Source organism: Alosa alosa, chromosome 8 (genome assembly GCF_017589495.1).
Source record: "Alosa alosa isolate M-15738 ecotype Scorff River chromosome 8, AALO_Geno_1.1, whole genome shotgun sequence".
NCBI lineage: Eukaryota > Metazoa > Chordata > Actinopteri > Clupeiformes > Clupeidae > Alosa > Alosa alosa.
Window position 1 is genome coordinate 14,622,788 of NC_063196.1, and position 70,639 is coordinate 14,693,426.

Here is a 70,639-nt window from a genome sequence, read left to right on the forward strand (position 1 = left end):
GAAGTATTCCAAAAAACATTGAGTGAGTTGTACCCTCATGATTAAATACCATTGTACCATGTGTAATGAGATGTTTGAAAAGAAAATACTGGGCAACTACTCCCTCTACTGGCGAGCCCAAGCAAACTTTGTTTCTGTTCTGTTTAACCATAACAGCATCTTTAATAGCATAGAAATGGATTAAACAACAACAAAGGTAATCTTAATAAATTAATGACTAATCGTAGGCTAAACCTTAAAATGACTTAAAAATATATAAAAGTTTGTCTCTTTGGCTTAATTCATCATCAAGAGGGGCATTTCACAAGTCTTACTGAATGATTCACTCGACTGAATAGCGGGGTTATTCATGATCACCAGACCAAATTAGGGAAGAGAAACTCCCATGACTCTGTAAACACACCTAAACAACAGCAAAAAACAGCATAACATTTATACAACAAACACGTTTGTTTAGGCACGCGAGTGTAGCCTACTGTAGTGTGGCAGTTTTTGACCCCTGCAGCTATAATTTCTTTGTTTCCTGCTTCACTGGGGAATGTTTTACACGGCCAGGTAACTTCCCTAGCTTTCTACCACACCTGGGTTAGCTGCGTGGACGCGCCCTGCGCAGCTGTGCAGATGTTGCGAAGATCCTGAACGCTCCTCAGCAAAGAACGTAGGCCTAATACAGGAAATACTGAGCATAATAATACACAGGTAAGTTTGAATTGAATCTGTTTGAGGTATACTGGTCAACTTACTCCATATCTTTACATTTCATTGATTTATGAGAAAGAACCGCGCGATTCGGTGTTCAAAACATCATTGGGAGTTGGAGGGCCTGTTGTTAACTCGCAATCAAGTAGCCTGTTTGGAATGATTTTGCAATGTGCATTGTTTTGAATCACTTCTAGATAGTATCAAGCCTAAGCAACGCAGTGAAGAAGTTGAGGCTTTGTGATCACACATAACTATTTCAAGTGTCAGATTTTCAGGCCTATTCGATTAACTCAGAACCTCTGAATTGCCTGAACATGATAAAATAGGCTGTATTCTCTCAAATATAATCTAAAGTGGGAGCAGTCAATACGATATCCTAGATTGGTAGATAGCCTACATGATGTTGTTGAGTAGCCTACGTTTATGGACACTGGGTTGTTTTTGCTTCATTCTATTACTCTTCTACTACTTTACTACTCTTTTATTTTATTTTATGGCTTGCCTTGGCGTTGTACTTTCCTAACAGCATTAAGCAACCGCGGAGTTCCTGCCTGGACGATGTGCATTCCTCCGCTCTCCTGCAGTAGCCTAGTTTTCGCCTCCTCAGGTGTGTCTGCGAGCAATAGGCTGTATGTGCTCTGAGAAGGGTAAAGAGTCTGACTCGAAGGCTCCTAGCAGTAACGTTTCACCACGCCTATCTTAAAACTATTCAAAGCTTACTTTTCATGGTAGTGTTAAGTGGAATATAGGTTACTGTAGCCTACTACCTCAGTGTGTGAGAGTAAGATCGCAGAATGAAAGAGCAGATACAATAGCGCCGTGGACGCGCACTGTAGATAGCGCAGGGGTTGGAGTCTTGTCTTCACAAAGTCATTGTTCTGTGTGTTTACGTGTAGTTGGATCTGGAATGAGGGTAGCCTAATCTTCTCTGTCAGGAGAGGTTTCTCCCGCTGTGTGCAGTTTAGGATCGTGTCTTGGCACGCCCGGAATGTGTGGGACCAACCCCTGCCTGAATAGTAATAGGCTCATTTCCCAACCCCTCTCTCCTTTTCTTTTTGTCTCATTGCGGGTCTCCCTTTGATCGTAATGGTAGCTCGAGGGAGACAAGACGTAATTAGAGCACAGAGAAATAGCTGCAGTTTGTTTGGCTGTCTGGTTTAATATGTAACCACTTCAAGTTGTCTCTTAGCCATATAAGCAGAAGTGGAAAATGTAATCGGGACGAAATTCCCATACTTTGACATTTCTATATTGTAATTCAATAACCTACCTATTTATTTTTCTGAGAGTCTGCTCAAAAGATTCAGACAGACACACACACACACACACACACACAAACACGGAGAGAGAGGGAGAGAGAGAGCGAGAGAGAGCAAGAGAGACATTTGCACACAACATACAGCAATACCATGGTGTTTAAAATGTATTTCATCCCTTCATCAACAGGCACACTCATGCCCTCAAACATATGTCACATACAGCAATCCAAACTATCCAATCCAATCTTCTTGGGATTTTCTCCTTACTCACCAGACTAGCCTCCAGTCTGGTCCGGTCATTCTATTCACCCTCTCGTTTCCCCAGGAGTGGGCAGCTATGATCAAGGCTGCGGAGATGGGCCACAACTCGTGGGAGCTGTTGGTGGTGGTGGACCAGCATGGTCTGGAGGAGAGCATGAAGTTCAAGATGAGGGTGGAGGGGACCCTACACGTCGGGGGCCTTATGCTGAAGCTTGTGGAAAAGATCAGTGAGTAGCCTAGCCTATAACACCACTCACGTTCAACTGATTGTGACACAGGGACCATACATTCTGGAGAATCGCTGTTGTGGGATAGAAGGTAAAGAATGGTGAATCCCACTTTGAAACTACCTTGCTGAATGTATGGCTAGTTCACCGATTAGTGCCCTCACAGACCATCAGTGGACCACGGACCACTGGCTTGCGTCGGGGTTGTCTGTCCTCATTCATCACGTGCATTAGGGGTGGGACAAAATATAGATCTGGCAATATATCACATAGCTTCTTTTTGCAATACGTTATTGATAGGCTGGTACCAATATCAATATTTTTTATTAAAATATTCAATTCTACCATTTATATAATCTAAATTCATTATCTAAATGGATTAATCCGTCAATTTGAGTCACTACTTCATGTATCCTCATGGTGGCACTTATTAATGCTGTACACATGGTCAAATTATTTATTTATAAGCTAAAACACTTTGTACATTGTTTCAATTCAGTTGTGAAATGCAGTGAATAAATAGGCCTACATAACTCTAGCTTTTTGCCTTTTTCTTCTTATTTAGTTGCACAGCCATGGTGATGTATAGTAGGTGAATCATTTGCAATATAGTGAGTATTGCAGAATTGCTGTATCGTGATATTATTGTCGTTCATGTATCATGTATCATTCATGTGGGCAAAGTATTGTGATAATCTATTCATGATGAGATATTCTGTAATTCACACCCTTACTGTCTAGCACAATTTTATTTCCTTTCAAGCAGCTGGCGAATGTGTATATATATATATATATATATATATATATATGTGTGTGTGTGTGCATGTGTGTGTGTGTGTGTGTGTGTGTGTGTGTGTGTGTGTGTGTGTGTGTGTGTGTGTGAGAGAGAGAGAGAGAGATATTTTACCACTCCCTTATTTGCCATGGTTAATTGTTCTTAGCTCTCTCTTAGCTCTGGCTCTAAGGGTCAAAGTTCACTGTGGGTGCCAACACATGCCTGCTTCAAAGAAGGACTAATCTCATGGTCAACCAATCAAATAGCCGAACACTCTTTACTGACATATGATTTGGTTTGTTAGTGAAAATAAACAAACAAAAACATTGTCTGTACATCATGTTACAGTAAATGTTACCTGACATTGTATAACAGTGACAGTGGGTGATATTGTAGTGGTTAGTTGCTACCGGATAATAAGTGTCTGCTTGTATGTGTGTGTGTGTGTGTGTGTGTGTGTGTGTGTGTGTGTGTGTGTGTGTGCGTGTATGTGTGTGTGTGTGTGTTTTCTCATCATAATTAGTCATACTTCCTGGTGTGAGGCTCAGTGAATGTACACATGACTCACTCTAACACAGGTAGACTGGTCATCAGTGGTCAGGTACAGAGACGGAAGCTGGACACACCCCCTCGTTTCCTGAACTATGAGTGACTCATAGTTTTGATCCCTTAGTTTGATCATACCAGTCTGGACTTGGATGGGTTTTTATTTTACCGTAATCAGATATGTTAGGTGTAAGTGTGTGTGTTTGTGCCCAGGGTGTGTGAATGTGTGTGTGTGTGTGTGTGTGTGTGTGTGTGTCTGTTTCATTCTCTCAGGTTTCAAGTTTTAAGTTCTTTATGACTTTAAGGCGTAAGAACATTAAATGTACCCAGTGTTCCCATTTCTGTTTGTAGTCACAGTAAACTGGATTTAGAGGTTCAGTCCATGACTCTAATACCATACACTTTTGTCACATTCAGTTGTTACTAGATTACTCCTCATGGTCCCCTAGATGTCCGTTCAATGTTGATTACACATTGGTGTTTGTGCGCGCGTGTGTGTGTGTGTGTGTCAACCCATGTGTGTTTACACCCCTGCAGAAGCGCCTCATGATTGGTCAGACCATGCACTGTGGTGGGAGCAGAAGAGCTGCTGGCTGCTGAAGACACACTGGACGCTGGACAAGTACGGGATCCAGGCGGACGCTGACCTGCACTACACGCCGCAGCACAAGCCCCTGTGTCTGCAGCTGCCCAGCATGCGCACCGTGCGCCTCAATGTCAGCTTCTCCAGCGTGGTCTTCAAGACCGTCTCAGAGATCTGCAGGATGCTCAGTGAGTCCATCGATAGGGGATATTTTAGTAGTAGTAGTAATAATACTACTACTAATAATCTTTATTTACAGGGCACTTTTCTAAAGCCAAGTTACAAAGGCAAAATAAAACATAGACATTCAATCCTCTGGTTTAAAAAATAAACAATTAACAATTAAGTCTATGTATGGCAAAATCAAATAACGTCAGGAAAGCCTCTGTGATAAAAGTGTGTTTTAAGGAGAGACTTAAAGGAGGACACCTGATTTATTTTGGCAACTCCTAGGAGTCATGACACTGGCCACTGGTAATCTGCTTAAATCCAGAATCCCTTACACTGCATGTGTATGTGTGTATGTTTGCACGTGTATAGCTCATTAATTAATCAGGCTTCTGTGTGCATGTTTTAGCATTATAGTGATCACACATTAACTTCAATATTAAGTATTCATAACTTTCATAGCATGTTTTTACTTGACGTGAAGTTTCATTGTTTTCATGACTGAATTGTAGACATCAGGAGATCGGAGGAGCTGTCTCTACTCAAACCGCCGGACGACCCCAAGAAGAAGAAGAAAAAAGACAAGAGCACAGAGTGGCAGGTGGACGAGATGCTGACCAATGACATTCTGGACATTACTGCAACTGGAGTCTCAGGTAAGAGAAGACACTACTCTTCAAGTACACCTCACATTCTCTCTCTCTCTCTCTCTTTCTCTCTCCCTCTCTCTCTCTCTCTCTCTCTCTCTCTCTTTCTCTCTCTCCTCTCTCTCTCTCTCTCTCTCTCTCCTTTTCTCTCTCTCCCTCTCTCTCTCTCTCCAAGCATTTCTTCCACACCAGAGAGTAATTACAGAATTGTTGTTATTGTTTATGGTTATGGTTATGGGATTTGGCAGACACTTTTGTCCAAAGCGAATAAATATATATATATATGCAGTGCTACATATATGTATACTGTTTTCTTGTTGTGTGTGTGTGTATGTGTGTGTTTGTGTGTCTATGTCCCTATACCCCTTATCAACGATGTTATGAGTAGCCTGTTCCAAGAATGATAAATCTGAAAATAATACCTCCCAGGTACAGCAGTGCTGATGCATCACTTTTTAACGGCTTTCCACCTCCTGACTGCTTCTGATGGCTCTGCAGGCCGATAAAACACACTCGCCACACACACACCGGACACCAAAGAGCTATAATGCACACTCACCTCAGACACTGACTGGGCACCACAAGAGCTATAATACACACTCACCTCAGACACTGACTGGGCACCACAAGAGCTATAATACACACTCACCTCAGACACTGACTGGGCACCACAAGAGCTACAGTATAGCCTTGAGGGTAAGACCACTACGTCTTTACACTTACAGAGGTAAAAGTACTTTGTTGTGTGCACCGGGAGCCCCTCCACAATAGTATAGAAGTGTAATGATATTTTGAGCCTAATCAGTGGCTTAAGGTAATAGTGATTTGCCCTCATAAATGCATATTCCGGGTCTTACTCAAAACCACTCAGTTTTTAGACTGCAGTTTTCCTTTAATGCAACTGACAGAGAGAAAGACTGACCACAGAGGAAATAGATGCTGCTTTGTAAAGTCTTCCTTCCCTCTTCTCCATGAGATGTTGTGTGTCTGTAGAGTCATGTTGTCGAATTGTTTGGCTATGTGTTCCTTCTCCAGGAAGCCCCGGATTCTACAGCACAAGTATGACGTTCCAGACAGAGAATGGGTTCCAGTACAATCCGAAGAACCCTCTGGCCAAATGCCAGCTGAACCTTCCCCCTGATGAACTCGCTAAGATGTACCTGCCTCTGGACCTGGAGGATAAAGCCATCATCAATGCTGGGTAAGGCCTGGAGAAAAGTGTTGGGCTTAAACATGGAAGAATCTCATTTTCTCACCTAACTTTGAAGTGAAACGACAACGTTATGTTTTGGAGGGAATATGTTACCGTGGGAGGGGATGGGGCATGTATGGGTAAATGTATTGGTGACTGTAAATACCACAAATTGGTGGATTCTTTTTGCACAAAGGTGTGTGTATAGACCCTTTCAACAATAAAAACAAAAACAATGCTTGAACGTTCTATTTGGGCCCCAATCTACTTCCTCTGCATTAAGATAACATATGGAATGTTAAAAAGGAAGTCTTGTGGGGCCAACTATGATGCTGATAATGGAACTCTCTTGAAAGGCTCAGTCAATCTGGCCTCCTAACCATCCCCCAGTGTAATTTGCTCATTCATTCCCTTACTCTCCATTCTGGCTATAATGGCTGCCATGTATCGCATCACCCAGGCAGGGGTTACACATTAGTGGTGATTAGTGACGTTCCTTCACAGTGAAGCGCTTTGGATGCCTTGATAAAGCACTATACACAATACAACATGTTGTTATATGTGTTCTGTATGTGTGTGTGTGTGTGTGTGTGTGTGTGTGTGTGTGTGTGTGTGCAATCATGAATGTATATATGTACTGTAGACGCATGTATGCATTCGCGTACGTTTTTGCTAATGTAGCCCTTGTGTGTGTGTGTGTGTATGTAAACGGCACAGGTGGCTGGACTCGTCGCGCTCTCTGATGGAGCAAGGCATCCAAGAGCACGATCGGCTGCAGCTGCGCTTCAAGTACCACTGCTTCTTTGACCTCAACCCAAAGGTGAGAGGTCATGGACCTTTCGCCTACATCTGAAACCTAAACGATTCACTCAGTTCCACCTCATTCACTCATTAGCCAGGATTCATGCAGCAATCCTTGTAATCGATATTTGGCTGATATGTCTGCCTGCTTCTCTGTGTGTGTGTGTGTGTGTGTGTGTGTGTGTGTGTGTGTGTGTGTGTGTGTGTGTGTGTGTGTGTGTGTGTGTGTGTGTGTCTGTCCAGTATGATGCAGGTCGTATCACACAGCTCTATGAGCAGGCCCGCTGGTCTATCCTACTGGAGGAGATTGACTGCACTGAGGAGGAGATGCTCATGTTTGCTTCACTGCAGGTACACTCAGTGTGTGTGTGTGTGTGTGTGTGTGTGTGTGTGTGTGTGTGTGTGTGTGTGTGTGTGTGTGTGTGTGTGTGTGTGATTGCTAAGGGGGGTATAGAGTGTATGTGTGTGGTATGTGTGATCGCTGAAGAGGTGGTTTAGTACTGTATACGGAAGAGGTGGTTTAGTACTGTATACGTGTGTGTGTGTGTGTGTGTGTGTGTGTGTGTGTGTGTGTGTGTGTGTTTGTGTGTGATTGCTGAAGGGGTGCTGTAGTGCTGTGTGTGTGTGTGTGTGTGTGTGTGTGTGTGATTGCTGAAGTGGTGCTGTAGTGCTGTGTGTGTGTGTGTGTGTGTGTGTGTGTGTGTGTGTGTGTTTGTGTGTGATTGCTGAAGGGGTGCTGTAATGCTATGTATGTGTGTGATTTCTGAAAGGGTGGTGTAGTGCTGTGTGTGTGTGTGTGTGTGTGTGTGTGTGTGTGTGTGTGTGTGTGTGTGTGTGTGTGTGTGTGTGTATGTGTTGAAGAGATGGTGTGGTTAGGGGTTGGATTTCTCTCCCAGAGGAGCATGAAAAGGCTCTGCTCCTGTTCACTCCAGTTCTGACTCACATTCCTGGAGCTCCCACAGGCTTCAAGCTCCTGCACCCATGTTGCATTGCAGTCAGAGAGAAAACAGATCCTGTGCCTTTGTCTTCACTGGTTTAGTGCCAAAGCATTTCACTGCACTGGCCTCACTGACCATGCATGATAACACTATCAATCTCAGTGGTGGTATGGATGGATGGATGGATAGATAGATAGATAGATAGATAGATAGATAGATGATAGATAGATAGATAGATAGATAGATAGATAGATAGATACATTGGTTGATTGATTGATTGATTGATTGGCTGATTCATTAATTCACCCTCAAAGGGAAATTATACTGTTTAATCTTAACTGCAGAATAAATAAAGGACTTCCTGATAAACAACAAACATCTTTCTGTATCTTATCATCATCATCATCTAAACATGTATCTTATTTTATTTAACCAGCCCTGTCATTAAGCACAGCTTCTTAATTAGCATAAGGAATTGAATGTCTTTATACTGAAATTTCTTTATAACTGAAATGAGAATGGCCTGGATCTTGCCTAATTTTGCCTGAATCTGGCTAATCACACCACTGTGATCCTACTGTGTTACTCCAGATGTAAATGTATATCTATTCTAGATGTAAATCCAGATGAGCTTCATCTTCTTATTCTGTCCCTTCAGTACCACATCTGCAAGCTGACCAGCATGTCATCAGACCAGAACAACCGCTCAGACGAGGGGGACATCGACGAGGTGGAGGCAGCTCTGTCTAACCTGGAGATGACCCTGGAGGGGGGGACTGCTGACAGTTTACTGGTGTGCACACACACACACACACACACACACACACACACACACACATAAATACTAGCTTCAAATGCAGCACTTTGATCGTTGATGTTGCTTTGCCTTCCAGGAGGACATCACAGATATCCCCAAACTAGAAGGCTACCTAAAGCTCTTCAGGTGAGGGAAATACCTTGTACTTACTGTGGCTCAGGGGCTATAGGAGGTTGGAAGGTCGCTTGTACGATCCCGGCTTCTCCTGACCTCTTGATCTCCTGTTCTTGAGGACTCAACCTTTATACAGCCGTTGTGCAGGTTGGCACCTTGAATACTGTATCAGCCTTCACCATTAACACTGGTGTTTGTGAATGTGTGTGAATAGGTAAATATGTAAGACATTAACCTGTTAAGCACTTTTAATGCTTTAAGTGTTATATCAATGCAGTCCATTTAGGTTTTGTTTATTATTATGACTGCCGCGCAGCGAAGCGGCGGTCATATAGGTTTAGTCAGATTTGTTTTGTTTTTTTCTTTTTCGCATGGCCAATTTTCTGTCAAGGATTCCCGGGACACTGAAAGACCGGGGTACATGAAACTTGGTGGGCATGTAGCCGCACATGGATAGCATGGAACCATCATTTTCCGTTTTGATCTGTAGCCCCCCCCACTGCTAACAAGAGAGTTCAGATAACCCGGAGCAGTAAGCTGCCTGCTACAGCGGTGCTCGGAGAGCAGGGGGAGCATGTGAGAGTGCTCCACAGTGCTCATCCACTTCCCCTGTCCACATTTTTCCTACTGGGTCGGGGATCGAACCGGCAACACTTTGGTTACAAGTCGGAAGCCCTAACCAGTAGGCCATGGCTGCCCCCAAGCCATGTAGGCTGGTGTCCTAAAGTGTTCTTCTCAGACACAGTCTTTCTCTCCATTACATTGCAGGCCCAAACGTCTGACACTGAAGCCTTATAAGGATTATTGGTTCGTTTTTAAGGACACTACCATCTCCTACTATAAGAACAAGGAGTCAGCCAGCGGTGAACCCATAGAGCAGCTCCATCTCAGGGGTGAGGATGCATATCACAAACTCATGTACACTGTCACAGTAACACTACCAGTTAGCAATGGCAGCATTAGTCGACTTGTAATAATAATATTCATCCATTACACTTGTAATAATAGCAATAATAGCAATAACATTATGGACAGCTTGCGGTGTGTATCTGTCTTGAGTTGAGCTAATTCTGCATTCCTGTTTTGTCCTCCATCACGTTGTGTACTGTTTAATAGGCATGGTTGTTGATAGGCCGCTGTAGGAAATCGCCTAGCACAAAGAATGTAGCCCCTTTCCTGTGTATATCGGAAATAGAATAAAAAATAGCCCTGTGGTTTGGGTCTCATGTCTCTGTGGTTGGCCTGGTGACTGCCTGCTGAACTGAGTTGCGAGGTAGACATTGGTTAGTGTTCTTGAGTTTGAGCCTCATGCTTCTTTGCTCATAACTGCCCGCTGATCTGTGCCCATCCTCATGACTGCCCGGTGACCTGTGCTAGGCTGTGAGGTGGTGCCAGACGTAAACGTGACGGACAAGAAGTTTGGCATCAAGCTGATGATCCCTGTGGCTGACGGCATGAACGAGATCTACATCCGCTGTGAAGATGTGAGTTTCTCTCTCTCTCTCTCTCTCTCTCTTGCTTTCCTCTTTGGCCAGCTCTCTTTCTGGGTGAAGTACACCTGTTGCCACCTGTTGATATTCGGTCTCCCTAAATGTAGGAGACGCAGTATGCCAAGTGGAAGGCTGCCTGCATCTTGGCCTCGAAGGGGAAGACGATGGCCTACAGCTCGTACCGCACGGAGGTCAAGAACATACAGTCTTTCCTGCAGATGAAGAGTCTGGCGCCACCTTCTGGCCAAACCAGTCCTGATCCAGACTCCATGGACATGAATGCTGAGAGTTTTGTGTCGCCGCGCTATGTCAAGAAATACAAATCCAAACAGGTGAGGAACAGAGCTGGAGAGCATAGATCAGAATGTGAGGGAAATATTTTTTTATCAATCCTGCCCACCCAGAGGACTCATACTGCTGGAAATATTTGTATTTAATTATTGAAACAGTTAAGTCTTCAAGGAAGTCAGTGAAATGTTACTGAGCCTTCAAATGTCATGACGTTGTCTATAGACTTGTTTATTTACTAATAGTCAGCTGTTGCTGCTTTGTGTTCTCATTGACTTAAGCTGACCACACGGATTTTGGAAGCCCACCAGAACGTGTCCAAGATGTCCCTCATGGATGCAAAGATGCGTTTCATCGAAGCCTGGCAGTCCCTACCTGAGTTTGGCATCAAGTACTATGTTGTCAGGTAGCGGCAGTCAGAGTCATGTACTGAAACAGCAGATAGTACAGTGATGCTGTATAGCTACTGTATCAGTGCTTACTAAGCTGTGAAGCCATAAAGATATTCTTAAGGGCTAAAGCCAGGGAACTCTTATTTGCTAAAAATGAATCCTGACCTCACATCCTAAAACCAGATCTGTATGCATCATGATTAGACAATTAATGCACTGTGCTAACATCCATACATGTTATGTTGATCACAGATTCAGAGGAAGTAGGAAAGATGAGGTCCTGGGCATCTCCTACAACCGGCTGATCCGGATAGACATGTCGACAAGCCTGCCTGTTACCACCTGGCGCTTCTCAAACATGAAACAGTGGAACGTTAACTGGGAAATCAGACAGGTGACGATCACACCAACATTACATTACATTACATTACATTACATTACATTACTGACAAACATACATTAATGCTGAATTATGCTCTCATAACTCTCACTGTAGTTCTTGGTGTGGACTTGCCTTTACTGTTCCTGTCCTGTTCCAGGTCACCATTGACTTCGACCAGAACGTGTCTCTGGCCTTCTCTTGCATAAGCTGTGATTGCAAGGTGGTGCACGAGTACATCGGTGGCTACATCTTTCTCTCCACCCGCTCCAAGGACCAGAACGAGTCGCTGGACGAAGATCTCTTCCACAAACTCACCAGTGGCCAGGAGTGACTGGAGTGACCATTTTTATTTCATTATTATGTTTTATTGTGTTAAATTTGAGTCCAGGATTCCAAAGAAGAGAGCTCTAGAGCAAGCTACACTACCATCACACCATGTCCTAGCTGCATGTGACATAAGTGAGTTTCAGTGTCAAAATCAGTTTGATTACTTTGTTTTCAATTATAACGGCCTAACTGGATGCGAGGTGACTTTTTTGAGAACTTCTCCCTACAGCCTAGGTGTCCCATGCAGACAAGATTCGTAAACTGAAAACATGATGTGTAAAGAACGTATTTAAATTGAGACAACATAAAACGATAACGATATAGTGTGGATGTAGCCTTTGTCACCCGGTTCCACTGGCAAGATCAGGACAATCTGGTAAGGGATGGAAACTAGATCTAAAACTAGACCTGTCTGACATGGAAGAATTGAGGACTTCATTCCATTGCCTTTGAAATTGCTTTAATTTGAGTTTTTTTACAAGTTTAAATGTGTTTAAAAGGTTTGAAGACCTTTGTATCTTGTCATAGTAGGCTTTCTTTAATGTTTTTATAAGTGGGTAAAGTGAACCGTTGCTGCTGTTTACAATAAATGTAAAGAAAAAAAACAGGCCGGTATGTGTGATGATTTTAAACTCTTGACTGTCCACACTTGCTGTATGAAGTATATGCATCTCTACCCTTGAGGTGATCACCACTTCATTAATAGTCAGCACACATTGCCTCTCAAGGCCAGTCAATTTTGCTACTGTCAGTTATAAAAACTCATACTCCTCCATGGCAAAAATTTCACACACTGCATCAGTCTCTTCGGGGTTCTGGTAGGGAAGTTTTGCAGCCTGTTTGACCAGCAGCAAAGTGAATTTCTGACGCCGTCTTACAGTAATTGTGGCATTGTTTTGGCAAATTTACACTTTTGCTCACAGCTCAATTTGATTTGGTTCCCACAACAAAAAATCCAGCAGCAAAATGTATACTGTGTCAATATCTTGTGGTGCAAAGGTTAAAAGTTAAAACAAATTTCACATGCTACACCGCTACCCTGTTCTTTAGAAATAGGTCATACTTTGGAAAATTGCTTCCATGGGGGCTTTAATTGACATATTTCACTATCTGAAGACATGTATGTGTCAATATCTTGTGAAGGTTCAAAACGTATAGAATTTGACATGTTGAATCACTACCACAATCCGTGTATGCACACCAAATGTTGTGCAATGTTGTTCCAAAGGCATTGCAATTGACACATTTTAATAGGTGCTTGGACCCCTATGATCACCACTTCTGGATGCGGGAATTTGCATCTAATGTACAGACTTTTTTCATTAATACACACACACACACAGGAACATCAACATGCACACACAGGCACACTGGCTGTGCACACAAGTTTGTACAGACATGTGCATGGACACACACACACACTGGCACCTGCACACAGACACACACACACACTGATACATTGTGAAAATCTACGTACAGCAGCGATGCGTAATTCCTATGACCACCACCATGGCATAAGTGTACTGTGCAATGCGGATACAGACGGATATCTGGGAGTCGCCATCATATGTTTGTATTATGTACAGACACACACACACATGCATACAGGAGGTGTGCAAACAGGTATACTATACACGCATACAGTTGTACATAGCCTATAGGTATACACCTACAGGAACACACATTCGCACACAGATAAAATTCAGACCCCACAATGCAGTGTGTAATATTACAATGGCAGAAGTGTAGCCTACTTGTGCAATGCAAACACAGACATACATTTTGGTGTCACCAAAAACACTTGCATAGCCTACAGTTGCAGACTTGGTGCACATAGGTTTGTGACCTTATAGAGTTAAAGGTGAGTATTAGAACCCATATATTTGAACATGGTGAAATGTACATGTAAGCTATAGGCTGTAGCTAATTTGAGTTTCAACAGCAACCAAGAGGGGAGCATGAGCAGATTTTGCAGAGGAGGCTAGGACTACTGCCTGCTATAGGGCATAGCCTACAGGTGTGCTCATGGAGCCTATTCTTTCACACAAGCTTACGATCACTTGGAGGTGCAAACAATATCGTGTTTTGGTTGACTTGACCATCAGGTAACTTTGAAACAGGGATCTTACTTTGGATAGACAATAGCAATATATAGGAGTGTATAACGTCAAAATGTAGACGAGAAACTCAACATTATGCACCTTTTAGTGTTCTAAAAACGTCAAATAGCTAATTATAGTTATCAAAATGATGGGAGCCAGAAGTGAACACACATGGATAACTATAAAAACTGCTTTCATTATAGGCCACAACTAAATACAACAAAAAGCTTTTAGAACCCTTGAGCAAGCTCCTTTATGTGCTTTTGTTTGTCTAACAACATGGAGTTACTGCCCACACATATTGACAAATATCCACATATGCCCCCAAGTTACATTACATGTTACATGTTTTTTAATTATTATTATTACTATGTCTACATTATTCTCTTATATTTTCCATATTTATGTAATGCTGGTCTAAACTTTATCCTTGCACTGTTGGACTATTTGCACTACAACCATGACACACACTCATAGAGGACCTTACCATGCATAGGCCTACTGAATCTATCACTGTAAAAGTCTCATGCTTATACACCCCTTAGTACATTCATGTGGATTTTTTCATTTTATTTAGTATATTTTATTGTCCACATAAGTCAAGTCAAGTCAACTTTATTTATAGCGCATTTCATACACAGGGGTCATTCAATGTGCTTTACATAAACAAAAGCAAACAGGAATAGCTGATAAAAGCATAGAAGTGCAATAGTCAAAGAATAGTTTAAAAAGTAAAGAATAAAAAATATGGATATGGATTTGTTATTTTATCATCCTGTTTATGTTGTACGTGATGCCTTAAAGCTACTATCTATCTATCTATCTATATAAATATATATTATTTTCTTAAGCATTAAGTTGTGCAGCATAGTACAATATATCAGATGACCGCGTGGCCTAATGGATAAGGCGTCTGACTTCGAATCAGAAGATTGAGGGTTCGAGTCCCTTCGTGGTCGCATCTTTAGGTGAAAGTTATAATCCCGTCGGCTGTGTAGCAATTGTATTCCGATTTAGTACAGACCATTATACCAGCTAGTAAGGTAAAAAGCTCGTAAGCCTGTTGAATGTTACTGAAACATGCGCATTTCACTAAAGCTACTTCCTGTAATAACCTAATGACTAATCATCCCTGGGTAGCCTGGATATTAGTAGCCTATGCTATGCTATAGCTTCCATACATTCCTTGCATGATTCATTATTAGTATAGATTTTTTTTTTATCTTACTCTTCTCTTACAAAAATTGATAGGCCTAAAGTAACAAAGTGTGATGCGGATGTAACCAAGTCATAAAGTAATCACTGCCGCTGCGTTCTCTGTGATCTGTTAGCAATCCTGCTCATACAAGAGCATTTGATTAGTCTTGTCTATTCGCTAAGGAAACGCCGGTGTAGTATGCAAGTTACACGTGGGGGTGCCTAGGGCTAGTCTTTACCAGTGAATAATTTCATTTGATTGTATTTCTGTTGTACGTAAAAGGGAATAGGGATCCTGCATACCACAATACAAGTGTCTGGCTAGTTAGCCAGCTAGAGCTGTCACATTTTGCAATGGCGGACAACGGAGACGACATAGATGCAGAGTACAGAATCCGTGATGGTGATTATGTTGTGTTGAAGCGAGGTGATGTTTATAAAGCTGCACAGATTCAAAAGAAAAGGTTAGCAACCGATATGTCTTCTTTTTGCGCTTGTAGTGTTTGAGTTGTATGTCGTTGTGTGATGAAGCTAGTGGAAACGTTAATACGGTGAAACTAACGTTAGCTCTTCATATTAGCTAACTCTAGCTACCTAACATTAATGTAACGTTAACCTCACACTTGTTCTTGAACCTAGAAGTAAAACTGATTTGATCGTGACCTAGGATATAACAGATTAGATAACACGTAACGTTAAGGTAACAAGTGCAGTAATACCAGTTGTACAAATACAATTCCTGTTACTGATATTTTAATGCTCTAATGTCATACAGAAAAATCGTCTTTGAAAAACAATGGTTCTTTCTCGATAATGCCGTGGGACAATTGTACGGGACGACATTTGAAATCGAAGCAGGTGGAGCCATGAAACCACATGCAGCGAAGCAGGATGTCAGTGCTGCAGGTAAGATTATTGTTACTGTATCCACCAGTAATGCCCACCTGCGCTATAGCCTAACAGTAGTTTATATTTTGTGCCTAAGTCACTTAGGAAGGTATATTTGGTGCAAAAGTGGCGAGCACATTTAACTGCAGATTTTGCATGCGCACACTAGTCATAAATGTGTAACAGTAAAGTTAAAGTGGTAGCCTACATATTTTTTTTTTTTTTATCTTGTTAACACAAAATAGGGGCTACGGGTTCACAAATCCTTGTTACAGGTACACAAATCCTATCCTGTGAGTCACAACTTTCAAGAGTCATGCACTCGACACTTGCACTGATGTGCAAATGTGTTTCGCACCAACTGCGCTGCAACGATTGGAGCAAAAGTGTCGAGTGCATGACTTGAAAGTTGTGACTCACAGGATAGGATTTGTGTACCTGTAACAAGGATTTGTGAACCCGTAGCCCCTATTTTGTGTTAACAAGATATAAAAAAGATATGTACAACTTCAACTTTACTGTTACACATTTATGACTTTAGTGTGCGAATTAAATGCAGTTAAATGTGCTCGCCACTTTTGCACCAAAAATACCTTCATAGTCACTAGGCCTACTACTCGTGCACATCGCTATTCTATCGCCTATTAAATAGTTCCCCTCACTTCGTGCTTTATATTTTCCCATAGACAGAGATGGAAAGAAGGCAGGAACTGATAACAGGAACATTGTAGATGATGGCAAATCTCAAAAACTCACCAGGGACGACATTGAGACATTAAAAGAGCAGGGCTTGAAAGGACAGGTAAGTGCACAGCACACACAAAATATGTCTCTTCAGATGGGGTGTAATTTACTTCATATATATATACACACATAGCCCTGTGTGTCTTGGTGTGTGTCCATAATACCTCCAACTTTTCCACCACTAGGAGATTGTACAACAACTGATAGACAACAGCACAACATTTAAGGACAAGACAGAGTTTGCCCAAGAGAAGTACATCAAGAAGAAAAAGAAAAAGTAAGTTTAAAAAGGCTGTTCTATTCAACCCGTCAGTGGGACAGATCTTTCATCACATGATGTTCTAAACATTTCTCCAACTACTAACATTGGATTTGGTTCAGTACTGGATCCTGTGTGTTGGTGTTTGTTTGTGTGGATGGGTGGGCTGGGGTTCCATACTGCACTGATGATAGGCCAATATATCAGTGCATCCCTACTTTTGAAGTGTACAGGAAAATTGTGTGTGTGACTGACTAGTCTGGCGGTGTCCTTGAAGGTATGACAACAATGTGACTGTGCTGAGGCCCTCCACACGGATACTGGCTATGATGTACCATGGCAGAGAACCAGGCAAAATATGGTGAGTGGAACAGAACACCGTGGAGCTTTTCTCTACCTTTCTATTCCCTCCCTCTCTTTTCTCACACTTTAACTTTGACTTATATCCCCCTCTTCCTTATGTGACCTTGGTGAAGTGGGTGTCCTTGGTGTCTCTAGAGATGACAGAGAACACACATACACCAATCACCTCCTGTCGCTTCTGCTTGTCCTCTCACTCCTCCCCTTTCTATCTCCTTGGGCCCAAATTTAAATGATGGACAATGGACAAAGTGTCTTGTAATAAACTAAAGCGATGAACCAAAGCTATTCTGTGGGAGCATTGAGCTGACCCATTGATGTTTATGCACAGGGTCTTTGTTGTGGTATTAAATTGGCAAATGGATTATTGGTTATTAAGTGAAGTGTTATTAATTTAAAGTGTCTGTGTCTGTCTCTCTCTCTCTCTCTCTCTCTCGGTTTAAAATGTGTGTACTTTCTCTCGTCTCCAGTCACCTGCGCTATGACACACTGGCTCAGATGCTGGCGCTGGGCAACATCCACGCCGGCAGTAAGGTGCTGGTGTTTGAAACCTGCGCTGGACTGGTGCTGGGAGCCGTCATGGAGAGGATGGGAGGTATGGATCAGTCACCTGACCACTGACATTTAACCTTTGACCCCCACTTTCTCACCTGACCTATAGTTATGCTCTGCCCTTGGTTGGCTGCATGGGTCAACAATACTAAATTTTACCCAGTTAACCCACTGGCGCCTTAATGCAGGGGCTTACCTGGGCTTCAGCCCAGGGGCCCCGACCAATGAGGGGCCTCCTAATAATAATAATGATAATCAATAATATTAAACGGCCGTGTCCAGATTACAAGGCGTCAGTCATAGCCTACTCTGGAGCTAGCCTAATCGAGCACATCGCACTGCTCTACAATGACATCCATGCAGAGGCCCCCTTTGTCTTCTCTTCTAAAGTGTAACAAAATGTAACAAAACTTAATAAATTCCAATGGGTGTGTAGAGGAGCTAGAGGAGAGGCTGAAACTGAATGACAAACTTACAAACTCTGGAGATAACGTGGGTTGGATTGAAGCAACGATAAACGAATGACGTGGATTCCTGTAACTGTCCATGAAAACAGAAGGCATAGCAGGTAAATATCGTAGCAAATAGCCTGGCAAATTTCACTTGTCTCACTGGAGTGAACGCAGAACATGGGCTGTTGCGCAAAGAAATGAATTAGTTATCAGCATCTCCCTTCACCAAAAGCTAAGTTTGTGCTAACCCATTCGCACAAATAATAGCCTATGTTATGTTTTTTCCATTGTTAACGTGAGATATGTCTCCATGTAGGGTAGTATAGTGATAATGCATAAGGTAGCCAATGTTCACGTCACATGAGCCAGCTGCTTGTTCTGTAGGCTAAAAGTATTTATGTCCCTCCCAAGCTGCGTTAAAATGGTGTGTTAAGTGGACAGAATTTCAAAAAACCTCCTGGGGAACACCCCGACACGACAAACACATGCACTTTTGAATAGCTTGAAACGTGCATATGTGTAGCCTAACGCATCTTTTAACTTAGCCAGCCAGTGTTGTAAGAGTTCAACGCTTGTTTTCATGCAGTAGGCTTGCCTTTTTGATAAGCGATGTCAGGGGTAGGCTGACGTGATTAAGGAGGGCTTTCTGTTCCTGTTTATGTAAAGGTTTTACATAGGCTCAATAATGCGCACGTTAAATAGGCGGGTCAGATCACGGGCCGGGTATCATTTAATCATAATTAATTTTTGCGGTTGGGGGGGGGCCTTAAAAACATAGAGCCCAGGGGCCTCAGGTGGTATTAAGGCGCCCCTGAGTTAACCTCCAGAAAGGCTTATGAAATAATCAGATCATGAAGCAGTGCGATGCAACGCAACGTTTTGAGCAGAACTTTGTCAGATGCCCCGTCTCTATTTTCTTTCTGTTGCTTGCATTGCTCTGCTATTTTGAACAAGAAATATGATTCAATAGAAAGGCATATCTAACGGATTCAAAGTAGACAGAGAGGATTTAATGCTACAAGACAGGCGCTCGCTCGGAGGTGTTAGGCACAAAACCAATACTAGAAGTGCAGCAATCAACATTACATCAACACAAATGCAACACAAAGTTGACTGATGAGGCCTGATCATCTCTCATCTCTCTCTCCCCTCCATCCAGGCTATGGCTCAGTGATCCAGTTCTACCCTGGTGGAGGGCCCACACGGGCGGGCATGGAGAACTTTGGCTTCCCCCCTCACTTCCACCAGACACTGCACGAGTTCCCCCTCTGCAAGGTGAACGCCTTGTTGGCCGGCAGGCTGGAGGCGGAGGAGGGCCCAGAGGCTGCCGGCGAACCCCAGGAGGAGGCCTCCAGCGGGGCAGAGGTTAAGGAGGAGGCCCCTGAGGAGACCCAGGAGATGGAGGTCACTGCAGAGGGAGACGAGTCCAAGGAGAAGGAAAGGCAGGAGAAGCGTCGGGAGAGGAAGGTAAAGAGGCTGAGATGTTTTCTCTCTTTAGCGGTCTGTAGCTTTCAGGGTCATTGCATGTGGAAGAGTGTGCTTCCTGACATGTTTTGCATTAGCTATTTAGATACTCAAATGACAATAAATTGTTTGTTTGTTTGTTTTTGTTTGTTTGTTTGTTTGTTTGTTGCCTAGGTTTATGAGAGGAAAGTGAAGATGGAGGAGAAGAGGAAGAAGCTGACTGCCACTGCAGCACTACTGGAGGAAAGGCATGCAGATGGGTGAGCGTTTTTGTTTTTTTAAATCATTATCATCATAAATCATTTTCAACCATTCTGTTCTCTCTAACTTTCTCTTTCTCTATCTCTTTGTCTTTCATCTTTCTTTCTTTCTCTCCAGCTTGATGTGTCTGTCTCCTTGTTATACCCCCACTAGCATCCCTCTGTTAGATAAATACTCTTGGCTCTCTGGACTGCCTCTTCACCAGACCTCCTGTGGCACAGCGATGCTTCTCTGTCAGAAATAGTTGTGTAATCACCCTTCCTCCTTCTCCTCCTTTAGGCTGGTGATAGCGAGTCGGTTCCACCCCTGCCCGGTGCTGCTGGGTCTACTCAAGTTCCTGGCCCCCTCCAGGCCGTTTGTGGTGTACTGCCAGTACAGAGAGGTACGGCCAAAGACCCTCTAGAACCATTCCAGACCTCTAGATCTAGTTCAAGAGCTGTAGAACATCATTATTTCTTCTTAAAATTTGGATTTTTTCTTTAGTGTTACAGTCTTAAAGGACAGGCTTGTTTGACATTTTAAAAAGTATGAATGCACTAGGTGGTGTTGACTGTTTTATGAAATGTTCTGTTTTCTGCCCTCTCATTCTCTCAGCCTTTGATTGAGTGTTACACTAAGCTCAGGGAACAGGGCGGAGCCATCAGCATGCGATTGACAGACAGCTGGCTCAGGCAGTACCAGGTGATTTACCCCAACTGACTCATCCAATCAAAAACCAGGCCTCATCCCCATAATTTTGTCACAATGACTATAGGCTACAATAAGCCTTTTGCAGGAGATGGACATTTTTAGTAGGCTTTGAAATAGACACGTGTGTTGCATGATCTAATGTAAAGTTTAAAGGATGGAAGACCAGTTGCCTTGGGCATCAAGTTTTTTTTTTTTTTTTTTTGTATTTTCATAATAGTCTTTAAAAGTAATTGTAAGGTGAATAATTATCTTAATTCATGACAATTATTTTACAATTGTACAATTATTTTACACACACACACACACACACACACACACACACACACACACACACACACACACACACACACATACACCCAGTGTGACTCCTCCATGTCTAACCTACGCAGGTGTTGCCAAACCGGACACACCCTGTCCTCCTGATGAGTGGGGGCGGGGGCTACCTCCTCACAGGGACCACCGTTGCCATGGATACCGCCAAAGCCACGACGAAGCAGGCAAAGGAAGAGGAGCCAGCATCCAAGAGGATCCGCCTGGAGGATATGGACGGTGCAAGCAGCAACAACTCTGCCTAGCACCGCGATCTGATTGGACAGAGAAGTGCAGAAACGGACGCAGACTCCGTGCCAGATCTCCGTCGGAATCAGCAACTTCTTGTCCGGGTGCCACAGAGGATGTGCACAATCACTTGCTTATTTTTTTTAATACTACAAAGAGTGTTTTTATTTTTTGCTTTTGTGTCTTGCCTCCCACAATGCTTTGCGGCGTGTGGATTGTGGGTTATTTATGTCTGTGAGACAGGAAGTGCCATGCTAAAGTTGAACTAACAGGCATATAAGGTTCACTCCTGGACACATTGTCTGCATGTACAGGACTTTGAATAAAACAGAATATATAAAAACAACTAATTGTTTCCCACATTATCTTCGGGAGCATCCTTTATTAGCCATGTTATTATCTATGAAAAAACTTTAATAGATAGTATTTTTTGGCCATTCTAGTCATTTGTTTACATCCTAAAGATGGTGACCAATCCAGTGAAGTCAGCCAACACAGTTGCTGTATATTTCTATTAAGTAAATAATATGTATTTTGAATAGATATACAATAAAAAGTAGTATTTTTCTGTAGTACATCTTTAGCAGGTCTTTTAGGAGCTCTAATTGTACAAATGGTGACGACATGAAACAACAGAAATGAACAATCTTGGTGTTGGAATTTGGTCCCAGAATAATTCATTTTATTAAATTACTTCATCAACAACAGACTTTGAAACAAACACAAACATACAGAACATCATAGAGAACTTTGAACACACAAACAAAGAGCATAATCATCACAAAAGTCAGATTGGTTAATCATTCCCATGCTGTTAAGTTTTCTCAAACGTCGAAAAAGTTTCACAAAGTACGAAGTTTGACACAGCAGAGGCATTGGCAAGACGTGTGTGCATTTTAGGTTTTATACAGTTTTCCATTCATTTCTTGTTCAGCTTCATAAAAATAAGGATGTGGCTAAACTACTAGTTCCCATCACTGATCTCCAGACAGTACTGGGTGTGCAGACCGATTATATAACCCATCAACAGCCACAGTCACACTTGTGTTTGAAATGTTGTCAAACATTCTAAGGAATATCTGGGCCCATCCTGTAATTCAAGAATCTTAGATGTTGAACGCATTTTTTAATAGAATGCTCAAAACTCGTCTACTGAATGGTTTTAACCATCACTTTTCCAGAGCAGTGCTGACTCTGAGCCAGAACTGGTCCGTATCCACCCTAGTGTCCACTACAAAGTTGCCCTATCATGGAACAGTATGTTCTGGGAAAATTAAATCGGTACCTATCAAGTGGAAAATGAATAAGCGGGAACACCATACATGTTGCACATCCAGGTTTGTAAGTGTCACAACTAAAGCGGGGAGTCTACAAAGGCTTTACCTGAAACAATCACACACACACAGAGCCACACCAACGTCAAACTGAAGAGCAAAAGAGACTGTACGTAGATGATGTTGCTGTCTACTTGATTTTACAAACTTTACCATAAGTCACAGTCACCACAGCGATGGAGGTTTATATCTACAGTCCTGCGCCTGGAAGCCAGCACACCCTGGTCAGATCGTGGAGAACAGCAAGGGGAACCCCAACTCATTTGGTCTCTCTCAGCAGTGTTTGGGTCCCCTCCACACCCATCACTTCTCCTGGCCCTTGTGGATCTTGCTGGCGATCTGCTGCAGCTCCCGGTCCATGGCAGCCAGGTTAGCCAGCTCCCTCTCCTTCAGAAAGAAAAAGAGCAAATTCTGTTTAACCATCTCTCTCCCCATTGATGATTGGATATTGCCTTCTGGATAATAGATAATAACTAATATTAATGTCAGGTTAGCCAGCTGTCTCTACTCCAGTAAGAATAACCTTACTGTCTCCTACAGAATGAAAAAGAGACATGTTGAGATCTCTCTCCTTCAATACCAACATGAATCATTTCAGCTTAGGCATCTCTCTCCTTAACTAATAATAAAAAAACATTTCAAGTTAGAGAACTAACTTCATTCTGTCCTGACTAAACCATGTAAAGTCAGCCATCTTTCTGCTACTGGGAGAAATAGAATCAATTTGGCTTAGCGGTTCTTCCTTTAAAGAAAAACAATATTATTTTAAAGATGAACTCAGTTTAGATGACCCTGTTCTTCAGAGTGAAAAAGACTAATTTCTGATTCCATTGTATCTTGAAATCCCAACAGCTCTGCACATACACATTACACTTTAGTCAATTGGAAAGGTGTAGATAAAAGCCAGTGAAGGTGTGGTTAAAAAGACAACACCTTCCTCTCTTTCCTTTTTGCGTGTGTGTGTGTTAACACATTATTGATGCTGCTCTTTAACTTGCATTTTTCTTTCATCATCAATTTCACCTTCATTGTTTCAGTGGGTGTAATGTCTAATAAAACTTTGTGATCCATTTCTATTCCTGCTGCAGCCTGGGAGCCGTAGCATCGTAACACATCCCTGAGCTCAGCTCTTTTGCCACTACACTGAGTTGTAAGCATTATGAGCAGCACATAGCCTGTGAAAAATCCCCACTCAGCAATCTGGCTGTTCAGTCGCCACGTGAATGGAGGACAGGGAGAATCATTTAAAGTTATTTAAAGACTCTGCTCACATACAGATATCAGGACAATTTATTGTATTTTAGATTGTTTATCTCCAGTGTGTTATTATTGTCAGCAGCCGACATGTGTACTGCAGGGCATATCCCCATATGCTGGTGAAATAAACACATTTTTAAAAGAGCTCTAGCCCCTGAAAATCTCTCCTTCCTCTTCTTTTCTCTCCTAAGGCACAGCTGGCTGGCAGCCTTTCAGGAGCAAGCAGCCCTGTTATGCACCATAACCTCTCTCTCCAAATCCATTCCAGTGTTCAATAGAGGCAGACAAATGTGTGCAGGCCACCACCAGGTAAGAGCATTAGCAAACCCACTGGAATCACAGCTACTGTTTGATCTCTAGTGCAGTTTTCGGCAAAGAGGATAGATATGCGAGATGTTCATCCAGACTGTTAAGAAACAGTTTTAATTGGACAGACCCTTGACTCTTTTGCTGTTTTATCTCCTTTCCTTCTAAAAACAAGAGTATCTTTAATTAGTGCAAGGTCAGACCCAGAGAGAGGTGGGGGTTGGGGTGGCTAGAGATCCTCAGACTGAGGGCATTTTGCGAATCAGAATAATTCACACACACACACACACAGACAGACACACAGCAGTAGTATGCAAGAACAGAGTGGTGTGTGTCTGCAGTAGGTTATGGCTCAGGGCAGAGTGGAACTCGCCCCCCCTGGCTGCCTGGCTGAAGAGCTGTGGGCTCAGAAGGGAGCTGTGACACCAACACTAGCTACACATCTATTTCCCTCTTTTTCTCTCTTTTTTCTTGTCTTGCCGCATTAGCTGCTTAGAACACACACATGCTCCAGTGTGGATGACATTTTTAGTGAAACACACACTCACACTCGTTTTCCGTCTTCCTCTGTTTTTCCTTCACTCACCGTATCTTTCTCATCCCCCTTCTTTTCCACTCTTTCTACCCTTTCTCCATGCTCCTCTTTTCCACTCGTTCTACCCTTTCTCCATGCTCCTCTTTTCCACTCTTTCTACCCTTTCTCCATGCTCCTCTTTTCCACTCTTTCTACCCTTTCTCCATCCTCCTCTTTTCCACTCTTTCTACCCTTTCTCCATCCTCCTCTTTTCTCTCTCCTCATCTGACCTCCTGTTTCTCTCCCTCTGTCTCTCTCTCAATCTCCCTTCTCTCTAGCAATTTCTATCTCCCCTCTTCATCTCCTCATCTATCTGTTCATCTCTCTCTCTCTCTTTCTCTTTCTGCTCCGTTGTTCTATGGTCCACTGGTGTTATGTGTGGCCCACATACAGTCCTCTTTGCTGCTGCAGAAAAGGAATGAATTTGCTGCTGCTGCTTAAGTCCACTGCCGCAGCTGTATCTCTTCTACCCTTTGGTTTTCTGAGCTTTGAGCTGCACATCTCATTACTAATACATTAATTAGACATCTCACTCTTTTTCTCTCTCTCTCTCTCTCTCTGTCTGTCTATCTCTGTCTCAAACTATTATGTAGGGCAGCCTCTGTAGGGGCCTCTGGGCTACATAACACAACTGTCACATCTCACATAGCCACAAACTCCCGAAGAGACTTCACTGCCAACTAAGAGCAGTGTCAATGTACACAAGTCCAGCCAATGAACATGATGTTTCAGAAGCGCAGGAGAGAGGGGTGTCATTTCTGATTGCCGTTGAGTAACAACCTCTCACCAGAATCACAGGCCCTACCTTTAATAAGTTGTTCTTGGATTTTAAAAGAAGCATCCTTACCTCTTCTGGGGTGAGTGGTCTTTCCTGCAGGGCCACAGCGCCCCCCTGTGGCACCGCAAGGTGTGACAGCTGGGTCCTCTTGTAGTTGAGGAGGCGGGCGAGGTTGTTGGTGGCGGCAGCGGTTGCTGCGGTGCTCCTCTTGTACCAAGCGGGGTGGTAGAAGCCTCGATAGATCCAGGGGTTGCGCTTCTCCTGCTGATGCGCCTCCTCTTGCTCCTCCTCTGCCTCTTCTGCTAGTAGGCGCTCCCCCAGCTCCTTGCCTCTCTGGGCCAGGTACCTTAGTGCCTCCTCACGCTCCTCGTCATCTAGGACCCCCGGATCGACCTCGTCCTCCTCTTGTTCTGCGTCTGCTCCTCGTTTGTGGTGCCTTGTTTGGTGTTTTGTTCCTCTCCAAGACCTCCTTTCTCTATCCATCTCATCTTCACCATCTTCCTCTTCCTCCTCCTGTTCTGCGTCTGCTCCTCGTTTGTGGTGCCTTGTTTGGTGGGGCGTGACGATCTCCAAGACGACCTCCTCTCTCTATCCATCTCATCTTCATCCTCATTCTCTTCCTCTTCAGGTGCGTCTGCTCCTCGTTTGTGGTGCCTTGTTTGGTGTTTTGTTCCTCTCCAAGACCTGATCTCTCTGTCGATCTCATCGTCATCATTTTCCTCTTTGTCCTCAGGTGCATCTACTCCTCGTTTGTGGTGCCTTGTTTGGTGTTTTGTTCCTCTCCAAGACCTCCTCTCTCTATCCATCTCATCTTCATCATCTTCCTCTTCCTCATCAGATGCATCTACTCCTCGTTTGTGGTGCCTTGTTTGGTGTTTTGTTCCTCTCCAAGACCTCCTTTCTCTATCCATCTCATCTTCACCATCTTCCTCTTCCTCCTCCTGTTCTGCATCTGCTCCTCGTTTGTGGTGCCTTGTTTGGTGTTTTGTTCCTCTCCAAGACCTTATCTCTCTGTTGATCTCGTTTTCACCATCTTCCTCTTCCTCCTCAGATGCGTCTACTCCTCGTTTGTGGTGCCTTGTTTGGTGTGGGCGTGACGATCTCCAAGATGACCTCCTCTCTCTATCCATCTCATCTTCACCATCTTCCTCTTCCTCATCAGATGTGTCTACTCCTCGTTTGTGCTGCCTTGTTTGGTGTGGGCGTGACGATCTCCAAGATGACCTCCTCTCTCTATCCATCTCATCTTCACCATCTTCCTCTTCCTCATCAGATGCGTCTACTCCTCGTTTGTGGTGCCTTGTTTGGTGTGGGCGTGACGATCTCCAAGACGACCTCCTCTCTCTATCAATCTCGTCTTCATCCTCATTCTCTTCCTCCTCAGGTGCGTCTGCTCCTCGTTTGTGGTGCCTTGTTTGGTGTTTTGTTCCTCTCCAAGACCTCCTCTCTCTATCCATCTCATCTTCCTCCTCTTCCTCATCCTCAGACAAATCTCCACGCTTGTGATGCCTTGTCTGGTGTGGGCGTGTTGATCTCCAAGATCTCCTCTCTCTGTCCTCCTCCTCTTCCTCCTCCTGGTGTCTCTTCTGGGGGAGGAAGTCTGGGAAAGCCTCCTGGCTTCTCTCCTCATCCTCATCATCAGCCCGTTTCGGATTAAGGTGCCTCTTCATGGCATATTCTGGGAAAGCCTCCTGACTGCGTTCCTCGTCTTCCTCTTCCCTCTTGTGTTGGTCTGAAAGGTGTCTTCTCATGTATTCTGGAAACGCCTCCTGACTACGCTCTTCAGCGCTCTCTTCCCTTTTCTTGTATCCTGGAAATGCTTCCTGGCTACGTTCTCCATCATCTTCTTCTCCTCTTTTCTTGTATCCTGGAAACGCTTCTTGACTACGTTCCTCATCTTCCTCCTCCCATCTCTTCCTGTATCCTGGAAATGACTCCTGGCTGCGTTCTTCGTCTGCCTCTTCACGTTTCTCCTTCTCTGACAGAAGGCTGTGCCCTCTCTTCTGGTACTGAGGAAACTCCTCCTGGCTACGCTCGTCCTCTCCCAGATCCTCCCGTTTTTCCGCGCCCGGTAGATGCCATCTCTTCTTCTTGTAGCCGGGGAACGCTTCCTGGCTCCGCTCGTCGTCAGCCTCCTCGCGCTTCTCCTCGTTCTCCCTGAGGAGATCTCGGATGGCTTCCAGCTCCGATGCCTCCTGGGCTCCATCCTCCCCCTCAGGGAGTGGCACCTGCTCCTCGCTCTTCTTCACCAGCTCATTGGGTTTGGAACCTGGGGAGAAGCACAGGAGCGTTTCAGAAATGGCCAAAGCCGGGGAGCTAAGACACAAGCAGCTGCAGCATCTGTATCATACCAAGTGCCCACAGGTACTACAGTTCAAGTCCGACCCGCAAAAAAAGTCCCACCCCATCTTTATCTCCCACATCTAAATAAAGGCACCCCCTCAAAACAAAATAAAATAAATAAATTAAATGAAAATAAAGCAATACTCAAAAGAAATGGTAAAAGCCCAGAGAGCTAGTTGACTAGTTTTCAGGCATTAACTTGAAGTTTGTACTGGCATGCTATAACATTAATTTAAGACTAGCTAAATGTCTTATAATGAAGACCAAATAATCTGACATGAAATAATTTGACATATGAAATAGTCACATTAGTCAGACAATAAATTCACTACTAATATCTATCCAATTGCGTTGAAGACCTGGAGTATTTTAAGCATTGGATAACAATGTAGGATATGGTGTTATTCTGACAAACAAAATGAGAAAACATGAAATCATTCCATAATGTCGTGGTGTCATATAGGACAGTAGAAAATAAAGCCTTAATTAGATTCAGTTGTGACAATAAAGCTAAATATTTCACATCTAAATCAACATGCTTTTCTTGTTTGGAACCCATTATGCCAGTGTCAATTATGTTGCAGGACATATCCGAACATAGATTTTCAGCCATGGGTTAATATGTTCTAGATGTCTCTTCTGCTTCAAGAGACCCCTGCTTTAGGCTACATTGTTTACTGTTGCGCGGTCTGAGCGATGTGCAGTTGTAATCTCAAAACAGTCGTGCGGGCTATTGCTGTGTAAATGACATCCATACACTGTGGCACTCTGCGGGTATTCACAGCAGAAAACCCTGAAAATCAGGCAAGGAAGTCTGTTTACATAACTTGCCTCCTTTGAAGAGATCTTTGCACTCCGAATGCCCTGGCGTTGCTTCTGATTTGGAAAGTGCAATGGAAAGGGCTTCTACCAAGCATCTCTTGAGCTGAAAGCAGTTTTATGCAGGTCAATATAACTACGCAGACGTTAAGGAATAAACAGACTTGGTCATTTAAATTACAAAGTTCAAAGTTTAAAGTACAAAGAACATACCAAATCCTCTCGTCTCTCCGATTTTACCGTTGGAAGCGACTGGTTATCTATGAAAAAATACGGCATTTAACAGCAATAGGCTACTCACAAGAAGTAAATTGGTCAATCACGATTCGAAAATTAAAGCATTTAGTCTTCATACTTAAATCAGCTTGCAAATATACGTAAATGCACAGGTACACAAAATGTTTTAGTGATTATTTCAAAGCTTAAATATTTACTGTTAGCTCAGCTGACCATCCATAAGGTCCACACACGGAACTGTCCATGGTGCTGAAACCAGTCTACGCAGTATCATTGATAAAAGTTTCTCTTTTGCTTACCTGCTATAAACGACAAAGCCACCACTAACAGAAAGGCCCGTTTCATCGTGAACATATTGAGCGAAGATTAAGCAAAAGACGCATAAAAACTGAGGTCCGACAGGTCCTGTTACTAGTGGTGACAAGACCTCAGTCCCGCTCGAGTCTCGGCTCCACTCTGTTCCGCGGATCTTCTCCGCAGGCGAGGAGCGCGGATAGAAGAGCACAAGAAGATGAGTGAGGTACGGGCAGGAGTGGGTGGACTTGCTCTCCCCCAGATGTGTCCTGCTTTATCTAGTCCCCGCCGAGCCGCGGAAAACGCACAGCTTTCCACACGCACACCGAGGGGGGGAAAAAACTTCGGGGAGATTTTTTTCTCAGAAGCTCCTGTCAGTTCGAATCTAACACACTCCCACGTCCCTTACATAATACGGCGAGGCTTTTAAATCAACCCGAAATCACATTAATATGTAATTCTTCCAAACTCATTTAGAAAGAAAACAATTATCCTCCTATTAGAGGACCATTGATGGGAATTTGGCCGCAGGTTCGTTTGGGGCTGAATTGCACAAGAGCGCCTGAATGTTCTGTAACGTCGTCATCTGCTTGTAATACTAAAACATAGGGTGGCTTGAGAATAGCTAGAAGTTCTATGACCCCGACTGCCTCAAATCCCTGGCAAAACCATCTCAATCATGGTCTCTAAATCTAATCGAATATTCTCTGGCATGTTTTAGGGCCTTTTCAGCAGATGCTGATGCCATTTTTTGCAACAGCTTTTGCCCTGCTTGATAGATTTCCACAGTGGTTTGTTTGGTGACTCGTTGATGGTGTTAAAAACTCTAATGATTTCGCCACATAACCTTTACATTCAGACTAATATTTGGTATCATTAATGTAAAATATTTTATGGTGTGTGGCAAGACTAAAAAAAACTAATGTGGCCATATACAAACATATGTTTACACAAGAACATAAACACATATATAATTGATGCCGATTATTCCAGTGGTGTGATGAACTGGGGGTTTCCTCCCACTCCCATGCCTGGATGTCACCAAAATTTAGCAAAATGATTATATCACCTGACTGTACCCTTTGGGTGTTTTTTGTCCAAGTCAATCCATAATTATACCACACATATCTAAAATGTAAATGTAGAATAATGATCCAGCCCTCATCTGCTCCACATGTGGCTGTGCAATGTCCCTCTCATAGGCTCTGCTCTGTTCTGGCTGTGGTCATTTCATCAGGCTGTGTTGCTCTTCGGCAATGATGTCTCCACGGACAGGACTGCCTCTCCCTCTCCCCCCAGCTCTAAATATTTCACACTTACTCATTCATACTTCTTACACAACAGCCTTATGCACAGAACTTCACGCTACGGCAGACAAGTCCTTGCCTTGCTCTTGTGTGTGTGTGTTTGTGTGTGTGTGTGTGTGTGTGTGTGTGTGTGTGTCTATATTCACTTGGGGAACACTTTGCTTCATATCCGACATATACAATTTTGTATCGTGATCCAGCCCCATAGCTATCATGAATAATTCATTCAACAATGCAGAGCACAGATCAAATCAAAACATGAAGTCTTCACTCCTTGGACGTATTCACTCCTTGAAGCATCACATTGGAAAATGTCCTGATAGTCCAGGGGAGACCTGGACAAGGACAGCTCCTCATTCTTTCCATTCTGTCTAGGTTGTGTATAGTGTGCAGAAATTTAGGAAATTTGCTTTTGTAAAAGAATGATTTAATATATGAAATTAAATAATATGTACCTAATCCCCTCTCATTTCTAAGAGTGTGGTCATATGTGACAAGTTGCAAGAGAGGGGGTTTGTGAGGGGGGGAGTTGCTGCAGGATCTTTGTGTGTGTGTGTGTGTGTGTGTGTGTGTGTGTGTGTGTGTATGTGTGTGTGTGTGCCTATGTGTGTGTTTGCAGAATTTTTCCCGCACCAAACTAAACACTGCCAGTTTTGGTTGCTATGGGTACAGCAGCATTGTGTGTGTGTGTGTGTGTGTGTGCTTCTAACTTGTAGGTCTGCAGTGCAGTGGAGAGATGGGTATATTTAATGAAGCGTGGCATCTGCTTGTAAAGCTGATGTGGAGGATCATAAGCAGAGGTGAGGACATTCCTTCCTCGTTAATTCATATCTATAGCCAAGTCCCAGGCAGTTCAGCGCCAGCACTGGGCCATATCCAAGCCCCGAAGGCAAGGCCAGTTTATTCATATAGCGCAGTTCACACACAAACACACACACATTCAAGGAGCAGATAAAAGCAGAGAGAAAATGAGATTACTAATTAAAAAAGACATCCCTCCTTTATAATAAGCTTTGGAGCGTGACCATAAGACACATCCTTTTAAAAATAATGATGAGGAGACGGTTGATATCATCACATGAGGGAAGCAGAGAGAGACGCTTCAATCACTACACAGTCCAAATAGCTGTCAAACTGTAATGCTGCTGCAGGTGGCTGCTGTGGTGGCCATCTTTGTTTTGATGGTCCCAGACATTAAAGGCATTGTGTGTGTGTGTGTGTGTGTGTGTGTGTGTGTGTGTGTGTGTGTGTGTGTGTCCAATTACATGTTAAACTGTAATAATAGCATGAACATGATCAATACCAACATGCTAAAGACATAAATCCTCATGTTTGTGTGTGTGTGTATCTGTATGTGTATGTGTGCATGTTAAAGCCATACATCTTCATGTGTGTGTTTGTGTGAGTCCAATGGTGAGTTAGATTGGGACCTTTATCTGTATTCAGAAGGTGCCATACCTACATGTGTGTGTGTGTGTGTGTGTGTGTGTGTGTGTGTGTGTGTGTGTGTGTGTGTGTGTGTGTGTGTGTATGTGTTCAATTATGTGTTAAACTATAATACTGGCATGTTAAAGCCACACATCTTAATGAGTGTGTGTGTGTGTGCGCGTGCGTGCGTGTGTGTGTGTGTGTGTGTGTGTGTGTGTGTGTGTGTGTGAGCCTGTGTATACTGTCAGAGGGCAGCAAGACCCTTGGGACAGTGATGGGATTATGATCCTCTCTCGTCCTGAGCACTTGTGGAATGGTAGTGCATCTGTGTGTGTATTAGTGTGTGTGTGTGTGTGTGTGTGTGTGTGTGTGTGTGTGTGTGTGTGTGTGTGTGTGTGTGTGTGTGAGAGAGAGAGAGAGAGAGTTTGAATCTGTTTAAGAGTGTATGTGAGTGTGTGAGATTGTGAGTGTGTGTGAGGATATCAAATTGAGCTCTCTCCTTCTTTCACTCTCACTCTCTCTCTCTCTCATACACACAGACACACACATACACAAATTTCACCGTTGAAGGTGAAAGCATGATGCTAATATCAGCACACACAGTAAGAATACATCAAAGCACCTGATGTATGTGCTACACAGCCAGATTGATCACCCTATTTTCATATAATATAAGAGTTAATTGTTACATTTCTTATAGTTGGGAGATTTCTCATTTTGGTCAATCAACAAACAAGCCTATTTATCGTCACACAACATTACGTAACATATTTAAGTACACAAAAACAACACATAATTGGGTGTCACAAAGGCAGTCACAAATGTGCTGCATGTTGATGATGTACTAATCCCTTAACGAATGTTGAAGTAGGTGGCTTTAGATCTCTTTGTGTTTGCCATTTGGCTCCAACATTGCCCCTTTACATGGGAACGTACACAGAGCCTGAAGCAGAAAGCCTGGTGTGATGAATTAAGATCATCACCGCATTAATCATCACCGCATTAACCATGACCTCAGATCACCAGCTAGCTCAGGATTTGTGGAGCCTAGCCATGTGTAACTTGCTTCATAGTATATATATCTTAGATCTTAGAACACTACAAATAACAACAAAAACAAGAATAATAAAAAGAAGAAGATGAAGAAGAAGAAGAAGAAGAAGAGGAAGAAGAATAAGAGGAAGAAGAAGATGACGAAGAAGAAGAAGAATAAAAAGAAGAAGAAGAAGAAGAAGATGACGAAGAAGAAGAAGAATAAAAAGAAGAAGAAGAAGAAGAAGAAGATGACGAAGAAGAAGAAGAAGAAGAAGAAGGGGAAGAAGAAGAGGAAGAAGAAGAAGAGGAAGAAGAAGATGACGAAGAAGAAGAAGAAGAAAAAGAAGGGGAAGAAGAAGAGGAAGAGGAGGAGGAAGAAGAGGTTGGTATTGGTGATGTTGAGAGAGGATGCTGGATTATGGATGATCATGATGATCATGATGACCATGAACATCAAGCAAGCAAACGGGAGCAAGTGCAACAACAAGAACATCACAAGCATGAAAGCCACCAGCTGTGTTGTCATGAGGATAAGCACGTGCACTGGATGTACTGCTATGTGTGTGTGTGTGTGTGTGTGCGTGTGTGTGTACATGTATGTGCGCATGTGTGTGTATCAGAGGAGGCTCCTTCATTGAGGAAAGGGAGGAACACCCTCCCTAAAATTTCAGAGAAAAATAAAAAAAATATATAAAGTGAATTACTATTCTGATAAATTACTGTTAATATATTACTATTTGAACACTTTAAATGAACAAAATCGTTCCCCTAGGTCAGGGGTGGGCAAACTTTTTGGCTCAAGGGCCACATTTGGTTTTGAAAATTGGCCGGCGGGCTGCACCCCCACCACAACAATACACACATAAAAAAAATATTTTTTATTAATTTTATTAAAAATGTATAGCCTATAATAATAGTTAGCATCAAACGTGTTTTTTATATTAATTGCTTAAAAATACTGCTATTTTGATGCTGTACTTAAATGTATTAATTGTGCACTGTCGCTTTAAGATAGTCGCTTTAATTCCCGTTTATTTCTCAATGATCTTCTGCCTGCTCCGCTATGGCTAGTGCTGTACCTACTGCTGGGCCCTCTCACAGTTTTTAAATGGTCAGTAGTGGGAACTACTGCTGCCTTCATGATTTCCTTTTTAAAGTTTCTTATAAGAAGGAGATATCAATTATCAACAAGGACAAGCCAGCTGGAACCTGCCGCTCTCTCGTGAGATGCATCACATAACGTTCACGTTAGATCTGCTGCAAAGGAGATCTAACTAAGAGTAGGCCTATCTATCATCTCTATTTAACATGATGTTTTGACAGTGACATTGTAAACGTTCTCTAAGGAGAGTAAAAAGCAGTTTGCAGTAAAGCTAACCAACGTCGGCTCTGAGCAGCCTGATAACCAAATGAAATGCTCGGCGGGCCGGATGAAAATGCTTGGCGGGCCGGATCCGGCCCGCGGGCCGCAGTTTGCCCACCCCTGCCCTAGGTCAAAATGCCAACAGCACCCCCTATCGCAATTGAAAATGACTGTATGGAGGAGCTTCCTCCTCAAGCCCCTCATTGAAGTCCATTATAAACGCCTCGGACCACAGCGGCTCGTGAATCACGTCGTTTTCAATGGCCAAGGGAGGTAGCTCCTCCGTACAGTAATTTTCAATTGCGATAGGGGGTGCTGTTTTTAGCGGCAACGGTGGACTAATGAGCAGCTCTGCAGAGTTTTGGAGGAGGAAGCAAGAACGTTATCTGCAGTCATACAACTAAGAATCTTGTGTTGAACGGAAAGCTTGTTTTTTTGCTCCTGAAATAAACAGTACAATGGAATCAGAGGACAAAGTCCATCTTTTATACATTCAAATACAGTGCAAAAGTTAGGATCAAAGCAGGAAGACCAGATCCAAAAATGAAGAATGGTAAGGCTAGTGTAGGCTACTGAATGCTACGTAGGCTAGTATGACAAATAGCCTACTCGTGACCAGGCGCGTCGTTAGACCTGGGCATTCGGGGCTATAGCCCCGGATTCTCTGGGGATAGCCCCGGATCTATGGGCCGTCAACAACAACAAAAACTCTAATCGTGAATGAAATAAATAGCCCCGTAGAAGAGACTTTTGTGTTTTGTGTCCATTGTGTGCATTAACAGCAGCGCAAAGAAAATCTTACGTGATCTGGGCAGGTTTAGAATCATTTGTTGCAAAATGTTACAATTTCAAGTACCTTCTCCTCACGCTTATTACGCATTGCTGTTTCCTATATACTCTTTTGATTTCTACTAACTAGCCTTAGCGAAATAAGTGTACAGAAGGACAAATGGATATTAGAAGTTTCTTTAGAAAAAAAGGGCAGAGCAGGGACAAGAAGTGGAAACTCACAGTGTGTCATCATCTCCCGCAACCCGGGAGGACATTTCGATCAGCTCAGGTTAAGTGAAACGCAGCCCTCAAATACAACGTTGATCAATGCTGGTCTGATGTTACTAGCTAGCAGGCTACCACTGCACCTCACTAACTTGAAGGACACTTTGTTTGAATAACTAGAAAGAGACACTAACTTACGTTTGGTTCTGTAGAATGGAATAACATTCTTCACCACCAACAAAAATTGTTTTCCATGACAGTAGGCCTGTCGCCAGTCTTTTACCACAGGTTAGCAGTGCAGACTTATTCATTCACTGACGTTGGTATAATTCCAAGAAACGGTCGAATGTGACCTTCAGCAGCGAGTTGAGCGGAGCAAGCGGCAAAAGTTGAGCAGAGTTGAATGAATGAGGAGCGAGCGGTTTTCACAGACGGACTTTGGCTATAATACCTAACATCAAGCTATTTCCCTTCACCAATCCAGTAATTGTGTCCAATATTATACTTTCAGTGATCATTTGAAATACATCGCGGTAATAAACAAGACTGCAGTTTCAATATATCGTGATTTACTATTGAATCATGGTCACATGTGCAGTAAATATGGTAAACCTGACCTCGTTTGAGGGGGCTTCCAAGCAATGCATGCTGGGCTTGATTTTGACAGAATGGAACTTTTTCTTTGGGCAAAAGTTCGTGATACACAACCCAAATGCATTGCTTTCAAGGCACCCATACCAAGGCGCCCATTATTTGAAGGTGATGACGTCCAAATGTTTATCCCGAGACGAACGCTCACACCTGTGCACTTGACAGAGGTGCATGACGATGTTTATTCTACAGGCTATTTTAATGTCATATTTTGGTTGTTGTATGTGGTGCACTTTGGCAGAAGAGACGTTCTCCTCACTAAACATAAAAATATTCGGAATGCCGTGACGTGAGTCATTACGATTGGCCTTCCTTTTCATTCTCAAAGTAGGTTAAAATGTCATGTTCATCAGCCCGATTTTCAAAATCTCTCGGGGGAGAAACCCCCGAATCCCCGGACAAAAAGGACTCTAACTTCTGGGCTGTAGCCCCGAATGTTTTCAATAGCTAGCGACGCCCCTGCTCGTGACTAACTGGTAACGTTAGCACTGGTCTGTCACAAACGTGGACAGTTCAGGGATTTGGTGATAAAAACATTTTCGGATAGTTATGCGTTGTTATAATCATCCAAGTTATGCCTCAACTAAACAATTGTTAAATGATGTTCTTGTTGTTAATATGCTCTTGTTTTCACCGTTCTAACTGTTATCTTTGGATGGTTACATTGTTAATGAATGTTTCAGACCTTGATGCATTCCTTTAATGACGTCTTCAATAAAAATTTCCTTTCGAGTATAAATTCCCACTTAGCTATTACAACCTGTCTTTTTAAATATTAGCAATTTGGCTTTAAAAAACATTAGCATGTTACAAATAACCACTTTTAAGGTCTATTTTTAATGGTCAATAGTTACATGGTTTTATAAAACAAGTGTCTATTTTTAGTATTATAGACTTTTTTGCAAATGTATTACATTGAGCAAAACCTCCAGACTTTTCATAATTTTGGAAAACAGGAAATCAGTAAAAATCAGGAAAACAGTGTTTCATAACTAGACCTACATATCTTCCCTGACTTCCCAGACCTAAATTTACATTTATTTACATTTATTAATTTAGCACTATTATCCAAAGTGACTTGTATATTTAAATTACATTACAAAGTCTATTGTCCCTGGAGGAGTTAGGGGTTAAGTGCCTTGCTCAAATGCACAATGGTGGAAGCCAAGAATCGAACCCACAACTTTTCTGGCTACTGCATGCTATCCTAGCTCCTTAGGTCAGACCCCCCCAAGACTGTCAGAACAGCATTTATTGCACAACACTGCCAGTTAAAATGCTACATAGTACATTCTGCTGCTATAAATGTGTCTGGGTATATGGCCTACATACTCGTTCACATATGCCACCAACACCATCACAAACTTACATTTGCCACTAACACCAATCAAGCGGACATTTCTTCCTCCGTTATTTTTTTAACCACCGGCCGCCACTGGTGTATGTGTGTGGGAGGAGGTCTTCAGATCTTCCTAACTACTCATTACCTGTGTGTCTGTGCCATGATCAGTGGCTTCATCTCATCTCCAGCCCATAAGGCTCCAGTTTATTTTAACCGCTTCTTAATGGTCTCCATGGCAGCCGCGGCGCTAACTGCTGCTCTACTACTTTCCCTCAACGACACACACACGTACACATACACATACTGTACACACCCACTACATAACACAACAACTTTCCCTCATCGAAGAGGCTCACATATAACTCTAAAACATCACTTAGGAAGTCACGTCAGGACCAGACCTGGCATAATTGCAAGCCAGAATTAGCTGCCATCCTGGTGGCATGACGGACTTGTGACTGATTGAATCACTGTTTCGTGATTGAATGACTGACTTATACATAATTGAATGAGTAATGTTTCTTTACTAACCTGTTGATATATTCATACAACTGAGAGTTAACACATACAATAGATCTGCAGAATCTGTCATAGATATTTCCCCTCTTCCATCTATAAATATGTGCCACTGCATTTGTCGATGCTGTAATATGAATATCTGGCCACAGTCCTGAACCATGCAGAATAAATCCATTCTCATTTGCTATCTGTCATGAAAAACATGATATACCTTTATATAGCTGTTTGATAACTGTTTTGTGGAGTGAGAGAAACACATTAATGTTCTCAGTAACTGCAGATGAATAGCTTTGAGTTTGTGATGACCGTTGAGATTGGAGCCTATAAAAAGACAAGAACACTGAAAATGGACTGTGGAAGAGACTACTTTATAAATGCTCATACGTATTATGAGAATTATGTAAAGGGGACAGTATAGTATTTTACACTGTTTATATTAATGCTGCAAGTCCAGAGGCATTTACAGCTTTTCCCAATTGCTAACACACTAAAATGACATGCATAGCACAATTATTTAAACTGACACACAGAGAGCAAAACCTCTTCTCAAGTCTCCAAAAATCTAAACACATTTTCTGCTTTACACACATTTTGCAAGTCAAAATGGCACTGAACACAGTTCTCTGCATAAGACACAACAATGTTTGACATTTCAAAACACCGCCATTCAAAATGACACTACACAAGTAAATGGCCAATATATGTGCATATGACTTGTTTGGTGAAAAAATAAAAAATGAAAATATTTCAACAGCATGTGTGTATCTGCAAATATTTCTGAAGAATTTTCTACAATTTGAACTATTTTAGTATTATGGCAAAGCATACTAAAGATGAGAGTGCTTTTCATTATGCCCAACAGTGTGTAGTTGGTGGTAATATGAATAAAGTGTGTGCCATGTGGTGCAAAAGTTTGATTTTGATAATGCTATATGTAGTTTTGGTTGCAGTGCTTCATTTTGCAGGATATATGAGGTATTTTGTAGTTTGGGTCTGTGGTTTTGTGAATTGTGTGTGAATTTTGATAAAAAAAAACAGCCTAGTTTGCAAAATTGTGTTTTAGCAATTGGAAAACACTGTAATCTTCTTTTCTGATAAAAAAAAACGTCTTCAGCAAAGAAAAGACTGAAGTGAGCTTGATTTATGTGGCCAGCATGTGTGTGACTGTGGCTGCCATATCTCCACATGATCTTCAGGTAGCTTTGGCACTGATTGCGTTTTAGGAAGGAATTGGACATCCACATAACTTTAACTCCAACAGAGGTCCTGTTTTGGTCATTGATGTAGAGAGCTCATGAGCAACTGAACACAGTTAACAACTCAACAGATGATCCAGCTTTTGTGTAAGCTTGACTTCTGATGATATTTCAAGCATATTCTCCTTCAGCTCAGATACAAGTCTGTCTACTGTCCGACATGCTTGAAGAAAGATTGATTTTCTGGAAGGAAGATCTGAATAAACTTGTGAAATTCAGTTTCTTCCTCAGTCTTTCCGTCTCCCCTCCTATCCACTCCCCAACACACACACACACACACTGTCTATGCACCCAGTTTTATGGTGTGATGATGGGTTTGATGACTCAGGAGTATTCTAGAAATGGCTTTGACTGAATGTTACACCACATCCAATACAACATATGATAATGAGCATGTTCTCAAAGGAACACACACACACACACAGAGACTGGCATTGGTATGTTAATGAAGGTGTTTGTCATTAGAGCAGAGCAGAGTGATTTGGCAGTGTGGTGATGCCATGCTGTTCCAGGGAGGCCAGCAAGGGTGATGTGGGCTCACACTATTGTGATGCTCATAAGGCACAGCACGGGTGTGCATTCGATGGTCTGCTCACTTATGCAGACAGAGCAGGTCTGAGTATGCTGTGGGAGTGTGCTTACTTGCGCATTTGTGTGTGTGTGTGTGTGGAATGGTGTGTGTTTTTGTGTATCTCTATCGTTTTTCAAATGTATATGAGGCTGTGTGTCTGTGTGTGTCCCCATGTGTCTCTCTGTGTGTGTGTGTGTGTGTATGTGTATGTGTGTGTGAGAGGTGAGAGAGAGAGAGTGTGTGTGTGCGTGTGTGTGTTTGTGTGTGTCTTTAGGTTGGCTATGTTTTTCTCTTTGTGAATCTACGCATTGTGAATCTGCTGTGAGGTTACACACTGCCCGAGGCAGAGAACACACCACACGCACCTCATAGTGCTCGTCCTCTCTGCCCAGAGCAAAGCCCTCTGCCTGGCCAGTGCCTTCTCCATTCTCTGTCACAATCCATCACCACCACAAGGATGAATCTGCTGGCTAGCAACAGAGCCCTTCAGATGGAAAGAACATCCCTTTTCAGACTTTTAAAAAAAGGTGTGTTGAAACGTGTAGAGATTAAACATCCCTGTCATGGCCTTTCACATGGAGGCATCCACATTGCCTTTTTGTCTACTGTCTTGCTCTCAATATTGCTGCAGCCCATTCTTTCAAGTCAAGTCAAGTCAGTTTTATTTGCATAGTGCATTTAACATGCACAGAGTGCAACCCAAAGAGCTCCACATACAAGACACTGACACATAACAAAAGACAAAAGATGCCGGATGGAGCGGCGTAGTCGCCAGCGTACCCGTGACACCAAAACATACAACAAACAATAAAATAAATAAAAATGTTCTTTCGCACCGCTTTATCTTTGAGCATAGCTTCAAACAGGGGCTCTCAGCTCTGCTACTGCCCTCCACACCCCTGAACTGCCCCCTTCTGCTCCTTACCGATCCGATTGGATTTCTGGCACGGCAGACATTTTTGTCAGGTGTCTTGCAGTGTAGGCAGTCAAACATACAGTGCGAGCATTGCAAATGTACAGCATGATTTACCGTGTCATATGCGAATGGGGGAAAGAAAATGTGCAATGCCTGCCTGGCTTAAGGAAGAGTATCAACCCAATCTTAGAGTCTGCTTGGAACTTCAGCTCTCAGGGAAGTTCAATCAGGGACGTCAATCAGGCTAGAGTGCTGTTCTGTGTGTGTGTGTGTGTGTGTGAGAGAGAGAGAGAGAGAGTGTGTGTGTGTGTGTGTGTGTGTGTGTGTGAGAGAGAGAGAGAGACAGAGAGAGAGAGAGAGTGTGTGTGTGTGTGCATGCGTGCGTGCTCCTGCATAATCTTCACGCAAAAAATAAGTAAGTCAGAGAGTGACAAGAGAATAAACATGTTTTAATGAGATGTTCTGTAGCAGAGATGAGCCAGAGATAAATCTGATGAAGTGTATCATTGAGGCAATGGAGAGGAAAACACACACACACACACACACACACACACACACACACACATTTTAAAACCGAGGGCTGATGTTAGCTGAGATTTACTGCCCGGCTTGTCCAGCCGTGTCCAGCACAGTAAATAAGTCTCCCCTTTCTCATCTTTTCCATTATGAGCACAACCACAGTCTCTGAATGAGATGATTGTGCATGCAAAATGCATTGTGGGTAATAGAGGCATACATTCTCATAATTAAAGACCCCCCTCCCTCTCTCTCTCTCTTAGCTGTAGAAGTTGACAAACCACACCAGCAGGGCAATTAACCAGTGTTATTGTGTTACACCAGTGGAGGAGTGCTACAGTTAGAGGGATGCTTTTATCCAAAGAGACTTAGTATGTAATTTCTTACTAGAGCCAGTTTCCCCAGAGCAACTCAGGTTTAAGTGCAATGCTCAATGGTGGTAGCCGGGAATTGAAGCCTTAAATTTACCAGCGCCCCAGGTCTGGTGCAGATCTGACTGATATAGTCTAACAATGATAGAGAAAATGCCCTCATCTGGCATTTATTGACTTTCATTGTTTTGTTTTTCTATTTCCTGTTGAAGGGTGGTATGGTACATGTTGTCCTTCCATCGGTCAGAAGTCTGTTTGGCTGGAGGCAGGCCCTTAGTGCTCCCCTAGGCGGTTAGATGGATGTGTGTGTTCTCTCTCATTTACCAAAAACATCACTGGCTGCTGCTGCCCTAGCCAAAGGCTTAATCGGGCATGAGAGGGAAATTAATCCATCTGTTTCATTTCCAGCAACTCACAGACAACAGAGGTCTAACAACCAGCCTGCAAGCTACAAGCCAAATGAGCAAGGACACAGAAGTCCAACACCACTGCTTCTGAATAAAACATGCTACCCTTGGAAGAAGTGTGTTGTGGGTATTTTTCTCTCTTCCATCAGGAGACGGTTTTCTTTTATCTCCAGGAAGTGAGGATTATAGAGAGAGTTGGACAAACACACATCATGGCACTGATCTCTGTAGTGAGAGAGCACATTCTGCCGGGAGCGTCTGCCAGCACATTGTATATCTGATCCAAGCAGAGACGGGAAGGAGGGGGGGTTAGTGAGGCGAAGACATCACAGAAACAAACCCGTCAGTGTCCACACTCATTAGCCCTGTGTGTTCAGACGCGTGTCAACACGTTTACATCACTCGCCCCAAAACCAGTTCTCGAGAATAAAGGTCGTCACGGGTGAAAACCACACACTGATTCAATCGGGAAAGGGAAATTCCACCCCAATCAATGAATGTCCGCCGGCTGTTGCCAAACGCCATCTCGGCTGACGCGGAGACTTTCTTGGGTAGATCTGAAGCGAGTGACAGGAACATTTAGACGGCATGAGCCGTTTGACGGTGACCTTTAAACACAGATCTGCTAAATTAGCACTAATGGACACGGGCTCCGGCACGGATGTGGCAGAGACACTGGGGTCAGGTAGGGAGAAGGAGACGAGAGGACGATGAGGAGGAGGAGGAGAGGAGTGATTGATCTGTGGAGGCCTGAAGGCAGCATTGGTGCTGGTTCTCCTAATGAAACGACAGGAGGACGATTAAATTGCTGTGGCCAGGGTCTGGTGCAGAGGAAGCCTCCCAGGGAAGAAGAGAACAAAGGTTACCGAAGCAGCTACGCATGTGCATGTCTCTCTCTCTCTCCTTCAGGAGGATCTGATTCCCATGGTGCTTCAGAACACCACAACACCACACCACATACTGAGGACAACACACCACAACATCACCACACACACTGAGGACAACACACCTCAACACCACCACACACACTGATGATAACACACCACAACACCACACCACATACTGAGGACAACACACCACAACATCACCACACACACTGAGGACAACACACCACAACACCACCACACACACTGATGATAACACACCACAACACCACACCACATACTGAGGACAACACACCACAACATCACCACACATACTGAGGACACACTGATGATAACACACCACAACATCACCACACACACTGATGATAACACACCACAACATCACCACACACACTGATGATAACACACCACAACATCACCACACACACTGATGATAACACACACCAACACCACACCACATACTGAGGACACATGGACGGATTATGAACTTTCGGGCCTCTGGGCCCAGATGTATTAAGGGCCCCCCACTAATTATCGCATATGTGGGAGGGGGGGTTAGGGGGTCCTCCCCCAGAAAAAAATGTATTTGTTTGATGTGATTTCCTGCATTCTGGTGCATTTTGGGGATGGCCAATACTAAATTCAATCAGATTCATAGCCTACATCCTGATTTGTTGATATGAGGCAATGATTCCATACAAAGGCTTGGGCATCAGGGCCCCCTGACCCCTTGGGCCCCTGGGCCTGGGCCCGATAGGCCCGTGCAGTAATCCATCCCTGGGAGGACAACACACCACAACACCACCACACACACTGAGGACAACACACCACAACACCACCACACACACTGAGGACAACACACCCCAACACCACCACACACACTGAGGACAACACACCCCAACACCACCACACACATTGAGGACAACACACCACAACACCACCACCACCACACACTGAGGACAACACACCACAACAACACCACACACACTGAGGACAATACACCCTAACACCACCACACACTGAGGACAACACACCCCAACACCACCACACACACTGAGGACAACACACCCCAACACCACCACCACCACACACTGAGGACAACACACAACAACATCACCACCACACACTGATGATAACACACCAAAAAACGTCCACCACAAGATGACAACAGTGGAGGATAACGGAGTATACTGGGAACCGATGTAGTTTGATTCAGGCTAGTACAGTTGAAGCAGCTTTACTGCCATAACAAGATAGTCCTGCAAAAGCATCAAACAATGTTAAAATAAAATATATCCAAAAAACGTGAAACTGTTGGAAAAAAGGGAGTGAAAGTTTTATCTTGCTCTTCATTTTCAAGTGTTTCCACTGTGGCACTAAAGGAATCCCAGCCCATTGGTGTTGTCTGAGTAGCTCCATGTTTGAATGCTGTTCCTTTGTGTTAACATGCATTTTCACATGAGTGCTTATTTTCTAATGTATTTGTGTAGTTTTGATGACACGCGGAAATCGCCCCACACAGTGCCAAACAGACAAACCAGCTGTTGTGCTGTTGTCAGGGAGATGAAATAGCATTGATTAGGCTGCCACCCTGAAGATGTAATTGTATTGATCAGCAGCGAGATATAAAGGTAAGGATCAATCTTCAGAGTCTAAGCTGTCTCTATAAACATGATTGATAGTAGCTGACGTCTCAATAGATCTAGCCCCAATCGGGTTCAGGTCTGTTTCTGAGAGTGACCCAGGTTAGGGCATGGTTGTGGTTTGGGTTAGGCCCTGATAGTGGCCCAGGTTTGGTGCTGAATAGTGTCAGAGTTAACCACTCTGTGAGATAAATCAGGCAGCAGGTACTAAGCCCTGTTTAATTTTAACATGAGGCTGCAGTTCTCTGCATGCTGTCTACAGTCTGAAGATGTGTGTCCTGCTGACTGCTCTCCCCAGAATGAAGTGATACATTCTGCACACTGTCTTCAGCCTGGTGATGTGTGTCCTACAGGCTCTCCACAGGATGAAGTTTTGCAGGTTGTCTTCAGCCTGATATACCTTCAGCCGGTTCTTTTTCCAACTGATGGTAGATATACATTCTCCACAGGCTGTTCCTGTGTTTTTCAGTATGATGGTGTGTGTGTGTGTGTGTATGTGTGTGTGTGTGTGTGTGTGTGTGTGTGTGTGTGTGTGTGTGTGCATGTTTTCTTCAGACTGGTGGTATGTGAATCTGTGTGTAGACTGTGCTGTGTACTCTAGAGGTTCTTCTTATTTGAATGATATGCAGCATGTGTCCTGTGAATGGCTCGCTCCATACTGATCTGTGATGAGTGTGTGCTTGGATCTCTACTGATATTGTGATGTGTGTATGAGGGCATGTGCTCTGCATGACTCTGTGATGATGTGCTGTGTGTGTGTGTGTGTGAGAGAGAAAGAGAGAGAGAGAGAGTGTGTGTGTGTGTGTGTGTGTGTGTGTGTGCATTGAATTCTGTGCAATGCTCTCTCCATAGTGAGGTTGTGGGTTGTATGTTTCACGCAGGCTGTACTTAACCGTATAGATTTTTTGACTTGATGAAAGCTTGCACCAGTGTGTGATAGGCCTACTCTATGTGTGTGTGTGTGTGTGGGGTGCGTTTGTGTGTGTGTGTATGTGTGTGTACCTGTGTGTGTGTCTCTCTCTCTCTCTCTCTCTCTTTGCCTCTTGATTGAGTGGATTGGAATGGTTAAAGGCGACTCTCACACTGCTCCAACGAGATGGGCAAACACTGTGCTGCCAGCTAAACTGTCAATCAAATGCCACATAACCTGCCAGGCGCTCCTTCTCTCCTTGACACGATGATGTACAAACACGGACAGGAAATACCCCTGTCACTGAGGATTTACCCAGCCTACTGACTGGCTGAACAGACACTATCACTGAGGATTTACCCAGCCCACTGACTGGCTGAACAGACAACATCAAATGCCGTAGAACCCTCTGGCTTTAATAACTGCCTTAATCCTTATTCTATTCCATTGTATACTGCAACTGTGTCAGATTCACATCTATATTTTAATTTTTTTCCTTAAAAACAGATATTTAATGCATGCTTTGTGACTGATAAAATACACAAAACCATTAATGTGAATATTCATGAAAATTGTGCAAGCTTAGTGGTTCAAGAAGACCATTTAGAAGATTAAACCAATCATTGCCTAGATCGTTTTTACATATTCGTCCTCTCTATTAATAATAATCATCTATATTTTTTTTCTAATGCCAGTGTGAACTTATTCCAGTATAATATTCTAGGCCTGTGTAAATGACACAATATGAAAAGGGCCGTTATTCTATTTGATTATGCACAATACTATTTCTCACTTTTGCATTACTATGAGGACACATTCATCTCTGCATATATAATGCATATATAATACTAATAATGCTCTCTGTGCAGTTGTTGTTGTACTTGTTAAATGAGTTTCAGAACCTGTGAATGACTCTCTCACTGCAGGCCAATGCTGAAATGGCCTCTTGCTCTTCTCTTGTTTGTTGGTTTATTTAGAGAGCCTAATTCATCGCCTTGCGAAGTGGGTGGGTCTCTCTAATAATGCTCTAAACTGGTTTCAAACCTACATTACAGGCAGATATTTTTATATCAGCCTAGGAGATCATGTGTCTGTAAAACATGACTTGCCTTTTGGTGTGGCCCAGGGGAGCTGCCTGGGTCCCCTGCTCTTTTCCCTACATATGCTTCTGTTGGGAAACATCATAAGTCAGCATAACGTAAACTTCCACAGCTACGCAGATGATACCCAACTGTATATTTCTGTGGAGCCAACTAACCCAGATGGCCTTTGCTTCCTCACTACATGCCTAACCTTCATTAATCAGTGGATGAGCAAAACATTTTTGAAACTAAATGATGACAAAACAGAGCTACTTTTGGTTGGACCAAAACCAAAGCGAGACATTGTTCTTAGTAATCTGGGGAACTTGGCGCATCAGGTCAAACCAAAAATAACAAGCCTTGGTGTCATCTTAGATGCAGAGCAAAGCTTTAAGCCCCATATAAAGTAACTCAGACAGCCTATTTCCACCTGAGAAATATTGCCAAAGTGCAGCCCTTTTTAACTCAACAAGATGCAGAAAAACTAATTCATGCCTTTATCACTACAAACTTATTCAAAATCCCCCCTCTGGTTTTTACACAAATCGCACCCTGCATAGTAGTATAATAGTATTTCTGATATGTTGCTGATTGGATTATAAACGGCCACAGCAACAAAGGGGAATGACTGACTCTTCTCTAAAAACTGTGTTACATGTTATTTTCTATATTTCTGATATGTTGCTGATTGGATCATAAACGGCCACAGCAATGAAGAAAAGTGAAAGTGATTGATAATGACTGACTGACTGTTATTGTGTTACATGCTCCAAATGCAAAGCACTTTGAGCTGCATTCTGTGTCTGAAAGGTGCTATGCAAATAAAGCTTATTATTATTATTATTATTATTATTATTATTATTATTACTGATGTGAGTCTCTGTTACCACAGCACCTCACCTCAGATGGCCATCCGGCCATCACCTTGAGTGACCTGCCCGGCCTGAATGAGAGTTTGCATGGTCAACACTGGAGCCTTGCTTTCCTTTATTTCATGTCCCCTCCTCCTCCCTTCTCCGTGATGTACCCGACAGCTCCGCGTGAAAAACCGAGAGGGTCACGACGAAAGCCCCATCGTCACAGTGGCTGAGTTTTTGATGTGCAAATGAGTGCCACAGTCCATTTTCAAGTGTAAATTACATGTGGGCTGTGTTGGTGCAGCTGGGCCTGGGTCTCCATTGTCTGGCTTTGCCTTTATTTAAAGCATCTGTGAATTAGTTCTAATCAACCATTTATGCCAGTCAGTATGGACCAGCATCTGTTCACAAAGCAGAGTCTACCATATTATTTCAGCAACAGTCTGTAAAGGTTGCTTCTCTCCATCCACACTACTGTGCCCTTGTGTATTATAAATAATAATTACATGTTAGATGAGAGGGACTTTGCCTTTTGATATTATTATCTGAGTGATTTCTTGTGTATGATATTCAGAATTTGTATATTAGGTCAAATCTCAGGAGGAGTTTCATCCTTAAAATCACAAAAGCACCAGAAAAGGGGTTCAACATAGCCTAGAAATCTAGACGCACCATAGCGGCAGCAAATGTAATTTGCAGCCAGGGTAGCAACTCTCCGTTGGCTTATGAGCTGGAAAAATGAAACTTCTATCAGGCCAATCGCATTGTGTAGAGTCGGCGACGGTTCCGTGTGAATTTCCTGCTACTTGAAAACAAAGAAGATGGATGCTGCTGCTGGCGAACAGCGCTCTTTAAATCGCGACTCGAATTAAGCTTTTTTAAATTGGCAAAAGTTTGATCAACTAGCCAACTAGCTCCGCTGGTGGGAAAATGCATGGGACTCTTGAGTTGTAGCGCTGTCCTATTGCGTGCAGAGGAAATTTGAAAGACAACCGTTTATCCCGGCTCTCGGATTGAGCACTGCCAATGGTAAGTTCCCAGACTCTGCATCTTGATGTGGGTCTGGGCTCGTCAGGCTAGGTTCAACAAGTACTCTAAGAGAACAAATGTGTTTGCATTATCGCATAAGAGAGAAATGGCTTTCATTTGAAACACATCTGAGCTGGAATCAGATTCAAACACTCCATCTGAGAGGCTTTCCAGTTAATCTTTGTTGTTTTTCCTTTTTCATATAATTTTCATTACTATTATAGCTTTACAGATAAAGCAAAAGAGTACAACATAAACAGCCACTCTGTCTTATTATCACAGGATTCTGGAGGAAAACAAGACTTCACTGAGAACAACAATATTTTACAGCCTGATTTTACAGCCCTACAGCATGAGAGCCTGCCCGACATTCCAGACTTCTGAAATTAGATGGAGCTATGTGTGTTGTGTGGAATATTCCTAGAACTGAAGTAGTCACAAGAGGTTCACCATGACTCTCTCCTTCACCATGACTCTTCTCCTCCTAGCCGTGGCCTACTTGTTAGCACTCTGGACTTGTAACCAGAGGGTTGCCGGTTCGAGCCCCGACCAGTGGGCCACGGCTGAAGTGCCCCTAACCCCTCAATGCTCCCCGAGCGCCGCTGTGGTTGCAGGCAGCTCACTGTGCCGGGATTAGTGTGTGCTTCACCTCACTGTGTGTGCTGTGTTTCACTAATTCACGGATTGGGTTAAATGCAGAGACCAAATTTCCCTCACAGGATCAAAAGAGTATATATACTTATACTATACTTATTCTGTTTTCATGTCTGCCTCTCTGGTTCAGCAGATGGGAGACATGTTGTAATAAACATCACTTCTTCCTAATTGTGAGGGATCACATACAGAAACAGGCATCAGAACCAGTAATGCCCTAGAGAACAGGTCACAGTGACCAAGCTCCCCATCCAACTGCACGTATTAAACAAAGAAAACATGGGATGATTAATGATGATGGTGCAGAATGGTGTGCATGGGGCCTCTGCCCAGTGACTCTTGAAATATGAGGCCCTAAAAAGTTAAATGAATATTTCTGTGTACAATACAGGCGGGTGGGTGGTGGGTTTGTGTTCAATAGCATCAGGAAAATAGTCAAATCTGTTTAAGAGCTTAGAGTAATCCCCAATTTCAAAGGCATTGGTGATGTAATACACAATTCTGGATTCATATCACCATTTTTCATTATTTGGTATGCACAGAACGCACACACACACACACACACACACACACACACACACACACACACACTCACATACATCTCAATTTGTGATCTGGCTATGAAGGATTGCGTTTATGTTCATTTGTGTTTTTCATTATTTTTGCAGTATAAGTACAGCACAATCAGGACTACAATGCCTTCTTAACTTCCATGATTTGTCTTCATTTCTGCAAGCTGAATGTACGATGTTCCCTTTACCATTACAACATCCGCTTTCCAGTTCTTCCACTAAATCGGAAGCCTGTTGAGTGGAATGTGTAGACTGGACCATAGGGAGATCAACGCCACCTTAGGCTATGGGACCTGTGTCCACACACACACACACACACACACACACACCAGGCTCAGCTCACGCTGCATCCAAAGCCACTAGCAGTCATCGTTACTATTCCCATCAGCTGGTGTCGCTCGTGGGCAACAAATTAGCATGATACTGAGAAAGTCACTGCTCTCCCTCATACACCCCGCGCCCCCCACCTGCACCCCCACCGTGGGAGTGTATGCATGAACCCACATGGCCTTGATGTTGCATTAATCATCACAGCAGGTGGTGTGTGATCGGATCACAGAGCCCTGTGATGTGATGAGCAGCCCACATTGATGGCAGTCTGCTGCTGTGCTGAGTGATGCTGCAGAGAGGGGCAGATTAATTGGTTGCTCCTCTCTCTTTAGAGGGATGGTGAAGAACTGGACTGGTGGAACAGTAGTCGGTCACAGCTATGAAGTGAGCCATCATCACTCTCCAACACCTTAACTCCTCACCAGGGGAGCTTTGACCATTCTACAATGCAACAATACCTCTGTGGTGTGTGCCCTATAAGAGAAATGTATGTATATATGGACTTTGTGGCAGAGTTCAATAATATATTACCACAAACTAATACCTAAATCAGTTGTCCTTGGAGTCAAAGTCTTTCTGATAACTCCATCATGATGACCGTAATGACATGACATGATGACCTTGGCCTCTGATCATCTGAACTGATCATAATGAATAAGGTCAATCATTCTTGAGAGAAGATTCTAGAAATGTTTTAATGAATCATCCTCTCAGTCAAAGTCACAGACGAGGGGTTGTGTAATGGTGCATTTAGGATTCTGGTGCAGAGGCTTCAAGAGCCCAGAACTTGAATTTTTCACATGCTCTGCTGATAAGTCTTCCTTCTGCTTCTCCCACCAAGAGAATTTGTTATGAAGAAGAATAGAAATGAGAGATTTCCTATGGGTTTGAGGCATGTGCTTTACAAACACACTCATGCACAGACGTACACACACACACACACACACACAAACAGACACACACACACACACACACACACACACACACACACACACACCCCCTCTGGCTAACTCTCTCTCTCTCGCATACACACACACACTCACATACACACTCGCACACACATACACACACCAGCAATTAGACTAATTAGGTAGAAAAGGGAATACAAAATCTGAATTTAAAATTGCTAAGTCATAACTGGGATCCTCGACAGCTGAAGTGCTACAGTATATGTCTTCACCTTATTGTGGGCAATGAACAGTGCATCATGGGTAAGGCAGAATGTTCCTGGGGGAACTTTGGAAAACATTCACTCTCAGCAGAGCAACCATCTTCATTCACACACATGGACAATGCAAAAAAGGGCTTTGTGTGTTTGTGTGCTTCCTGATATAATAGGATCAGTATGGCTTTGCCAGTTGCTGTCCCTCCTGCAAATATGAAATATGAAATGCCTCCCACACACACACACACACACACACACACACACACACACACACACACACACACACACACCTGTCAAACACAATGCGTTGGTGAGAGAACAGATTAGCTTCTTCAAGACTGGCTATACTCTACAGTAAGATGCAAACCCACTGTGAGATGTGTCTAAGAGTACAGTGCCTCTCCTTGTGGGACAGAGTGGATCAGGCTCTCCTAAATGTCCTTGCTCAGTAGTGCTGAGCATCCTCAGTCCAGACGAGTGAGAAAAGTGTGATGTTAACCAACGGACTGAAAACACAGTAACTTGTCTGGTAGCCGTGCTAATGTGCAGAGTGCTGCAAGTGCAGCTTTTAGTGGGGATTTGTTCTGACATAGTGCTAACCCATCAAAACATCACTTAATTCTGCTGTAAGTGCATGTTGTGTGTTATGTCTGTATGCTACTGAGACCCTTGAATTTCCCATTGAGGATCAATAAAGTATCTATCTATCTATCTATCTATCTATCATCTAATTGTTTCCCCCCCTCGATTCTTTCCTAAATATCTTACCCGTGGACTTTCCCCCAGGCTGCCTTTGAGTTTCTTATCCAGAGATTATGGTTACTTCGCTCCTGTGCGACACTAAGTCGCATGCTCATTACATCATGATAGCATTGTTTTTGGAAAAAAGGTTTATTACTCAGTCGTAAAGTGGTTATGACGCCAGTCACAAAATGTTGTATTAGTCTGACCAGCTATGACGTGACTCATAATCATGCAACATTTCATTTCAAGCAAAGAAATCACAAAAAAATACTTTTAAAAAAAAAGGCTGTAAGGTACAAGACTATGTGAGGGCTTCTACAGGGCTAATGGTCCAGAAGTACATTTTCCATTAATTTTCTCCCATTGATGTCTGGAAAAATCTATATATAAAGAGTTTTAGAGGTAAGGTGGTGTCTGTACCTATTACGGTTTTGGCTGCAGATATGGCTTTGCTGCAGAAAAAATAATAATATGAAAGGGTTAATAATCAGAGCAAAAACAATAGAGTTCCCACAGCTTCCCTGCTCGGACCCCTAATCATTTTACTCTTTTTAGATAGATTTTTTAGTTAGATATATGACTCCTTTTGGCTATCTTGTCCCCCTCTGAAAAGCCTATAGAGGCCAAAGGAGGCCAGCCTGTAAGTTTCATATTCAAGGAGATCTGTGTGCCATTAAAGCACAATAAGAACCTGGAAACCCAATTCCCATTTCAATGGGTGACTGACAACATCTAATGTGCCCTAACCATCAAGCGTTAAACCGCTTACCTTGAACAGATTAGTGTAGACAGAGAGAAATGACAAAGGGGAAACAGGCTGCTCCCCTGCTTCCTTACACTGTTTTCTGGCTCCTTATATCCCATTACACGAGTTTCTGCACTGGTGATCAGCGGGGTGGAGGAGCGACCTTGCTGGGGCTGGGGTGGGTGGGGGGCGCAATATCAAATATTTATGACACTGCGGTCTCATCTGTAGACTACACTGGGGTGTATCGAGCGGGTTTTGAACAGTAAGACCACCGCCACCACCCCCTGATCATTGATCCAAAGGCTGACTCGACTATCTTCCTCCTGCTGCCCACATGATGTACAGAGGCTGTAGGCTCTTCACTTCTGGAAACAACACTAGTGACAGGAAGAATATGCTGCGTTAGAGAGAAAAATATCCCAAAAGACTGCATGTCTGGGCAGAGGAGGAGCTTTATTGAATTTGCTCTAGTGGACTTTGCTCTAGTGGAAACCATCACAGTAGGACTTAGTCTTTGAGGCAGAGAAAGAAAGAAAGAAAGAAAGAAAGAAAAAAGAAAGATAGAAAGAAAGAAAAATAATTGTAGATCTGTATGTGATTTTGGGAATTGAACAGCATAATGACCAGCAGAGGGCGCTATATGCTCAGTGTAAGGAAATATACTCAATTTCTGAAACTATAAGAGATTTAAGACATCAATGTAATAGACAAGACATATTTTACATTTCCACAATCAAGTGATCTGGATCCACTGCTAAACTGGGAATCAGTAATCAGTTAGTATAGCTTACAGAAGTTTTGTGTTTTTCAGGACAATGTAATATCATCCACAGGCCATTGTCCATTTGGGCCATTACACTGGCTAAATGTGACTCCTTACAGTGTGTATGTGTAGTGCACTACTTCTGTACCTCTTCCCAGAGGGCAGTAGATCAAACAGATTGTGAGCGGGGTGACTCTCTTTTTTGGTGTAGCATTTCCTTCAGAAACTATGTCCTTAAGATGCCTCCTTAAGATGCCTCTCCACAACCTTGAATCTCTCTCTGTTTTTGACCTGATCTAACCTCTCCACTGTTAAGGAACTCAAGAGCCATGTGGATGTACAACTTCTGTCCTGAGAGTGTCTCAGTATGCACGCAACATGTGAATATGTGCCTTTATATCTGTTCTCTCTCTCTCTCTGTATATTTGTGTGTGTGAGCACCTCTACATCTGTGTTTGCAAATATGTATGTCTGTGTGTGTGTGTGTGTGTGGCCCTATGACCCCTGTTATATGGAATGTTTCAACCTAATTTATATAACAGGGGTATGTAAACCTAAACAGACATTTTGACCATTAAAACTAGCTTAGGGCTATTGCTGTTTTACTAGTATTCATATAAGGGTTACTGGAGGGCGATGTTGCCAGTAGCCTAATACCATCAGATTCTGGAGCTAGCCTACTGAAAACCTACACACACACACAGCAGTGGATAATCTGCTGAGCTGAGCTCTTAAATAGGATATCTGATTTTAGTAACACCAACTCTTTCTTGAGTTGTGCTGCTTGTGTTAGGCTACTGCTGTTAAATAAAGATATTGGTGGAATATGTAAATTGAATCTTTCTACTTTCCATGAATGTAAAATATGAAGACATTTGGACATTTAAGTTAGTCTACTTTTACCCCAACCTAGATATAATATAAGCCTACGAATGGACAACAAATGGCTTTATGTACGATTTTGATGGGCAGTTGTAGCCTATCAACAATGACTTTACAATATATTCAATTACTTCTCAGTACCCAGAGGGACCAACGCCATAGAATAGATCTTGTTTTGGGGTGTAAGGCATTCCTACTTGAACGAGTATTTCTTGTCTGTATTTTTCTTCAGGACTCGTTCTGATCTGTTCCATGTTTACCTGATGGTGGGGGTCACAGTCAGCTAGCTAGATTCTAGCTGCAGAGATATAGCTAAATGCAGATGGACTGCGGCGGGGCCGGGCGGCGCCACTTCAGCTGATGCATGGGAGTGTTTACAACTAGCTAATTCCCTAGCAAGCGCACGGCTAGCTGGCTAGAGCCGGTTTCAACCGGCTTTAGAGCTACAGACACGCGATCGTACAGCGACGTACGTCTAGGTAGGGAGGTTGTTGTGCTACGGGTCAGGTCAGCGTCGGATTGATGTGAGCAAGCTATCATGATGGATTTATGCCATACATAGGTAGAAAACATTTAGCTCCATGATCTTTCTTGACGTGAGGTAACTAGCAGCTATCGCTTGCTTGGTAGCAGCGTATACTATGTCTGTGAGGGGGACTGTTAGTTAACGTTATATTTTACATCAAGTAACAATCAGCTAGGGTGCCAAGATAGTGTATGTATGGTGATGTTTGCTTGGTAGCCTCTTTTTAAAGGAAGATTCTAATTTTGATCACAGAATGGCTTAAGAATGACGTGCCGCCGGTTAACTGACCGTTTAGTTACCATTAGTCATCTTAAGTTTTTTACTTTAAGAGTGTTCGGTGGTCACCTAATATTGCTTGATTGATTGGCCGCTTGGGTTTTCCCTTCGAAATCAATTGTGAAGGTAAGTGTGATTTTATTTTTTGGTTAGCCTAGCTTCTACACAGTTACTTTTGTGTTAGCGGCTAGCTTACATACGGTGATCCAGGATTCATCTGCTTCAGCGTTAACGTTATCAAAACAGCATTTACAACAGTTAATGTTATAACCTCAAGTATCTGATTGATTTGTTTATTTTTTCATTCAGCAACCTGGTATCTAACTTGTAATACGTGCAATTGTTGACCACATAACGTTTATCAAAATGCTTTTACAGTTGACGCCAACAACATGGAATCAACAGAGGTTATATTGACTGTAAGAGGAACCACCTCTCCCGGTAAGTTGCTGTAAATAGTTCTATCCCGTGCAGTGGAATTTAAGCGACGAGTGTGCATGAATTTGGAGTATTGTTTACGTTATGAACACAAGGTGTCTCATCTTGGAAGTTGGACATATTGTAAGATGTTATGCAGTGTTACACACTTGTCGATTACATTTAAAACAACTGTTACAGTATTTGTGGGAATAAAGTTATTGGTTGTTATTGTACCTATTCCAACGTAACAGTTAACTTTTCAGTAACCAGTGTTACCTCATTTTCTAGACGAAGTTATAGCAGCTGTGGGCAGCTGTGAGTCTCTGGGAAATTGGTGTTATCAGAAAGCTGTGACCTTAGAGCCTACAGAGGAGGACGGGTAAATAATAAACTGATTTCTCATAGTAAAACATTTGTTCTCGTTGTTTTGACTTTTGCGTTGATAAAAAAAGCACATCTGTTTCGTTTATTATGATGCACTATTCTAATTATACTCCAGGACGCTCTGGAAAAAGACGATTACTGTTCCACGAGGAGGTGTTACCAGTTACCGCTACTTCAAAGGATTCTTTCTCGAAAATAAGGTGAGGATAACATGTTATTTCGCTTGTAAAAAGTGAAAAGTATAGTAAACATCAGTAAAATAATATAGCTGAAGTGCCAACACCTAAGCGCTTGACTTTGCTGTTGTGGCTTCTATTTCATGTAATTATATTTCATGGGAAAGTGGATTTGATGTGGTTTCTTTTTAGTATGTTAAAATACATTACAAGAGATTGTTATTGTTATGCATTTTCTTTTTGTTGTGGTGAAATACAAAATCCATCTGTGTTTTTTTCCCCTCTGAACCTTGCCTTTTATGAAAAATCTTTTTTCTCTTTCATGTTGCTTTGTTCCCGCCAGTAGCATTGTGTTTACATGGATAAAACAGACTTTTATCTATTGATAGGAAATGCTAGTGGTTCATACCTCCTCCTGTGCTTTTGTTTACGTTTGCTGTTCTTGGAATTCTTGGAGTTCCCTGGCTCTTGGAATTGTCAGCTGGCTTTCTCTTAATCGTCTTAGATCTGCAGAACAGCTGGACTGGCGTTACAGCCACTGCCGCATGACTGTATGTGTGTGCCTGTGTGTGTGTGTACAAAAAAAAAACATAGTTATGAGCTTTTTTTGAAGTATAGGCCTATATCACCAGTAAACGATTGTGTGATTTGACTTCTCTCTGTCTCAAAAGAGGATCTTGCAACTCAAAATGAAACAAAGGCGGTGTTGTGCAATGGGTTTTATTCAGTCATTCAGTCAGTCAGTCTGTCTTCATCTGCTCCTTGTCCCCTTTCTTAAAGGAAAAGGGTTATTGTTCGGTTATTGTTCTGTAGAAGTATAGCCAGAGACTTTCTAATGAGGAGACACAGTTCTCAAAAAATCTGCCATAGAAATGCATGGGGTTAGTTCGTAGCGCCAATATGGCAGTTTTCTACACATATCCCGCCCCTTCCGTGGCCAAAAATCGACATGTCGAATACATTATGCCAATCATGTGTTGTGATCTTGACGCTGTAGTGAGGTTGGTGTGTTGAAGCCTTGCGCATGCGCAGTTCTGCCTGAAATATATGCCCGATAAGTGCCCTAAGTATGGCCGCCGAGTTGCAGGGTTCCCACGGGTCATGGAATTTCTGGAATATCATGGAATTTTGGAAAGGCTATTCCAGACATGAAAAGTTTGGGAATTTTATCATTTTTGGGGCAAAGTCAAAGGAATGTTGTTGTAGCGTTTAAAATTTACTTGCCAAAATACATTAATACAAATATATTTCCACTCAGAAATACTCACTTGGGCAGCCGTGGCCCACTGGTTAGCACTCTGGACTTGTAACCGGAGGGTTGCCGGTTCGAGCCCCGACCAGTGGGCCGCGGCTGAAGTGCCCCTAACCCCTCACTGCTCCCCGAGCGCCGCCATTGTAGCAGGCAGCTCACTGCGCCGGGATTAGTGTGTGCTTCACCTCACTGTGTGTTCACTGTGTGCTGTTTGTGTTTCACTAATTCACCGATTGGGTTAAATGCAGAGACCAAATTTTCCTCACGGGATCAAAAAAGTAAATATACTTAATACTATACAGAATTGGTATATATCTGGTTATTAGCTTTACTGCTTGCTTGAGTAGTTGTGATTAGCGCAACTTTTTTTATTCAATGTCCATTTGTTCATCTCTCGCTCTAAAAATGAATGATTCTTGAATGCTGCATGACTGTTCTGGTATCTGTAGTCGGTATATTGTACCCTTACAGTATATAGTAGGTCATGGAAATGTTTTTTTATCAGGGAAAGTCAGGGATAAGTCATGGAATTTTACATTTCACTTGGAGTGGGAACCCTGATTTTGGTATAGTGCACAAAACTCTTTGTGCATTTGGGCTCTTACCTTAGCAGGTCTGTGCATGGCAACCCCACCTACAATGTTTCTGGTGTTCGTATACACAAAAGTAAGTTAGGGTTATTTGCAATTCTGTGTTCATTAGCGCACCTAAATCAAATCCCGAGGCATTCCTGAATGATTTCCTTGACACATTGGTGCAGTCATCTTGTGCTAGCTTGATGTCAATGCCTTTGCTATCACTAATGAATTCAACTTTTCAGATTTTGCCCTTTGCTGGTTGGCTGGATCTCTGTGGTGAATACACCAGGTCCCATTTCTTGGCTCTTGCCCAGATCGCTTGTTTTTCTGGATCGGGTCCCAGATTCCGCTCAGATTAATCAGCCTTCTGGGTGGGGTGATTTGTGTGTGTGTGTGTGGAGTGCTGCTTTCAGAGGACTCCTGTTTTATGCTTCACTGATGATTACTTTAACCCCATGTTAATACATTGGTATTGCAGAGTGCAGGTGGCCCATGTCAAGTCATAGTCAATAGATGGGAGACCCATCTACACCCTCGAGCATTGAACCCCACAGGTATATGAAACAATCTTGAACCTCAGGCTCCCTCAAAATACCCTAACCTACCTGCACTTGTGTTATCATCATATAAGCGTTGCATTAATAGGACATTCAAATATTATATTAAACAATTGAAAAATCGTAAAGAATTGTATTTCCGACATTCTATGCATTTTACTTCTTTTACGTGTGCATTGCATTTGCTTAAAGCAAACTGAATAGAACAAACAACAACAAACAACAAAGAATCAGCTTGCACTATGTGAACAGGACTGTTCAGAGACAATGTAGCGCGGCTTAGAAGTACTGGATATTTTCCTACTGATTTGAAGTACCTCGTTTTGCTGCCAGTTTAAGTCTGATTTCGGGCATGGGCATACCTGCTTTCCCCCCCTGCTAACTTGAAATGATTTCCAATAGATATATATGATAACTGCACTTAAAATTATTTTTTCTATATTTATTTTGTATTCATTTTGATAAATAATTTTATATTCATTTTTATAAATCATTTTTAGGCAATTTTGACTCCCACAATATGTATGTCAAACATGTACATAAAAGAGCTCTTTTTTAATTTACTGATCAATGATGGTGCAATGTTTTTTTTTTTTGTTTTTTTTTTTTTTTTGTGGTATTTTGTACTACAATTTAACTTTAGATTTTTATTTTATCAGATCAGATGGAACTGTTAAATGGCTCTCCAACATTAGAATAACTGCCTTAATTTGACTATATTTGGAATATCTTTCCTCAGCAGTTCTGTTTATGTGGTTGGGGAGGGGGAGGTGGGGGTCACACAAAACAAACTAGACGTTACCTGTTTTGACTAGCACCTGACCACCCAGGACCGGATCGGTTCCAGATCTGGTCCAGAGCAGGCCCAATCTCAGGTCCTACTGGGAGGTTCTGGGGATGCAGTTCAGTTCTCTTTTGGGTGTGCCATGTTGAAAGCTCACTTGTAGAGAGACCCATATTAAACACATGATGTATGATGTTTTAGACACATAGATGTATCAGATTAATACTACATGCACTGCATGAATGGATGCTTAGAGACCTGGTAAGCATATTGGTGTTACAACAATCTGTGTAAGATGATGCCTGTCAGAACAAAGGGGAATATCAGTGGAGTGCTATGTAAGGGATAATGTATAGAACATCGGTCATTATCAGAAAATAAGTCCTGACAGGGCGAAAAGGTCTTGCTTCGTCCTGTAGGGACTTCTTTTCCGAAAGCATTCTATACAGTAGCCCGCTTATTACACGGGTACTTGCCAAAACGAAAAAATAAACTCCACATTATGTGACTCTTTACATTTATTTGTTATCGTTTTTATCGTGGCTTTTGCTGAGAAACAAATAGTTCGCAACACACGTTGAACTTGAATCAAACATTCTTTAGAACACATCTGATCAACCGTCTTCTTTCACTTTTGAATGAAGTTCCATTGCAAGCAGTGACCGGACTACTTGCGGAGTGATATGAAAGACGTGAATAAGAAGCTCAAAACACATTTTCCTTGTTATACTTAGCAACAGTCTGTTATCGAGAAATATCAGACCACCGAACGTTGGACAGACCCATTCAAGTGGAGCATTCTGCAGCATTATGAAGAGCCGTTTAATAAGTAGCAGCAGACCTTGAAATCTATCTGGCCCTAATCTGGTGTGGATCTGATCATTTAAAAGAAAAGTGGTCGGCAGCGAACTCTTCAACTGCTCGACTTACCTGTGCGGAGCTTGCAATGGTTTCAAGAGGGCATGAAATTGATATCTTGTAAATTCCTAGTACATGTGTTTGTTTTTCTCTAAAATAAAAGAATAAGGCAGACAATGTGGGGGTGGAGGTTTAGGAATGTTCTGTTCTGAAAGCTCATCTTCACAGGTTGTATGATTCTAGCAGTCAAAACCTCATCATAATGTTTTTCATGCCTTTGCAGATGCCAACCTTGAGGTGAACGATGGGCAGTTTGGATTCCACAGTAAGGCATTAAGAATTTTTACAACTCTTTTGTGTTTGGCTTCTCCACAACAGTTATGTGTAGTACGGTCATTCTACTGTCAGATAAGTAAGGGCCTAAAGCTTTGCCTTCCCCAGGATGAATGACAGCATAAATGTTTATCTGAGTGTAAAAGTTTAATGTTTGTACGAGTGCTTTTATCTTTGAGTAAAGGTACAGTGTTCTGTTACTTACTAAGATTCAAGACTGTTTTTCTCTTTGTGTCAATGTTTTTAGAGTGTTTTCTTCTGATAATGAAAGTTCATTTGAGGATGTTTGCCCCCCTTTCTCTTTCTTTTCTCTTTCTCTTTCTCTCTCTCTCTCTCTCTCTCTCTCTCTCTCTCTCTCTCTCTCTCTCTGTCCAGACGGCACTGAGAATGTGGACTCTGGCTGGCTCACCTGTCAAACGGAGATTCGCCTGCGGTTGCACTACTCTCTCAAACCAGCCGTGTCCATAACCAAGAAGAAGTTCAAGAAGTCCCGCTTCAGGTACAAGCACATACCATCAAAGTCATGTTCCTTGTGCTAATCACAAAGCAAAGTGAGTCATTGTCCTGGGGCTGATATGCGCTAATTAGCCAGTGGTTGCAAATGGGTGTTGGTCTGTTGCGTTACTGTTGAGTGGACTGTGTGCCACACCATGTCTCAGTGGCCACCTCTTTCCTGCTTTGAACATTTCTGCTTCATGGTTCAACAAGTACATCAAGTGTTTAACATACCCAATCCCTGTCCTGGTGGTTTTATGGCACTGTGCTCTGGGATCGTAGGCCTACCTAGGAGGATTTGGTTAGGTGGGGATCACAATTAAAATATCGAAGTGGCAGCGGCAAAATGTAACGCAGACAATAATAATTTATAGTGATTACATGCTTTTGTGAGAAAGCACGTCATTTATGAAAGCAAGAGTTTCCCTGGCAGTCTTTTACAATATGTGACCGCGATGTATCTATCCCTGAACACCCTTCCATCTACCCCTCTATCCAGCAATAGAGATCAATGATGCCTTACAGCATTTCATTGAAAAGAATGGAATCACAGGAGTGACTCATGGTACATGTTTGTGTAAACCGTGGCAAGAGTTTGTTAGATAAGCTGGTTGGTGAATAGCTAATGAGCCTGTTTTATCGATCTCATTTTACTTAGGCTCAAGCTGACATTGGAGGGCGTGGAGGAAGAGGAGGACGATGAGGAAGAGCAGCCGAGCCCATCATCGGCGACCTCATGGCACAAGATGGCGACAACGCTAGAGTTCGGCCTTATCACAGCGGGCAGCTACAAGTCACGCCACTCCCAGCCCGAGTGTGGCTACGCCCTGGATCCCACACAGTGGATCGAGTACAGTATCCAGACCATGGACCCTGACAACCTGGAGCTCACCTTCGAGTTCTTTGAGGTAGCCACAGTTTCGTTTTGCAGTTATAGTCTATTAGTAGGCGCGTTTAGCTCAGTTTAATCAGACCTTCGGGGTAGTTTTCTCCGAAAGGTCATCTGAGGCAGACCAGGGGAGGACAATGAGAACCTCTGGGAGCTCTGTCATTCTATTCATATCCATTCATACATAGATCCAGATACTTTCTAATGAGGAGACACAGCACTCAAAAAATACTCCATAGAAATGCATGGGGCTTGTTTGTCACGCCAATATGGCGTTGTCTACACATATCCCACTGAGTGTTGTGATGTGAATACATTGAGCCAATCATGTGGTGTGATGTGAATACATTGAGCCAATCATGTGGTGTGATGTGAATACATTGAGCCAATCATGTGGTGTGATGTGAATACATTGAGCCAATCATGTGGTGTGATGTGAATACATTGAGCCAATCATGTGGTGTGATGTGAATACATTGAGCCAATCATGTGGTGTGATGTGAATACATTGAGCCAATCATGTGGTGTGATGTGAATACATTGAGCCAATCATGTGGTGTGATGTGAATACATTGAGCCAATCATGTGGTGTGATGTGAATACATTGAGCCAATCATGTGGTGTGATGTGAATACATTGAGCCAATCATGTGGTGTGATGTGAATACATTGAGCCAATCATGTGGTGTGATGTGAATACATTGAGCCAATCATGTGGTGTGATGTGAATACATTGAGCCAATCATGTGGTGTGATGTGAATACATTGAGCCAATCATGTGGTGTGATGTGAATACATACCCTTCCTCGGCGAAATGTCGACATGTGAATACATTGAGCCAATCATGTGGTGTGATGTGAATACATTGAGCCAATCATATGGTGTGTTGTGAAGACATCGTGTCAATCATGTGTTGTGATCAATCATGGAGCAAGATTGTGATCCTTGCGCGCGCCAGTTCGACAAAGACTGTGGTGAGTGCACATAAAAGCGTTGGTATATGGCGCCGAGTGGGAGGGACTTGCCTAAAGGACTTTGATAGATCATTGTACAATGATGGTGTGCCATTTGGACATTTTAGTTGACCCTCCACTGGGTCTCTTTGGTATATTCCCTCTCTGTCTGTGTGTGTGTGTGTGTGTGTGTGTGTGTGTGTGTGTGTGTGTATCAACAGGACGTCTGTTCTTCCCCTATCTTTTTGTGTCCATGTTAAAGGTACACTGTGCAAGATTTTCACCTTTAATATAACCTTTACAAAGCCAATTTGATACGAACTTGTGATGGGGCAATCGTTCATCTAGCATAGCCATGCAGCATTGCCGTAGCGAGTCCAGCCATGCAACTTCAAGAAAAGTGTCCCGAAGACATCTCGCGAGAAATCGTGAAACATTACCTTGTCAGTAGATGTAGCTCTCTGGAGATTTTTGCCTGTTGTTAATCCTTCACCTCCACAACAAAAGCATTTTCATTGTGTGCAGGTGGAACAAGCCACGAGAAGTAGGCTATTTACAACGGCAGAGTGAAATATAAATATATCGTGTCTTTGGGGGAGCTCTACAGTCGCCAAAAATACCTGAACCTGCATAGCATACCTTTAAGTGTGTGTGTGTGTGTGTGTTGCTAGTATGACTGTGTTCATGTGTGTGTGTGTGTGTGTGTTGCTAGTAGGACTGAGTTCATGCTGTGTGTGTGTGTGTATTGCCAGTAGGACTGAGTTCACTCCGTGTATGTGTGTGTGTGTGTGTGTGTGTTTTAACAGGAGGATATGAGTGAGAAGGTGGTTCAGGAAGACAACCACCCTGGGCTCGTGGGCACGGCCTGCCTCCTGTCCTCCTTCTTCGCAGAGAGTGGCAAAGACACTGGCCTTATCACCCTGCCCATCATATACCGAAACTCTAGGCAGACCATTGGCAAAGTCCGAGGTGAGTTGTCAGCAGCCACAGCCACTGGTGCTATATGGCCACTGCTCATCAACCACATTAAATTGTGTGTGTGTGTGTGTGTGTGTAAAGGTACAATCTGCCATTGTAGTCCAATACTTGTTTTTGTACTCCACACAGTTCTCTTAGTTGTGTGCACATCTCTTATGGAATACTGATATGTTGTTTGTGCTGAGTCCTGAGATCAAATGCATGCAAAGGTCATTCGCTCATCACTGGAACTGAACTGGAATAAACGTAATGCAGATAAGGTACAGATTTAGTTGGTAAGCAAAGGAACTTTTTGAGCAATGTTGTTGGGCAATGGTCCTGAGAATTGTTGCGTCATCACATTCCCATTTAAAATGGGCCAGTTGGGCACCTTTGGGCAAGCTGGGCAACTTTAATCCTCAGAGCACATATTGTTGCCCAGCAACATTGCTCAAGAAGGCCCCCTGGGTATCATCAGCTTTGAAGTATAGGCTTACCTCTTTATGGTCATATTGTGATATTTTGAATTTTTATATAAATTGTATTATTTGTATTATTGTTGTATTTGTGAAGCGGCTTTAGGTGTCATGAAAGGAAATATATACAGTTTTATGTTTATGCTTATGGTATTTGGCAGATGCTTTTGTCCAAAGCAACTTGCAGTATATGAAGACTACGTTATTTGAAAATAATAGTTTTCAATAAAGTTCAAAAACCCAACATTAGACAACAATAATAATAATAATAATAATAACAACAACAACAACAACATCAACAATGGTATTATCAATTATTAACAACATTAATGAGTTTTCATATTAACAAAAACCATAAACATACAAACATAACTCTGTAAGAAAATTAAGACATAGGCGTTGTCACCCAGCCCATCGTGAGCCCCAACTCCAGGCATAGAGGTGAGGTCCGCCCCCCGCCAAAAAAAAACAAAAACAACAGTCACTACTGTTATGTCGCTATTGCTCATCAACCACACAGTTTTTCAGTGTGTGTGTGTGTGTGTTCTATGACTGCAGTGTTTGAACATGTTTGTAACAGGAGAGTGTGAGGAATGTTGTTGCCGAGGTTTGTTGCCTATGTAGGTGCTACTTTGCATGAGGCCAGTGATTACCATTTCATGACATGCTTTTCTTTGTCAAGCTATTTCCTGGTCTGCAACGTCCTAGTCACCAGAGCGCTGTAGCTGGTATGACCACACCTGGCTCTACTGGTTGAGGGATTCTTGTGGTCAAGAATACAGGTTGTTATAATCTGACCTGTGCAGACAGGAGTGCTTTTCTTTTAGGTTTGCCATTTATACTGGGTTAACTTGGGTAAACCATAGCCTTCAATCACCTCCGCGAGGTGTTACCAACACAAAGGTCCTGAGTTTGAGAGGCAGGGAACACACGGGTCATGCATGCATCACAGGACTAAATGATTACCAGCTTCATACTGCAAGCGGCTTTGGCTCGTTGGTCTGTCAATAAATGAAGTACGTGACTTTTTTTTATTTTATTTCCTCCTTGTGTAGTGGACTACCTGGTGATCCGGCCCATCAAGGATCTGCAGTGTGACATGCAGGCGTCCTTCAGCAAGTACTGGAGGAAGAGGAGCACGCTGGACGTGGGACACAGGGGAGCCGGTAGCTCGCACACTGCCAAGTGAGTGCTGCAGCCACACACACACACACACACACACACACATACACATACACACACACACAAAGCCTTGAGAGTCCAATACAAATGTACACACAATCAATCCAGCAGCATCACACAGACCAGCTGTTTGTTATTACCATATATTCACACACACACACACACTGTTAATGGATGATAGTTCAAGCATTTCTTACAAACTGATTGTCCGTGTGATGACTCCCTCTGTTCTAAGCCACATGCTATGACCCTGACCATGCCTGCTTGCACATTTGGTTGCTTGCCATCAGGTTACACATGGCTGTATAAATTTGCTCATAGCATTGTGTCGGTACAACCAGGACATCAGCCCTGTGAAAAACACCTATCTGTCATGTGTCCGTCATTATATGTGTTATCATATACAAATGCCCTTTGAGCTAGTTTAAGTTTGCGTGCGCGCGTGCGTGTGTGTGTCTTTGGAGCTATATCACGTGCCGACATTTTATTTAGTTTATGTTTAAACCACCTGCTGTTAGCTATTGTCGGCGTGGCAGCATTCCAGGATATAGGTCAGGAATGTGGGTCATCAGGAGCAACGTATAGCTCAGTTCAGAACCTCTCTGCTTATACGTGTATGGGCAAGGCTGGCTTTTAATACTCCTGGCAGGCTTTGATTCTTAGAGAGAGGTTAGAGCTTAGAGAGAGGTTTGTTTATTTATTTATCAGATACTCTCATCCAATGTGACCGTGAGTACAGGCATTAGTGTTGCATAATGAACCGATACTCCAAAGGTGTCATGATGCCCTGAAATAAAAAATTTTATGATACCCCCATTTTGTTAGTATACAGCACCTTAACAATGCCTGTGCATTTATTCTGCCATATTGATCACACAATGTAATAATAATAAAAAAAACAAGCAACATGTTTTTTTGTTGTTACGTAACAGGGTGTGAATAGCTAAGCTGTGTAATAGACACTCTGAATAAGGTATTATTCAATGTATAGTTAGAAGTGGATGCTATTCGTACCCTGGTGTATATAGTACTGTATGCCATTTACATCCTGGTGCATGAACTAGCTAATTGTTGCAATCAAAACTTCTGTTTGAGAACCGATTTCTTGTTCAGATTGCGCGCCTTTTCTCCAGAGACGTTGGTACACATGCACACTCACTCTGCCATAATGCATTACACAGAAATTGAACCCCTGTCTCCCACATGCTAACCCATGACTGTGACCACTGCACTATCTTCTTCCACAAGTAGAATGCGTTTGCAGGTAAACTTATAGTTTATAGGCCTGAACTTCATATTCACGAAATTTCTGTTAACTAACTAACTGACGGTTGTATGTGTTAACTGAACCAAGATTATGAAAATAAAACACAATTTTTCAATCTAAAACTTAATCTGAACAGATATTAGTGCCGAAACCTTTTAGAATTCTTCACTTTCTGCTGACGAAAAAACGAATGTCTGCCATGTTTTTTGTGCACGTGAGCAACGTCTTTTTGTTGTTATGTCACAGGGTGTGAATAGCTCAGCTGTGTGGCCAAGGCTATTCGTACCAGGGCTTGTTATTGTTTCAGTATTTGTATCAAGATACTATCATGACAACACTAACATATATGTTCATTAAGTGTCCCTAAGTCTGACTCCTCTGTCCAATGTGCTTTCAGGCATCACAGGGTCAGAGAGAACACCATTGGCTCATTTCTGAGTGCAGCCAATCATGTGAGTACCCAGAATGCTATGCAGTTAGTAGCAGTCATGGTGGCATTATCATTGTAGATAATCAATCAATTAAATTTCCAGTTTTATTTGTATGGGACAATGTGGAATTAAAACATAAATGTAACCATTTTGATGCATTGCACCAGAGTTAGCCATAGGCTAATTTACATCTGCAGTCCCACATAGATAACAATAGTCATTATGTTGTTGTTGTTGTTTTTGTTTGTTTTTTTGTGCAAATAAATGCATAATGTATAAACTCTTTTCAGGGGGCTGCCTATGTGGAGTTCGATGTCCATCTGTCTAAGGACTTTGTCCCAATCGTCTACCATGACCTGACCTGCTGCATCTCCACCAAAAAGGTGTGTGTGTGTGTGTTGTCTCGCGTGTTCGTTGTCTCGCGTGTTCAGATATCCACTAAGAATACTGCTTCAGCAGAATATACATAGAACCACAGCAGTGAGTCACCTGTAAGCTCAGATGGGAGGGTATATCATTGACGGTTTATCGGTCTGTTAATCTTTGCACTGTACATTGTTGTTTTTTGAGCTCGATATGACCTCGTAATTTGAGATGTCGTTCAATACGGTGCTTTTTAAGTAGTGCAAAAAAGCCAGTGTCAGTGATTTATTACCATGATGTCTTGTGATGTTTCCAAGACTTTTAAAACTGACATTCTGTACTTTACCCTTTTCTCTCTCTGGCAGAAAAAAGACGACAAGAACAACTTGATGCTGTTTGAGGTGCCTGTGAAAGACCTGACATTTAACCAGCTGCAGCTCCTAAAGGTACCAGGCTAAGGCATCCCTGCTCCCACGTTTAGTCACATTTAGATTTGTTCATTTGTCCCTAAGCCACGACTATTACAGCATTTGGTCAAGCTACTTCTTGAGCAATGTTGCTGGGCAGTGGTCCTGAGCATTGTGATTCTGGCACATTCCCATTGATATTCGGCAGCTTTTTTTTTTTTTTTTTTTTTCTCCTGGAGGGCTTTTATCATTACAAATTGTCATCATCATCCGATCAGAACACATGGAACCAGTTATTTGGTTGTTGCTCAATAAGTTTTTTTTTTTTTTAAGTATATTTTTTGGGACTTTTTTGGGAAAGTGGAGAATGACAGGAAGCGAGTGGGAGAGAGAGTTGGGGTAGGATCCGGAAAAGGACCACGGGGCGGGAATTCGAACCCGGGTCGCCGGCGTACGGTGTAGGTGCCCCAGCCAATGCCCGGGGCCGTTGCTCCTCCATCATCTCCCTTGTGCCAGTGCCAGTGGTGCAAACAGCCAGTGCCAGTGCCAGTGCCAGTGGTGCAAACAGCACTAAGGTCATGGGGAGCACACTACTAATGAAATTCTATAACATTTGACAAGTATCACAAGTGTCTAAATGAATATGTGTAATGTTATGATTGTTTAACACTCTGTAAAAATATGATTGAGCAGACACCTTTAATCTAAATGACATAACCTGCGTATGTTGAGAATCAAACCGATAGCATAATGAGCCGTGAACTCCAGCTGGCTGGTATTACACACTGCATATCTCATCTGCTCTGTGTCTCCTCCAGCTGGCCCACTCTGCCGCCATGACTGTCAACGACCACAAAGGTAGGAACTGAGCTGACCCCGGTGGAGCAGCAAAGAATGCACAATCACGTCACAATTCATGACGGATCTGAAACTTGATTGATTGTATTGGCTGATTCTGAAGATGAAGAGCAGGATTAAGGGTGATAATGCAGAACTAGTGTTGAGTTGTAATATTGTCTCATGTGTTGATGCAGATGATGAGGAGGAGGAGATCGATGAGCATCAGCCGTTCCCTTCGCTCTCACAGGTATGTACAGTCACATCAGAAAACATAGAGAGTGTGTGTGTGTGTGTGTACACAACTAGCTATGTACAGCTGTGTAAAGCCTGATTTGGGGTGCAATCAGACAGGGGGCAGAAAATGATGCCTCTCAAGGCAGAAATGGTGTCCTGTCGAATTGTGACCTTATCCTACCTTTTTGGAAGGTATTAGATACATCCGTTTCAAATGTTGCCCTGTTTTGTCCATATCCATAATTTCTAGCAAACATGCAAAAGACAAGTGTGAGCCTTTCTAGTTGCATGTGGTTATTTCATTCTTTGTGTGTGTGTGTGTGTGTGTGTGTGTGTGTTGTATGGTAGATCTTCCAGTCGGTTCCAGAACACGTGGGGTTCAACATTGAGCTGAAGTGGATCTGCCAGAATCAGGTTGGTGTTCTGTCCGGCCGTGGTATGGCCCAAGCCTGTGTGTGTGTGTGTGTGTTTTGATGTGTGACTTGGGTGCGTCTTTATTTTTAATGTTTGTATGTGTTTGATGTGTGTGTGTGTGTGTGTGGGTTTGTTGTTGTTGTGCGTGTGTGTTTGATGTGTGACTTGAGTGCGTCTTTGTGTTTAATGTTTGTATGCGTTTGATGTCTGTGTGTGCGTTGGTATGTATTTGTGTGTGTGTTTAATGTGCATGTGTGTTTGTGTTCAGGATGGCAGCTGGGATGGGAACCTTTCCACCTACTTCAACATGAATCTCTTCATGGACATCATTCTGTCCTGTGTGCTGCAGAACGCTGGCAAGAGAAGGATCCTCTTCTCCTCCTTCTGCCCAGACATATGCACCATGTAAGCCCAATTTTGCATCACACCCCTTCCCTGCCCTGGTCATCTGACCTGGTTCTGTTGTCTAGACAGGCCAGACACTCCTGTGTAGTAGCCCGTTTTCAGACGTAAACGAACCAGTTTTGTGTTTGCATGGGGTAGTGGTGGACGTGGTAGATGATATGATCTTTCATGGGCTCATCATTTCTATGTACACCCGTGTGTGTGTGTGTGTGTGTGTGTGTGTGTGTGTGTGTGACAGTGAAAAGTGACCTCTGTTTGCCCCCCTGCCCCTCCCTAGGGTACGTCAGAAGCAGAACAAGTACCCCATCCTGTTCCTGACCCAGGGGGTGACCAGCATGTACCCCGAACTCATGGACATCCGCTGCAAAACCACTCAGATTGCCATGAGCTTCGCCCAGAGCGAGAACATACTGGTAAGAATGGAAAACCACGCGTCCACACACACACACACACACACACACACACACACACACACACACACACACACACACACACATATACACAGCCATCCTTGTAACACCCAAATCGGATGTTTTTGTACACATACAGTAGGCCTACTTTATTTCCATTTTCACTTTCATAATTAAACCGCTAATGCTATTCAAGACGAATCCATTCATTGATATGCATATTACTATAAAAATGGGAAAAGATATGGGTGAAGATATTTCAGAATGAAAAATGTATTTCCCTCAGTTGCAATAGAATGTTGCCAAATTAAAATATTTTTAAGGATGGCCCAAGCCAAATGGGCGAGAGAGAGGGAGAAAGAAAGAGAGATAAACAGATTGATGAAGGGAGGAGGCAGTGTAACAAGTCTACTGCAGTGAAATGAGGAAGTGTGGAAAGCTCCCTGAGAGAAAG

The 70,639-nt window shown here is 42.8% G+C and overlaps 4 protein-coding genes and 1 non-coding gene across 14 annotated transcripts in view; 4 read left to right on the plus strand and 1 right to left on the minus strand.

Moving 5' to 3' along the window:
• Positions 1-580: 580 nt before the first annotated feature.
• Positions 581-12,517, plus strand: fermt1 (FERM domain containing kindlin 1). 3 transcript variants are annotated; one of them, XM_048250402.1, is made up of 15 exons: positions 581-699; positions 2,236-2,449; positions 4,308-4,541; positions 5,034-5,177; positions 6,204-6,369; positions 7,078-7,180; positions 7,405-7,512; positions 8,758-8,892; positions 8,993-9,042; positions 9,799-9,923; positions 10,408-10,514; positions 10,628-10,852; positions 11,090-11,214; positions 11,453-11,594; positions 11,740-12,517. In XM_048250402.1, the coding sequence occupies exons 2-15, from the start codon at positions 2,299-2,301 to the stop codon at positions 11,911-11,913; spliced, it is 1,989 nt and encodes a 662-aa protein (XP_048106359.1). In that variant the 5' UTR covers positions 581-699; positions 2,236-2,298; the 3' UTR covers positions 11,914-12,517. The 3 variants fall into 3 exon arrangements, with proteins under 3 accessions (XP_048106359.1, XP_048106358.1, XP_048106360.1); XM_048250401.1 differs by having other exon boundaries at positions 2,287-2,449; XM_048250403.1 differs by having other exon boundaries at positions 2,290-2,449.
• A 2,380-nt stretch (positions 12,518-14,897) lies between these two features.
• trnar-ucg lies at positions 14,898-14,970 on the plus strand. The gene has a single exon. It is a non-coding gene; the product is annotated as a tRNA-Arg (tRNA).
• Positions 14,971-15,290: 320 nt separating this feature from the next.
• trmt6 (tRNA methyltransferase 6 non-catalytic subunit) lies at positions 15,291-21,782 on the plus strand. Of its 2 annotated transcripts, none has more exons than XM_048250498.1 (11): positions 15,291-15,611; positions 15,984-16,114; positions 16,783-16,898; positions 17,026-17,117; positions 17,377-17,460; positions 17,930-18,054; positions 19,623-19,930; positions 20,102-20,187; positions 20,468-20,570; positions 20,783-20,869; positions 21,268-21,782. In XM_048250498.1, exons 2-11 carry the CDS (start codon positions 16,075-16,077, stop codon positions 21,451-21,453), a joined length of 1,227 nt encoding a protein of 408 aa, XP_048106455.1. In that variant the 5' UTR covers positions 15,291-15,611; positions 15,984-16,074; the 3' UTR covers positions 21,454-21,782. The 2 variants fall into 2 exon arrangements, with proteins under 2 accessions (XP_048106455.1, XP_048106454.1); XM_048250497.1 differs by having other exon boundaries at positions 15,304-15,672.
• A 302-nt stretch (positions 21,783-22,084) lies between these two features.
• Positions 22,085-29,854, minus strand: chgb (chromogranin B). Of its 5 annotated transcripts, XM_048249556.1 has the most exons (7): positions 29,384-29,854; positions 29,061-29,107; positions 28,860-28,953; positions 26,985-27,954; positions 26,475-26,657; positions 25,755-26,151; positions 22,085-23,157 (listed from the first exon to the last, which is right to left on the minus strand). In XM_048249556.1, the coding sequence occupies exons 1-7, from the start codon at positions 29,436-29,438 to the stop codon at positions 23,074-23,076; spliced, it is 1,830 nt and encodes a 609-aa protein (XP_048105513.1). In that variant the 5' UTR covers positions 29,439-29,854; the 3' UTR covers positions 22,085-23,073. The 5 variants fall into 5 exon arrangements, with proteins under 5 accessions (XP_048105513.1, XP_048105511.1, XP_048105509.1 ...); XM_048249554.1 differs by having other exon boundaries at positions 25,755-26,121; positions 26,550-27,954; positions 29,384-29,851; XM_048249552.1 differs by having other exon boundaries at positions 26,475-27,954; positions 29,384-29,851.
• A 24,799-nt stretch (positions 29,855-54,653) lies between these two features.
• gpcpd1 (glycerophosphocholine phosphodiesterase 1) overlaps positions 54,654-70,639 on the plus strand; it is a 22,636-nt gene continuing 6,650 nt past the window's right edge. Inside the window, exons 1-19 of one of the 3 annotated variants that reach the window (XM_048250106.1) lie at positions 54,656-54,881; positions 55,175-55,247; positions 55,500-55,562; positions 55,830-55,920; positions 56,041-56,125; positions 58,410-58,485; positions 60,414-60,455; positions 60,839-60,962; positions 61,617-61,866; positions 63,606-63,768; positions 65,288-65,417; positions 67,079-67,133; positions 67,403-67,495; positions 67,841-67,921; positions 68,701-68,740; positions 68,917-68,969; positions 69,305-69,370; positions 69,639-69,775; positions 70,053-70,188. In XM_048250106.1, the coding sequence (XP_048106063.1) occupies positions 55,514-55,562; positions 55,830-55,920; positions 56,041-56,125; positions 58,410-58,485; positions 60,414-60,455; positions 60,839-60,962; positions 61,617-61,866; positions 63,606-63,768; positions 65,288-65,417; positions 67,079-67,133; positions 67,403-67,495; positions 67,841-67,921; positions 68,701-68,740; positions 68,917-68,969; positions 69,305-69,370; positions 69,639-69,775; positions 70,053-70,188 (1,671 nt within the window). In that variant the 5' untranslated portion in view covers positions 54,656-54,881; positions 55,175-55,247; positions 55,500-55,513. Of the gene's footprint in view, positions 55,248-55,499; positions 55,563-55,829; positions 55,921-56,040; positions 56,126-58,409; positions 58,486-60,413; positions 60,456-60,838; positions 60,963-61,616; positions 61,867-63,605; positions 63,769-65,287; positions 65,418-67,078; positions 67,134-67,402; positions 67,496-67,840; positions 67,922-68,700; positions 68,741-68,916; positions 68,970-69,304; positions 69,371-69,638; positions 69,776-70,052; positions 70,189-70,639 lie in introns of all 3 variants that reach the window. The other 2 variants (XM_048250108.1, XM_048250105.1) reach the window with 2 other exon arrangements.

Coding starts and splice junctions, on each gene's coding strand:
- chgb (XM_048249552.1), bottom strand. CDS start 29,438: ATGTTCACGATGAAACGGGCCTTTCTGTTAGTGGTGGCTTTGTCGTTT. Junction 27,955..28,859: donor CAAAGATCTCTTCAAAGGAG/GCAAGTTATGTA, acceptor GCTTCTCCCCAG/GTTCCAAACCCAATGAGCTG. Junction 23,158..25,754: donor GACCACTCACCCCAGAAGAG/GTAAGGATGCTT, acceptor TTCTTTCTGAAG/GAGAGGGAGCTGGCTAACCT.
- fermt1 (XM_048250402.1), top strand. CDS start 2,299: ATGATCAAGGCTGCGGAGATGGGCCACAACTCGTGGGAGCTGTTGGTG. Junction 7,513..8,757: donor TCATGTTTGCTTCACTGCAG/GTACACTCAGTG, acceptor CTGTCCCTTCAG/TACCACATCTGCAAGCTGAC. Junction 9,924..10,407: donor AGAGCAGCTCCATCTCAGGG/GTGAGGATGCAT, acceptor GACCTGTGCTAG/GCTGTGAGGTGGTGCCAGAC.
- trmt6 (XM_048250497.1), top strand. CDS start 15,563: ATGGCGGACAACGGAGACGACATAGATGCAGAGTACAGAATCCGTGAT. Junction 15,673..15,983: donor GCACAGATTCAAAAGAAAAG/GTTAGCAACCGA, acceptor AATGTCATACAG/AAAAATCGTCTTTGAAAAAC. Junction 17,461..17,929: donor AGAGAACCAGGCAAAATATG/GTGAGTGGAACA, acceptor TCTCGTCTCCAG/TCACCTGCGCTATGACACAC.